The sequence below is a fragment of the Gadus chalcogrammus genome, chromosome 14 (assembly GCF_026213295.1).
Source record: "Gadus chalcogrammus isolate NIFS_2021 chromosome 14, NIFS_Gcha_1.0, whole genome shotgun sequence".
In the NCBI taxonomy this organism is placed as follows: domain Eukaryota; kingdom Metazoa; phylum Chordata; class Actinopteri; order Gadiformes; family Gadidae; genus Gadus; species Gadus chalcogrammus.
Window position 1 is genome coordinate 6,018,410 of NC_079425.1, and position 72,089 is coordinate 6,090,498.

General features: G+C 45.2%; 4 protein-coding genes across 6 annotated transcripts in view; 3 read left to right on the top strand and 1 right to left on the bottom strand.

Moving 5' to 3' along the window:
- The first annotated feature begins 13,351 nt into the window (after positions 1-13,351).
- hdgfl3 (HDGF like 3) lies at positions 13,352-21,365 on the top strand. Its single transcript, XM_056607925.1, has 6 exons — positions 13,352-13,608; positions 14,213-14,289; positions 15,295-15,433; positions 17,018-17,179; positions 18,563-18,697; positions 19,115-21,365. The coding sequence occupies exons 1-6, from the start codon at positions 13,525-13,527 to the stop codon at positions 19,139-19,141; spliced, it is 624 nt and encodes a 207-aa protein (XP_056463900.1). The 5' UTR covers positions 13,352-13,524; the 3' UTR covers positions 19,142-21,365.
- A 487-nt stretch (positions 21,366-21,852) lies between these two features.
- LOC130403224 (histone-binding protein RBBP7) lies at positions 21,853-27,804 on the top strand. 2 transcript variants are annotated; one of them, XM_056607473.1, is made up of 12 exons: positions 21,853-22,049; positions 22,220-22,367; positions 22,724-22,869; positions 23,606-23,782; positions 23,976-24,091; positions 24,433-24,593; positions 24,958-25,084; positions 25,419-25,496; positions 25,661-25,737; positions 26,106-26,163; positions 26,703-26,813; positions 27,168-27,804. In XM_056607473.1, exons 1-12 carry the CDS (start codon positions 22,034-22,036, stop codon positions 27,234-27,236), a joined length of 1,284 nt encoding a protein of 427 aa, XP_056463448.1. In that variant the 5' UTR covers positions 21,853-22,033; the 3' UTR covers positions 27,237-27,804. The 2 variants fall into 2 exon arrangements, with proteins under 2 accessions (XP_056463448.1, XP_056463449.1); XM_056607474.1 differs by having other exon boundaries at positions 23,609-23,782.
- A 32-nt stretch (positions 27,805-27,836) lies between these two features.
- On the bottom strand, positions 27,837-40,547 carry txlng (taxilin gamma). Its single transcript, XM_056607472.1, has 11 exons — positions 40,408-40,547; positions 39,128-39,241; positions 38,413-38,560; positions 38,132-38,223; positions 35,653-35,823; positions 34,816-35,010; positions 34,253-34,372; positions 33,803-33,877; positions 33,388-33,480; positions 33,104-33,199; positions 27,837-31,533 (listed from the first exon to the last, which is right to left on the bottom strand). Exons 1-11 carry the CDS (start codon positions 40,513-40,515, stop codon positions 31,039-31,041), a joined length of 1,707 nt encoding a protein of 568 aa, XP_056463447.1. The 5' UTR covers positions 40,516-40,547; the 3' UTR covers positions 27,837-31,038.
- Positions 40,548-60,753: 20,206 nt separating this feature from the next.
- ccdc102a (coiled-coil domain containing 102A) overlaps positions 60,754-72,089 on the top strand; it is a 25,745-nt gene continuing 14,409 nt past the window's right edge. For both annotated transcript variants that reach the window (XM_056608034.1, XM_056608033.1), the window contains exons 1-5: positions 60,754-61,119; positions 61,858-62,292; positions 66,395-66,627; positions 67,024-67,132; positions 71,915-72,031. In XM_056608034.1, the coding sequence (XP_056464009.1) occupies positions 60,754-61,119; positions 61,858-62,292; positions 66,395-66,627; positions 67,024-67,132; positions 71,915-72,031 (1,260 nt within the window). The remainder of the gene's footprint in view (positions 61,120-61,857; positions 62,293-66,394; positions 66,628-67,023; positions 67,133-71,914; positions 72,032-72,089) is intronic.

The window sequence follows — 72,089 nt, forward strand, 5'->3', positions numbered from 1 at the left end:
TATAAAAAAATAAATGCACTGACAAAAAGGACAGATAGTTTACATGTAGTATATAAATGAATACACTTTACTATGAATTCACCATCATTCATCAAACTGGAACAAAGAAACTGCTTTTCTGGTCTTATTTCTAGGATGGACCACCTCCATCTATTCATCCCATGATGGCCTGTTGTGAAGACTGGCATCCCATAATGTCTGGTATGACTCACCATGCCATTAGTGCCACTCAGAGGCTTATGTCAACAGGAAATGACAAACCGGTCCGATTCCACTTCCACTTCAATGGCTCCTAATCAAATGAATGCGATTGTTATCTTATCTATATATCCTCTGGAGATTGATGCATAGTAAGCAAGTAAGCAATTTCAAAATTTGTCGTAGATGTATTCAAATGATTGCCCTTTTTAAATCATAGCAATGAAAGTTTGACTTGTAAGATGTTTGGAAGGGTATTTACAGTACTCGCTATACTAATTAGGTAGGAGTATAGTATGACTCAATATTATACAGATTTATAATCTGTTGTCTAATGTCATTAAGTTAAACCAATTGTAAAGAAAAGAAAGGAACTTGGTTATCAAAAAATGATTACCAAGTAATCTCGCTTGCATCAACCCTGTTGAAGGGCTCGATCCAACAGCAGATTTGAAATCTGACCTTGTACCAATGACTGGTATTCTGATATCTCCAACTACTGTAGATAAAAGCATGCTTTTTGTGGAATCGCGTTACCTTTATACACATCCAGTCCATACATCTATCTAAAGGCAGGAGTAGGCCTACGTTGTATACATGCAGACCTTCGCTCCCAGAAGCTTTAGCCGTGGTAAACCTCGGCTTAGAGTTCACTTCGGCATTTCAAGGTCCCGCGTCAGCTGACTGACAGCGCTTGCTCTGGAGGGCTCAAGTGGCTCGGGCGCTTCGGAGTGTAAAACCGTGAAGGCTACACCGGCATTAGCCCGGCTGGTTTCAGATGTCATGAAGAGAGTTGGCCACGCAGAAAAGCCACCCACAGATGCAGTCTGACGGCCTCACAACCGCCCCCAAGCAAAACACGCACACGGGAATGCCTGCTCGCGCAACCGGAAGAGGTGACAAAACACATCAGGTAACGGCTTACCCTTTTTACTGCCGCGCCGATACCCGAGCACTCGTGTCACAGATGCGCGATGCGTTTGCATCATGTATAATTGGTCATCGGAGGTGACGGGCATCTGCTTGTTTTCCTGTAGGCGGGAAAGCGGAGCGGGTGAGAACGTGTGAAACGAGAGGGAGGTGGCGCTCGCTGGTCTTTTAGAGAGCGTGACAGATGCCCGAGCCGCCAGCACAACGGAGACGGACCTGTGAGAGGAAACCGAGCTGTAAATATTGGCCTTTCCGAACAGGATGTCGCCCCTCATTCTCGGTGGCCATTAAAACAATTAGGTGTTCATGCGGATGATTGACAGATGTTGATGAGGAAACACGAGTGGTGTAAATATTTTGATGAACTCATTTGTGGTTTGTTGTCCGGTATATTTTAATCATGGCAGAAAAAAGTCGGAAAACGTTAAAAGATAGCATTGAGGTAATTAACTCAATCAAACCGGTACTCAACCAAAACAGTTGCCAAAAAAACAGCCGCCGGTTTAGTGACATGATTAAAAAAGCTTTTGGACTGGTACAAAAAGAAAAAAGGCACTTCAAAGAACATGACGGGATTTATGCGGTTACATTTACACAAATCCTTCAAACGCTGACAAGAATATTGAACCAACTGTCACCTGGATTCAAATGCACCCGAGCAGCATTGATCAACTGAAGAGGGATAAAGAGCGAAAGAGAGAAAGAGGCGTAAAGGTATTATAATCAGCTACAGTTTTGTTCTCTAGGCACACGTCCTTGAGATTTCTAATGGGGAGGGATATTCGGGGAGAGGAGAGGGAAGGGGGAAGGATACAGGGACAGCACACAGTCATTAAATCTGCAGGCCGATCGAAACCTCACATCACAGCCAGGGTCACGGCCGTCGCCGAACTCCCTTTTGCTTTCGCAATCGGTGACATTACGCTGAAATATTAAACACTCGTACGCAACCGCCTCTCTTTTTTTTTTTTTTTTTCCTTTCCTCTCTTTTTTTCTCCCCACGTTTTCAACGTAGTGCTCGGGAATATTAAAGCATGATTTATATTTCAGGAGCTTGACACCTTGACATTTTTGGCACCCTTGTTTTGAATTTCAGCATGCGGTTTGACATGTTTGTATTAATAACATTGTGATCTCGGAGGGCCATGCCCGGGGGCTACTTGAACAAGACTGCTAAAGAAGGGGGGATTTCAAAAGGAATTCTAGAGCAGCCCAGGGACTTGTCAAAATCAGCCCTGATACTATCGCCCCTGATCCATTCCATTACGCCTCAACGTGAGGGGGTGGGGGCGATGGGGGGGGGGGGGGGGGGGGGGGTTGTGCCGGGCGGGTGTTGGGGCCGATGGGTGTGGAGCTGGGGGGACAGCGGCTGCTGTGCGCCTGCGTGCTAGTCCTGTGTGTGCGTTCGCTGGAGGATCAGGTGTGTTGTTTGTTGGGGAATATATCTGCCGTAGCGGGGGGGGGGGGAAGGAGCTGCGCTTATGGTGACCGTGGAGGATGGTCCGGTACAGGCCGCTGGCTCTAGATCCATCCGGAACATGATGAACAAAATCAGACCCTGCAAGCCCCCACCCCCCCCCCACCCCCACCCCCCAAAACAGGGTAAGGCCTCTCGCCGCTCTCCCAAGGCACCACTACGGTGGAGTATCATCTGACAGCCACAAAGGCAGAATCTCTGTTTATCCCCTTTTGCAAACGGCTGAAGGCACATCTTTTGCCACGGTTACACCATCCCAGACGCGAGCTGGGCATTGAGCGAGCTCTGCCTTGTAGTCGCCTTCAACCCTCGCTATACCCCTTGCAAAGAGTTTTTCTTAGCCAGCTTAGCAGCTGAACTAGATAAAGTACTGTTTAGTAAAATGGGTTTGAACAAGGACAAATGGCCTTTGAGACACTTTGGAAACAAATGTAAAAACCACCCTAAAGGTCTCCCTTTTTATGGCCAACTTATTTTGTAATCAACTCAAATGAATACTCCCACTAAATCAATCCTGCTTCACGGGGCCAGTTCTGTCCACTCATTAGTGGAAACTTTTGTGTACTCACTGCCAAATCCATGCGGTTTACCCCCAAATCCCGGGACGGACTTTTACCCTCTGAACCTGGAACGCCCATCTCTGCCACATGCTATCAACATCATCTCTGCATCACATTTGCTACATCCCCCCGTTGAGCATCCTGACAGGCAGTAATGCCCAACACGTTATCTCCTGGTTATCCATTTACCGGCACGAGTGCTAGGTGGCACGGGGCAAAATGCAATCATTTAATCTAAAGGGATGAAATACGAGTGTTGATGCGCTATTAGTATTACACGGACTGGCAAGGAACAAAGCACAGGGTTGAGTGCCAATCAAACACTATTGGGTTATGGAGACTGGACCCACTCTGCGGCTCAGTCTACTGTTACTCTTGCCTATTTCCTTGAGGCAGACATTTTACAGCATCCTGTGTCCCTGCTTTGTGTTTTGTGTTTCAGAGTCTTCTGCGCAGCGGTGTAAATCTGGTTCGGTATGTCATGAAGCCATGGCCAATTTAGACATTTGTAGAATGAAAAGAGGGAAGAAATAAGAAAATTCCGGCTTTTCTTTCCATATGAAGCTACACATGCACTCTGAACCTCTGGCAGGAGGAAGATGTAGATTCCCATTGTGAAACAGTCTCTTATTGGTTACCGACCTTCACATATCTTCGTTGTCTCCTTCCTCCTCTCCACGACCCTCTACATCTTAAAGGACAAGGCAAGCGTGGATTTGTCTCATGTCATGCCAAAAAAAATAATATTTTGTTTTCTGGAATTGTATGAAATATTTAAAGGACGAAGCCAAGCTACAGGACAGCCATGATTGTTAAGTATTAATGGAGAACAATGGAGTTAGATAGATAGATGGATAGATGGATAGATGGATAGATGGATAGATGGATAGTCAGATAGATAGATAGATAGATAGATAGATAGATAGATAGATAGATAGATAGATAGATAGATAGATAGATAGATAGATAGATAGATAGATAGATAGATAGATAGATAGATAGATCTTTACATATTTATATTTACATATATAATCTACTAATAAATGAGGATTGTGGATGCGCGGATGCGTTTACATCTCATCCACCCATCATCAAGCCGCATCCACAATCCTCATTTATTTCTATCCTCTATAGACTGGCGCGACACCACATATGACGTTTTGCCAGAGACAGGCCAACCCCACACACTCTCCACATCCACCGCGCGAGCGAGAGCTTTTTTCTGCGTTTTACATAGATTGGTTGAATTGAATTTCCAAGAGTCCTCCAGTGGGAGTCACCAGAGGAGAGATAATTCTCTTATCCACATCAATGCAGGGCCCACTGCTGGGCTCAGTGAACAGGGCCGTGGACCTGCTGTTCCCTGGCAGGATCCGCCACAATCAATTACACAAGCCTTGTTAAATACCCCCGTCAGTCTCCGGATCCACCCGCTCCACGCTCACACAGAAACAAAGTTTACACAGAAAAAAAAAAGAGATCCAATAAAAGAGAGAAGCGACGCTGAACGTCGGCTGAAGAGGAACCGAAACCTCTGTGGGATTCTGTTGTTCAGGTTTGCACGGTGTGAAAAAAACGGGACAGGCTTCTAATAAGGTGGGTGTATTGCGGTGTGGTGCCGCGAGCCATCGGTGGCTTGGTGAGCAGTTAACCAGGCGGTGGGAAGGTGGTAATGATGGGGCGTGCGTTGGACGGTTGAGCGATCGCCTGAGCTCCCCTCCGCAGCGGGAACCACATAGCTGTGCTGCTCCCTTTCATCCTGACCGTTCAGCCGGCATCCCGGCCCCCCGATACACGCGCACACACACGCACGCACGCAGGCAGGCAGGCAGGCAGGCAGGCAGGCACGCACGCACGCACGCACGCACGCACGCACGCACGCACGCACGCACGCACGCACGCACGCACGCACGCACGCACGCACGCACGCACGCACGCACGCACGCACGCACGCACGCACGCACGCACGCACGCACGCACGCACGCACACACACACACACACACACACCACACACACACACACACACACACACCACACACGCGCACACACACGCACGCACGCACACACACACACACACACACACACACACACAGACAGATAAACCTAGGCTTTGTGTGTTCGCCTGGTCTCACACACACATGCGCGCACGCACACACACACACTCATACATACATACATGCACATACACACACACACACAAGTACACACACACACACAGACGCACACACAAACACATGCACGACACACAGGCTCTTAACCACATGCATGTACTCATGTACACATGCACTCACGTGTATGCAAGTACTTGCAACATGCACATAAACACACTCAGAATCAGAAATACACTATTGATCCCCGGGGACCTTTGGGAAAGATGCACAACCGAGTGCAAACACATACGTGCAGTATCATACACACAAACACCCACTACCTGGATCTACATTCAACAGACATGCATATATGAATGCATGTACACGCATACAGATGAATGTAATTAATATGCATTTGCATTTTCTGCTGTATACTATGTTCACCGCAGAAAAGGTTTTTGCTAATGCTTGATAATAGTTATTGGGTGATACTTTACAATAATAAACCATTATTTGCGATAACTAATGGAGTAACAGCGTTAGTTGGTTTCCTTAACATGACCATGAGCTAACATAAACACCATTAGTGAATGATATCTAGACCATAAGTTAACTGTTCATTAACTCTTAGTTATTGCTTATCTTTGAAATTACTGACGTCATTAATATTCAATTGATATACCCGTAAAGATTCGACCACTAACATTTATTGTCATAAAGCATTTGTTTAGATAGCCAAATTATATGTTTAGCTTACCTTAAAGCTAAACATAAAAAGTTCAGTTTTGATAAATATATATTCACAACGAAACATGTTGTTTATGAACTGCCAGTCCTATTTTATCTTATAATACAAATGTAATGGAAGGAGCTTTTAAAGAAAACTATCTGGTGCCAAACAGGCAGCTAGTGATGAAATTCTTTCAAAAAGCTTTGAGTCTTATAAGTGCAATTTCGTTTGGACTCCACTTTGGACGGGCTGCTGCATTGTGGGTACTTCACTCTGTGTCACCGTGCTTTCTTGCGGGGGTGAAAATGAACTTTTGTGCAGCAGCAGTACCTGGGAGATGAAGAGATGCCTTGTCTTTCACTATGTTCTGTAAAGCCGTCCACAGACACGGCTCTTTGGGTTTTGTACGTAGCGGAGATGGTTGTTTTTCTTTTTTTCTGTGTTGTGGACAGCGGCGTTGAGACTGGTTTAAGTGGCTGAGTGGAACTCCCTATTCATGGCCATGCTCAACACTCCCCCAGCCTCCCCCCCCCTCCCATCCCCATACTCCCCCCACCCCACCTCCCCATGGCCTCTGCTCAATCTCGGGCTCCCGGTGCAAAAGAAACAAAAAAGGGAAGAAACAAAAAAAGAAAAACGTTGTCGTGGTGACCCCTGACCCGCGCCCGCTCCGCATCCACTCTGCGCCGGGCCAGCCAAGCACATGCCTGAACAATTAACTCCTGCACCGCCATCAATCCAGACCCCCGAAGCGAAGAAAAGATGAAGTCACCCAGGTTCAAGCGAAAGAGACGTGTAAAAACATAAGGAGAAAAGGTTTTCTGAAGAAAGAGGGAGAGAAATGCTGTGGGTGGGTGGGTAGGGGGGGGGGGGGTTGGTTTTCCGTCACTCCAGAGTAACTGTCGCTGGCGTGACAGGACGCGCTATTGAGAAGCCTTCATTCATCGGCGGGTCGGAGAGTGGGAGCGCGGCGGCGGAGACAATGGCCGGGAGTCACTGGGGTTATGTTTATCCTCAGACCGGAGCGCCCGGGGAGATTTATTTAGAAGTAGAAAAAGCCACGGTGGATTTAAGACGCGGCAAGTACATCTGCTTCACAACCCCGCCGCAGAGCAGGGGAGCAAGAGTCTCGGTATTGATTACTGTCATGCGGTATACGGCGCTGGATGGTTAGCGAGGGGGGGGGGGAAGAAGGACCCGGGCTTTTGTCTGGCGCTCACTTCTCCGAACCAAAGAGTGGCTGAGATTTTCTCTGGTCCCTAATGGTGCCTGAAAGTTTCCCTTCAAAAAAACACACTTCTTTAACTTCTTTAAGTAACTGTGAGGCGAGATCGACGGAGGAGAATGACAGCAGCACCGAAAAGCGTACACAGAGGGGAAAGATGGAGAAAGTTAAGATAGAAAATGGATTGTCTTATTGCCCTTTTCTGTGCGAGCATGCTGGCAGGGAGTCTTCAAGGTCGCTGCTACTTGGTTTGAAACCGTGTCTACAGAAGGCTTTTCCGTCCAAACAACACCGCCCATTCAGCCTTTCTAGACAGGCGCAGTTTTAGCCTTTCTATCTTTTTCACACATATTCATTCATTCATCCAACCAACTCTCCATCTATCCTTGTTGTTATCCAACCGTTCCTCCATCCATCCATCCATCCTTTTTTAACCGTCCATCCTCTTGCAGTCCATCAATCCATCTATCCATCCATCCATGCTTTCACAAGTCAGTTGTGTGCGTGTGTGTGTGTGTGTGGGGGGGGGGGGGGGGAAGGGTTCGGGGGGGTGAGTTGGGACAAGGGGATAGTGGTTGGTGTGTGTGTGTGTATGCATGTGTGTGTGTGTGTGTGGAGAGGGCGAGGCGAGGGTGTTAGCTGCCAATTAATGCCAATCAGGCCAGCGGTGAGCTGATGTGGCGGCAGCGATGCGGAAGGGTGTGGGAGCCAGGGACCACCTGGCTGGGGCCTCACAGCGGGCCCCTACTGCTGTACCTGTCAGTGCTGCCTCCCACCACCTCATGTTCTCCACACCGAGGAGCTCGCCCAACTATACTGCCAGGCCCTGTGTCCTCTATGGTTTATTAATGCAAGGGCGGCCCGTGTGTGTGTGTGTGTGTGTGTGTGTCAAAAAGAAAGACGAAGGTAGGAGAAAAAGTAAGCGCGCACGATGCTGTCACAGCACCCCCCCCCCCCTCCCCCCGCCCCGAACGTTCACCCTGGAGTCTGCGCTGGAACCGCCGTTCGCAAGAGCTCAAGATCTTGCCAGAAATTGCGCCTGATCTCCGGGCTAAATAATGCAACGGCTTGGCTTTTTCTTTTTTTTTTTTTCTTCTTCTTCTTCTTCTTCTTATGTGAAAAAAAGTTGCCTCTTAGTGCTGCCGCCGCTGCTGCCACTGGTTGGTATCGGGACAATAATGCCACCTGACAATCACTCCCTGCAGGCCCGCCTGTGGCCCCGGCAGAAAGAAAGAGCGGCGCGCTGCGAGTGATTGACAAGGACAAAAAAAAAGAAAGAGACGGAGCGCTCCTGTTTCCGTTTTTTTTTTTTTTTGTCAACCGCCGTCGTGGGATTTGAGAGCCAAGGATGAAACCGTGACTTTGACTACAAGAGAGCAGAGGACTTAAAGCATGACAAGTGTGATTACAATATCCGGGGAAGTCGTTTAAATGGGAGTGCAAAGGTAAGCGCGCACGCGAGTCTCAACAGGACATTCAATTATTTATCACGGCAGGGTGAGAGAGAGAGAGAGAGAGAGAGAGAGAGAGAGAGAGAGAGAGAGAGAGACAGAGAGAGAAGAGAGAGAGAGAGAGAGAGAGAGAGAGAGAGAGAGAGAGAGAGAGAGAGAGAGAGAGAGGAGAGAGAGAGAGAGAGAGAGAGGAGAGAGAGGAGAGAGAGAGAGAGGAGAGAAGAGAGAGAGAAGAGAGAGAGAGAGAGAGAGAGAGAGAGAGAGAGAGAGAGAGAGAGAGAGGGAGAGAGAGAGAGAGTGTGTGCGGGGCCGGCTCATCTCAAGGCCAAACTGCTGCATGTCTTCAAGGGTGGTTGGATGGTGAGTGGGGGGACAGGGGGGGACGGCGAGGGGGGGTTGCACACAGACCCTCCGAGCGACGTGCCGACATCCCTGTTTAAGCACAAACACATCGCTTCTGAAAGGCAAGAGTGACAAGCCACTCGGCTGCTGGATCCACTTAAGCCACATCCTCAACTTATGACACTTTGCCTAGTGCGAGGTTTCCCCCCCACAAACGTCTCAAAGTTACTCTGTCTCTCTCTCTGCCGTGTTAGAAACAGGCAATCACAAGCCAAGTAAGCTGTGATTAATGCCACTCTTATGCATATCAATGCATACTGTGTGTCCATCGGGACGTCATGTGTGTGTGTCTAGCTGTGAGTGGGTGAGCAAGTCATGTGTTGGTATATGTGCGGGTATATAAGTGTGGGTGTGTGTGCGTGTGCAATTTTGTGTGTCGCGCTCCCATGAGTTCCTTGATTGTTATGCCTAAGTTGATTATTCAAATAGACTGTCATGTGTTCTCTGGGCGGAATATGATCTAGGTGCAAATGAAGAATTACAGATGTATCCATCAAGAGAGATAGATATCTGGTGTGTGCAGCCACCTGCGCTAAAAGCATTCTTATGCACACGTTGTCACATTGCATCCTTTAACTCTTAATATATTTTTCTTCACTGTGGCCATTTGTCTTCTTTCTTAATTTACAATGAATCCAGGGAAGAATAATTGTACGCACTTCTATACACTAATGAGTTCTTGAGAGGGATGATGCTTGCAGAAAACTTAGTTTGAGGCTCTCAATGAGAACATATTTTGACATCCCTTCTTTTGCTAGATCGTAACAATGTTCATAGTTTAAAAAAGGCCCAAAACAAAACCAGGGATATGTTGGGTCCTCCAAATTATGTCTTCGGTCATGAAATTAAAATCTAACGGACCCGGCCTGTGATGCCAGCATACCTGTATGCATATCATTCCCTGGATGCACACAGAACCACCAAAACCCACGTGCCCACATGTGCACAGCCAATGTACCAGATGTGTCGGACGGCCAAGCTCAGTGGGCCGTGGGTACCAAGGGAGTTGGAGTATCACTGGGGTATCGTTGCACACACACACACACACACACACACACATGAACAAACACACACACACGGTGGCGAGCGGACACACACTCACACCAGATGCCGCACGCATGTGTGTGTGTGTGTGCGTGTGTGTGTGTGTGTGTGTGCACCCACGTGCGCTCTCAGGCGTCTCTACCAGGGGTGGGTGGGGGGATGGGGTGAGGTTGGGTGGAGTGGAGGGGTAGTGCTGCGGGGAAATAAGCACCTGTCATGTGCCAAGTGAAGTGTTAAGTGCACAAATTGTGGAGGCGAGGGTGATGTTTCCGGGAGGGTGACAGCTCTGGGTCCGGGGTGCCATGTCAGGCCCTGGCATATCATGGCAAGCCTAACCCCCCCCCACCACCACCACTAGCACTACCACCGCACACACACACACACACACACACACACACACACACACACACACACACACACACACACACACACACACACACACACACACACACACACACAAACACACATACACTTATACACACACACACACACACACACACACACACACACACACACACACACACACACACACACACACACACACACTTATATACACACACACACACACACACACACACACACACACACACACACACACACACACACACACACACACACACACACACACACACACACACACACACACACACACACACACACACACACACACCCCAACCCCTGCTGCCGCTGCTGCTGTGGGGCACAATGGCAACTATTATTTGCTGGCTGTCTGCCTCATTTCCCCACATATACCCTGGCTGGGACATCATACAGGACATGAGAGAGGGAGAGAGAGAGAGAGAGAGAGAGAGCTGGTGGGCCCATAGCGCTGTAAGCCAGTGTCATCGCTGAGGGGGTGGGGGGGCAGCAGTGGCAAAAACAATCTCATCCGAAGCGTTTACATCGTTTATTCAGTGTCAGCCGCAAACCAAATCCGCTGGTGTTTCACCGCTAACCCGACCCCCCTCAGGTGGGGTGGGGGGGGGGGCGCGCGAGTGAGGGCGCCGTGGGAAGGTGCAATGCACCAAGGGGGTGTCAAAGGGTGTCACCTCCCGGACTAACGCTAACGCCACACGAAGGCCTAACTGTGGCTCGTGTGAATCGGGGAGATGTATGATAAATTGCTCCGGCCGTAGGGGGGACGGGGGGTGTGAGGGATGGGGTCGGGGGGGGCTGTGTGACTGGTCGCGCGGGCATTTTTATGACCCCGCCACCCTGAAGGATCATGGGAGCTGACAGTCCACCGCTAGCAGCCGCGCAACTCAAATGTATGTCTGCATTTTTTTGCATCGGTGAACATTAGTCACAAGGCAATCAGAGAACACAACAAACTGAATTTGACAAATAATTTTCACTTTTCAAATGTGACAAACATTTCAAGGACATTCGGGGAATAAAAAATGCCAAAACTAACAATGGTTCGGGGTCTCAGGCAAAATGCACTGCAGACATGAATAAAAAAGGAAGCACGAGGAATTTGTAACGCTTCCAAACCTTCCACATGCTTGTCACTCGGTCCACCGCCAAATTTGTTGGAATTATTTTTCACGGCACACAAGGCCAAGACAAGGGAAAGCCATACTTAGACAACCGAACAGATCAGCAAACATCTGTTTTCCGGATCCCAACGTTACGTCTCTCCCTCTCCAATCCAAAACACATGTGGCTTCAAAACATACGCAGGTGTGCATGTGTTTTGAATAGGGTCAAAGTAGTTCTCTTTCTGTGACAAGCGGCGATGCTTTGCAGTGGGGATTCTATAGGTGCTCTTACAGGAAATACTTCTAGGCCACTGCTCCTGAGAAATATAACAAAGTCCGAGAGCTTTTCAATAGTGGCCTGACCTGCTGTGATCAAGGTGTAATAGCCTACATCGAAAAGTCTGTAAGCAGCATCCACCTTGGTTCAAACAAACAGACCCACAGATAGAATGAGAGTAATGTCTGTATTCATGTTTTTATTTTCCTCATTCTGGAAGGCTGAAGGGCTCAATGTGACAGGCATCCGCATTGTAAGCAGCGGAGAAGAAACATCTGTCCGGGAGAGATGAGAATCACATGTGCTGGTGACAGAAAGACATTTCCTTCAGTTTAACCAAAGCTTTTGCTGCCACCTACAGCACGGGACTATATAGTAAATCTGCTTACATTGTAAAGGGTCTTAAAAGGCTGTTCAGAAAATTTCATTTTTTACTGACATCTGCGGGTAGACAGTATGAAATAAAACATCGATTTTAAGCACGGCTAAGAAATAGTAGGTCGTGTGCTGCCATCTGTTGGTGCACCATTTAAGATACAAGGTGTTATTGTCTTAACAATTATTGCATATAGAAAATGGACTTCATAAGTAAGAGAATAAAATATAGAGCCCTGAAAGGAAATTCAGAATTAAAAAAAACATATTACCAAGTCAACAAAAGCAAGTCCCCACTTTGCAATGATTTAATTGATAGAATGTTAACACAGGGCTCTTCCTAAGACAAACACTATTTATGGGTCAGCTATTTTATGTAGTAGACTTAACTAGTGAATTTAACACTCATTGGCCATTGCTGGTGCTTTGACACACACATCAATTTCAAACCTTTAGACCTATCCAATGTTCATTTTTCGGCTATAGCTACCTGTTTGTGCACTGCTATGACACCTCGATGAAAATGGTCAAGGTGAGTTGACCAGACATTTGCGAGGTCCCAGAGGAAAGGCTGGTGGGCTGATGTCATTCAGTGTCAAAGCCTGGGTCTGTGAAAAATTATCAAGCATTCATTGCTAAATCCATTGATAGGCTTTAGAGATGAACTGGTGAGAGAAAGACGTATGTCAGGCAGGGGCTGAGTGTGCTCGATGAAAACATACAGAGCTAATATAATAATTGTACTTTTTTTATAATTTTTTTATTTACATGATTACTTCTCAAATGTATGATAGTCATAATGATCTCAATAATAAAATAATCAGATCATTACAATTATCCTTATCATTCATCCTCATTATCAAAGTTATGTATTTACTCATCTGAAGTTATTATCTAAAATAGCGCATCTGGCCTATTTTTTTTAACAAACCTAATCATTCTGGCCAGAACATTCTGGCCAGTAGTCGTCTAGGAGTAACATTTATCGTATATTTATAATTTCTGAGAGACCTGCCAAGGCTTCGGGTTTCACAGCCCTGATGATAGATGTAGCAGGCTACGGCCATTCAAGGACACGTTTACGCACGTTTCTGTGCGCAGGATGATCGCCTTTTTTCCCAGGCCCTTTCCGCGTCTTTTTTTATTATTTATTTCCGTGTAAACTGCAGCCTTGATATAAAAACATTGATGGTCGATAATTTACTCCGGTTTTGAGGGCCAAGGACAAGTGCGAGAATCTTTCAAATACAACCCCTGAAACCCTTGGACCACTAACCGACTACATGGCTCGACCACGGCCGCGGGAATACAAGGCAGGAGATTTGGTTTTTGCCAAAATGAAAGGATACCCACACTGGCCGGCGAGGGTGAGTATGCACCGCAGCCTGGCCGAGGGGAAGGGAGGCGGGGTTGCCTGAGACAGTCTCATCGCCGATGATGCTGTGTGAATACATGGATGCTACTGGATTTGGCTGCTAGCGTTGTTTTACGACCCATTTCGAAGTAATATATCGTTGATGCAGACACACCACTTAATGCCTTTTTTATGGACCTTGTGTTTATGGGGAAGGGCTAGAATGACAACAGTTGAGGCAGCATCGTTCGACACTGTGCAACACAACATTCCGTATTCAATCTTTCTCTATTAAGTATCCATGGTCAAGATTTTTTTTTATTCTGCCATTTTATATATGTGGACCTAGAATATGCATGCACATTTTTAATGCATTGAAATTTCCTCAAGTAACCCCTGCCGTTAACATGTGCAACATTGTGTGACAAAATATAATTTTATTCTGCTACTTCTCAACCATGAATAATCCTGTCGACATAATAATGTCAGTTTTTCACAATGCATTTTGAACCATTGCACACAGCAGGATCCTCTCCTCCCTTGCTTCCACTTAAGCACCATGGTCCCCCTCTTTCTCCCCCATTTTCATGTATCCCCCACCCCCTTCTGCCTGTCAGATTGATGAGCTTCCAGAAGGGGCTGTCAAACCACCTGCCAACAAGTATCCCATTTTCTTCTTCGGCACGCATGAAACGTAAGTTCTAAAAACTGCATCTAAGCAGGTGTAAATGAATGTGAAGATGTATGTAACAGCAAGCTACCAATGTGTATATATGGAACGATTTTAAGACGCTGTTTGGTACAAAAGCATGCTATTACCTTTTGAGACCCTGAGCTTTTCTCCAACTTACAGTGATTTAACCAGGATATTGTTGAGCAGGTTGCTTGAGGATGCCTACAAAATGTGGACACTGAAATGTGGACCCTTTTTTCAGCTCCATTAACCTAAACACTAGGCTATCCTGCTTGGTGCTACTGCTTCCAATATCATTCATTAATGCTACGATTCACCATTACACCATAACCATAACAAAGCGACGATTACTGCACATTCTAGGTTCCGCTTGAATTTAGCCCAGTTTAAACAACACTGTGTAATTTAGGCTAGTACCGGTATATACTCAATAACATTGTGTCATTAGCCCAGTACATACTCAAACACATTGTGTATTTAGCCTAGTATATGCTGAACAACATTCTATATTTAGCTCAGTACATATTCAACAACGCTTTGTCATTTAGCCCAGTACATACTCAACCACATTGTGTATTTAGCCTAGTATATGCTCAACAACATTGTGTATTTTGCCCAGTACATACTCAACAACATTGTGTAATTAACCAAGTAGATACTCAACAACACTGTGTCATTAGCCCAGTATATACTCAACAACACTGTTTCATTAGCCCAGTATATACTCAACAACACTGTGTCATTAGCCCTGTAGATACTCAACAACACTGTGTCATTAGCCCAGTAGATACTCAACAACATTGTGTCATTAGCCCAGTACTCAACAACATTGTGTCATTAGCCCAGTAGATACTCAACAACACTGTGTCATTTAGCCCAGTGCATACTCAACAACACTGTGTCATTAGCCCAGTAGATACATAGTAGATAAACAACATTGGGTCAGACTACTAGAGTAACGCACAGATTTAACACAACTATTCTTATTTTACCCTCTCATCCCAGTGCGTTCCTAGGCCCAAAGGACCTGCTGCCCTACAAGGAGTACAAAGACAAGTTTGGCAAGTCCAACAAGAGGAAGGGTTTCAACGAGGGCCTATGGGAGATTGAGAACAACCCCGGAGTCAAGTTCACCGGCTACCAGGTCTGGCGGGGGCCCGCTATGTCTCTGATTTAGAGAGCAAAGACATGGGGGAGTTAGGCCCAATCCTATTTCTACCCCTTACCCCTTCCCCCTCCCCCTTGTTTTGAAGAGGTAAGGGGAAGGGGTAGAAATGGGATTGGGCCTTAGAGACAAAGAACGAGAGCTAGTGCCAGAAGGGGAGAGAGAGACCGACCACTGGGAGGAGAGACGCTAGCTGAACTGTTGACTACAGCCAGAAGTTTATTTTCATTCACAAATGGGTCCCTGTATAGCAGTGATTGTGTTTATGAGATTATCAGGAATTCGATTTAACTCTCTTCTTTGCCTTGAGTTTTAAATGCCAGATTTTTCCATTGGTTGGAAGGTAACGAAGACGACTTAAAGCTAAATATGCATCATTCCCTAGCTAGGGAAATCGTTTGTCTATTTTTTATCCCTGACCCTAAACTTTATTTTATTCCTGCTATATGTCAATGTTTGGCTACTTCCACATACTTAACTACATTGCTTTCCGTTGCATTCATTTGGCGGCAGGAAGATCTTTTTTGTTTAATTTAGTGGTCACTCTCTTCAAAAGAAAAGACTAGGTGTTCGATCAGGTTATTTCAGTTTAGGTTAATAGTTGGACGTCGTTAGGTTTGCGTTTAAATAACGGCAATCGCGTAACTCTAGTGTTGCATCTACGATGTACGATGTTGGTTTGTGCTTACTGTGCTGCTGCCAGATCCTCTTCTAGCACAAGGTCGATGGAGGTTGGATTGTAATCTAGTTATGTACTCATATGAACTCGGTCAATATAGATAGTGGCTGTGTCCCAAACAGAAGTCAGCTGCATGCAGCCTTGCTGTCTAATGAGTCGGTGTCCTATGGAGGTAGTGTTTTTGTGTGAAGTAACCTGTAAGCGGGGTTCAGGATTGAGACAGACTTTCAAGGCAGCAATGCATCAGAATGTTATGACGTTGCCAAAATACCATCAGTTACAACGGCTATACTACCACCTGCTTGTCATTTGGACAAAGTGCTTATTTCTTTACTGAGATTATTCCATTTTATTAGAGTAGCATTATTAATTGTTGAAGCATTAGTCTAAAAGTCAATATAACTTTCATTTGTACACAAGCTCGAGGCTATTGCTGGTTTTTGTTGTTTCCTTTTTGTCTGAGCAGTGGAGCGGGTGCAGGGGATTGTGGGATATCGTGACCAACAAAGGATACTACGCTGCCTTCAAAACATGCCTAGTCAGAGGCCCCGCGAAAGGCTTACTTTTTTGTTAATATTCGATATGATGACATGACTTGATGCTTCCTTGACTCCGAATGCTACCAGAATAAGCAGCATCTGGTTCACAGCATATATGTGCATTTCAACCAGCGTACACATGCAACCAATCATGTAGGGGGATGAGACAGACCAACACATGCGTGTGCTCATTCTTGTTCCCCAGTCACCTCCTGAACCGATCTTTGACGCGTCTACGAAACTGTCCACAAACGTAAGATCTCAGCTGTTGGGTTGTGTGTCTGCTTGTCTGTCCGCGTTATAAACTAAAGACATGCACACACGTGCACACTCTCACACACACAGGCCATGCAGCAGAACTCGTCCGAGACGGAAGAAGGGGTGAACGCGGTGGACGGCAGCAGTGAGGGAGAGGAGGGGGATTCTGTGGAGGAGGAAGACAACAAGGAGAAGCTCAAGGGAACAGACAAGGCCGCGTCCAAACGGAAAAAGACCGCCGGATCAAAGGTACACACAGCTCCGCCGCCCTCCCCACCTCCAAGCCATGTGACCCACAATGCACCAGGAGGGGCTCAGATGGAATCAGCTGGTCCTAGGCCGGAGGGCTGGTGGATACAGCTTCTACATTATTTTCGTGTTTTGTCAATGTTTGTTATGCTGTTAATAAATGTTATCGTAGCTTTTATCCTACAAGCTAAATGACAAAGGTAGAAGAAGGCTGATAGAAAAAAGGCTTCCTCAAAGACGTTATTAAGGACAAATCCAGACCAACCCTAGTGTCATGTCCCATTGATAACAATACATCTCCTACAGAGGCATCTCAGCATGTGGGATCCAAAAGTTGAAGGCACGATTAGTCTACCTCCAGTTTAACCAAAGCTTGATAGACACAGAGTGGCTTTCAAGCTTGCTGTGGCTCAACAGGAAGGTGGTGGATTTTCATTTAGTTTCAATCCACTTCCTCACCAGGTTCCCGGCTTATCGATTGTGGTCCTGTAGCCTGCCTGTGCTTCACCTTGACAACACTAGAAGCCCCTTTAGATTAAGAAGGGAACGGGGGGCTTGCAGTGCCATAGTTGGTGGCTGCCAGCGTCAAAGACGGTGCCACGGCCGACCGCTGTAACCGGGAGCCGGCTGGAGGACTCACCCACATCACATTCTGCTCTCTGCTTAGCAACCACTGTTGCTTAGCAACTGGGTCCCATCAGGCACAGTACATGTGGCGCATATGAAGGAATGGGGCTTTTCTCGTATTTGTGTGTGTCTGTGTGTATGTGTGTGTGTGTGTGTGTGTGTGTGTGTGTGGGGGGGGGGGGGGTTACTGTAGAATTCTACAGATTTCTACATATTTTCAAACGTCATAACTGGCTGATTCGCCTAAAGAGGTGTGTGTGTGTGTGTGTGTGTGTGTGTGTGTGTGTGTGTGTGTGTGTGTGTGTGTGTGTGTGTGTGTGGGGGGTGGGGGTTCATGTAGTACAATACTAGGGTACATATTGCTCATCACATAAGTAGCTTTCCCTTCTCTCCATTCTGGGTGTGTCTATGCATAGCCTACTCTGTAGCACACGCCCCTTTTTGTGGTTGTATGCCACCGATGAATTCCATTGAATTAGGTTAGATAGAAGAAACCCCTTCACACCAGCACGATGTTCTCCTTCCTAGAAGGCGGAAGCAACGTTTTGACCTGCGGTCATCTGGGGTCAACCTCAGGCATGGAGAACCCCGGAAGGACCCATGTTCCAAACAAAGCCCTGTTCCATGTGTGAACACGGCCTCCGCTTCCCCCAGTAACCCCGCGGAGAAAATAACACTATACTACGAACACACTGACCAAGTGCATGCTTCGACTTCACTTCCTGTGGTAATGGCCTACGCTCCTCTCTGTGGCAGAAGTCCTCCAAGCTGTCGCGCGTGTCGTCCGGCGAGGACGACCTGGAGAAGGACGGGAAGGAGGGCGACAAGAAGAGCAACTCTGTGGGCGGGGAAACGGACGGGGGCCTCATCCAGAACGCCACTGACAATAAGGTGGGCTGCCAGGTCATAGGTATTTACTAATAGGTCTCAGGTCATAGGTGTCTCCTCAAAGGACCGGAACCCTGGTTTGGTGGGTATGCACTACTTACTTCATTTAGAAATAGTTAATTCACTATGTTTCCAGAATGACAATATAAGTTATGTGTATGTAACTCAATAACTCATCAGTCATAGCACACTCTTGATTGTATGTTATTTGTATTCATCTATTAGTTAGTATGCATCCTGCTATTTTGCATAATTGGGAGTAATTACCTGTTATTGAATCATGTTTCAGATATTTGTATCTAATACTTGTATATAATTAACAATGGAAAGAATATGATCTGGTTGTGATTCATGATGATTGGCAAAAATTGTCACTGTAATTTTTTATTAATTCATGTCTATCTTCTGTGCATTTCACAGAACCAGTTGCTTAGAGAAGAACATTAAACACTCAGAGGACAACACCTATGAGAATTCATTCTTTGTGCAAGTAGTATTGGAATGGGATGATATACACACTGTTTGTTCCATCAGCACCATCTACTGGCCGTTGACACTAACACATGCGCGTTGGACTTCGAAAAAACAAAACAGAAAGATGGGGTCAAGGCCAGGATAAACAAATATATAATTTGTCATCAAAGACCAAACTGTTAGACGTCAATTTATATTAAGTTAATCAAGTGGCCACTAGCAACGCAAAATCCACTGTTACTGTACTAGGTAATTGGTAATCATTTGATGTAGGATTGTTGTTTGCTGGCTGCAAATCGTAACTTGTAAGTCTATTAAACCAAATGAAAGAATGTGGCTCCAGGGTATTAGCACAAATAACTTCTCCTGTCATCTCTGAGGTTTCTGTTTTTGTGTCAGCCTCCAGATACCAAGACTTAAGGAGCCAACTGTTTCAAAAGAGTGCTGACACACTGGGGCAATTTAGTATGTTTACTGTCATTCAAACATTTAAAACCCTACTATTTTGCAATATTGACATTGATACCCTTATAGGATATTATTATACCATATATGAACAATTGAATGCTTTTACTTTATGAAAAAAACACTATGAACAGACTGACCAGTTGCATGCTACAACATCACTTCCTGTCCTGGAATCTATAATTCCATGACTGATTGTCCACCTAGACTGCGAAAATGTTTTCTCGCCATGACACTCAGTCATTGGGAGCTCTTCATGTGAAAACGATGTGTCTCACAACTTTATCTTCAATCTGCTCCATGTCCGCTCCAAATAAACGGAACAGAAAAACTGCATTCCAGACAGAAAGATCTGCTTTCAATCAAAGGCAGCAAACTCACAAATGAATTCTAGTGTGTCGTAACTCTTGACTTATTTAACCACATTTGTAATATAAACTCAATTCAGCCTTCATGCCGGCCCCATCACGCATCTCCATTCACCCATCACACCCTCACTGTGTGCAAACATGTTTCAAATGTCCTCCGGTATGAATATATACAATATTATAGACAATATCACAGTTATACACGTTGGTTTTCGCAGTGTACTGACACTCTAGTTGTAGCTTGGAGTTCCTTTTTTTTTCTCCACATGATTAAAAATGTAAGGGTCTTTCTTCTACTATTACTGTCATATCATTACAGTGTCCATCCCACATTACTATATTTCATGTAACCAGAAAAAAACGAATGGAGAAGTACATAGATTAATGTATTATGAAGTGTTGTGCACAACTGGGTTACACATTGTAACTCAAAGAAATTTAAATATACCGGTATATTTTACCTTTGTTGTAGAATAGAGGACTTCTATTTTACTCGGACTGCTCTAGGCATCATCTCATCTTTTTAACAAATGTTATATATATAAATATTATATCTGTTCTTCTGTGTAGCTGTGGAATATGTCACTGTATATTGATGATTATAATGATTTTTATAGTGGCATGCTGAAAAAGGGGGTTCATTTTTGATGGTGGCTGTTGACATTGTCCTAAATCAGGCGTTACGGTTTTGTAAGAATTAGAAAACGTGTATTACATTTTCTTTCTCATCACCAAAATCCCAAATCAGACGACCAACATATTGTGGTTTTAGTTGCTCACAAGTTTCGTCAACACAGATATATCCATGGCTGGATCTAGAAGCCACAGGGCCCAAGGGGGGCATAGGCTAGGGCATCCCCACTGGGGTTAATGTAAATCGACACATTCATGGAAGCCTCTGGCACTCAGTACAAAACAAGTGTGTATCCATCTAAGAGCTGTAATAATGTATGCACTAGGAAATCCAGGCAGACTGACCCATCAAATGGAAAAAAATTGGACACCTCTAGGTGATGCACAATGCACTATATAATAGTGAGTTACGACATCTGCGCTATTGCAAAATGTTGTTTATTTTGTCTTTTTATTGCAAGCATTGATTTAAAGATAATTTGTTTAAGATGATGCTGATGCTCCATCTTTAACAAAAGCCAGCTGCCTTTATTTGCCTCCATTGCTTTTCCAAAGGGAAACTGCTCTTTTTCATTGATTTATTTATCTATGTTTTATGATAGTTAAAACATTGTGTGGTTGTACCATACATTTTCAGTTCATTATTTGTTATGCTGTATTTGAAACATGATTTACATTTCAAAAGTTTGTAGTTGACTGTTTTTGCTGTTTATGGACAAGATTTTTACAGAATAAACTCATTGGAATGCGTCATGGTTATGATTTTTTGGTATTGTAACATTTTTTAGTTTATTGATATTAGGAATCCACTATATCACTACTTCAGAAGAGATTACAGAAATGTTTATATATATATATATATATATATATATATATATATATATATATATATATATATATAAACAAACTATTATGTACTTGAAAAAGGTTTAATTAAAGAGAAAGAGGGTATAGTCAATAAAGGAGGTCTTCCTATAGAGAGCTGTGTACACAGTATATATAAACAAATATGGCAACAATTCCAATAAAATACATAAATTCCAACTTCATTGATTTTTTTGTATTTAATTATTATATTTTATCTTCAAAAATGTAAATTACTTAAAATAATCATAAAATCATGATGTTTCGCACCAAATTGGTTTTAAGGGCTCAAAACAGTTCAGGGATTTCTGCGTTCAGTCTGCGCAAGAAGTACGCAGTTCTGAGCCTTGCTGGGTTCCATACACACGCATGCGCAGTCATCTAGTCCAAATACGCGCTGAAAAGGAAAGGCGAGTTTTTACTACGAAACCATCGAAGGATAACTGGATAATTACGTTTTTAGCCCTTTTATCTGGTTGTTACTTTGCTTTCGGGCATCGTAAAGCACTCCCCAAACAGACGCTGAGCGAGGAACATGGCGGATAAAGAAGGTGCGTTTGGCGAGAGCTTCATGGCCCATGTCTCCATGCGTGCCGCTTTGTGCACCACAATGGTGTGTGATGTGATGTTGTTAGCGTCGCATGCTAACTGGCGTTTCAGAAGGCTGCTCCCGCATACTGTACATAAAACTACAACACCTTGTTCTACCTTCGTTCCACAGCAGTGTACGATGATGCGGTGGAGGAGAGGGTCATCAACGAAGAGTACAAGATATGGAAGAAAAACACACCGTTCCTCTACGACCTGGTCATGACGCATGCGCTGGAGTGGCCCAGCCTCACCGTCCAATGGCTGCCTGACGTCAACAGGTATGAGTACTGTACCTGTGGTCATCTGAAGCCCTCACCTGTCGTCACTAGACAAGGTCGGATGTGTAATGCTGGCTATACTGACGCACCAATGAATAATGGAGTCTGTACCCCCTCCAAAAAAGACAAACAACAACAACAACATAGTCCCATTCATCGAGGCCAAGACGACTTGACCCTGTCTATCTATAATCGATCTTTTATTAATAAGTAGGCCTAAAGGTTTCTCTTTCATCTTAACCATAACATGTTCTATATACTGCAGCCTGTCAGTGGGGTTCAAGCAGAACGGTTGACACACACACACGCACACACACACACACACACCAGTCTGAGTTGTGTTGGTACCTCTGCAGGCCGGAGGGGAAGGACTACGCAGTCCACAGGCTGGTTCTGGGGACCCACACATCGGACGAGCAGAACCACCTGGTGATCGCCAGCGTTCAGGTCCCCAACGACGACGCCCAGTTTGACGCGTCGCACTATGACAGCGAGAAAGGAGGTGACTATTGCACAACATCATCGCATAGTAGGAATAACTGAACTTAGGAATTTACTTAACATGGGTTTAATTAGCATGCGATTATAATAGGCTGAGCTGGTTAGCTATTTATTTCCCAGAATTATTATATGTTTGTTTAGAGAAGGTTAAGTCCATCACAATCGACTACCAGTGAGTTGTATAAACTTGTCTTTGAGGTTAGTTAATAAGTAAACACGGAGTAACAGTTGGTTATGGAGTGCTGTTGTTAAAGTGTTTTTCGTCTTCTGTTTCTCAGCAGGTAAGTTCTCCTACCATTTCACACGGGTTGCTGATGGCTGCACTGAAGTTCCCATGATGACGTTGGTGATGGTGCCTAGAGGAGCCATTTGTTTAGATGGGCTTTGGAATACAACTAAATGAAAGGCAAAAATAAACCCAGGTTGAGGTTCAAAAGGTGGAGAAAGGTTTTTCTAATTTACCTTGTGATTAGATGACACCATCTTTTCTAGTCACACAATGCTCTCTATGGGGTTTTATATTTCCGTTCGACAATTTTGTTGGATGAATAAACGTTGGTGCCTCTTCAAAACCAACTACACATCATTTTAGGAACATTACTTATGAACTATTTACTATTTAAATTAATTAATATAACTGATGACTGAATACTAACAGTTAAATTACTGGAGTCGTTTTCACCATGACCAATAGACTGGAAGGGGCTTATTGTTCCTCCTCCTCTGCCCTTCTTCCCCAGAATTCGGTGGCTTTGGCTCGGTCAGCGGGAAGATTGAGATCGAGATCAAGATCAACCATGAGGGCGAGGTGAACCGCGCCCGCTATATGCCCCAGAACCCCTGCATCATCGCCACCAAGACCCCCACCTCAGACGTGCTGGTCTTCGACTACACCAAGCACCCGTCCAAACCAGGTCAGCGCACGCACTCGCTCGCACGCACGCACGCGGTAGGGTGCAAACCTGCTGTTCCTGATCAGCCCTATAAACTGGTACCAAGGGACGTCCCTTGCCATAGGACAGCCAGCCAAAGGAAACGTTTTTGGGCAGTGCAGACATCTTCATGTTTCTGAGGAGCGTGCATGCCATAACGTCTAACTTCTTCCAGATCCCAGTGGGGAGTGCAGCCCGGACCTCAGGCTCCGGGGCCATCAGAAGGAGGGCTATGGTCTGTCCTGGAACCCCAACCTCAGCGGGAATCTGCTGAGTGCCTCTGACGACCATGTGAGTCAATACCCCCCCCACCAGCAGTAGGACACGGATAAAGTACCAAATTGTGTTTGAAAGATACTGTGATAGTTAACGCAATATAATTTATTGTGGCTAAAAATGTGTGTAAAATACATTGTTATAAACAGATCCTTTGGGGCTACAGATCTTTTAGGCAAACTCACGCATAATTGTACGCTCAATTCCTGTCTGGGACTTATAGTGTACATCTTATAACATGAGGATGGATAGGTCAGGTCAGGGATCAGTCAGAAAGGTCACAATCTCAAATGAGCTTTCCTTGCTCCCAGACCTGTGTTGTGGGCTAAAGGAATAACCCCGCCTTGTCTCGTCAGACCATCTGCCTGTGGGACATCGGCGCCGGGCCCAAGGAGGGCAAGATCGTGGACGCCAAGACCATCTTCACGGGCCACACGGCGGTAGTGGAGGACGTCTCCTGGCACCTGCTGCACGAGTCGCTGTTCGGCTCGGTGGCTGACGACCAGAAGCTCATGATGTAAGTGGAGTCTAGAGGGAGTAAACAAGCCCTCCTGACTGACATCAAGAGGGGTGGGAAACATATCGACAGGTTCAAAGATACATTTTGCATCATGCACAAGGATCTCAAACACATTGATGTACAATAATGAGAGGTGGGGCTTGATATAGGGCGGCTTGCTCTCAAAGGCGCCGGTACATGTTTAAATCTCCAATGTCAATTCTACCTGTCGGCATCCCCGGGCAAGATGTATAATCCCTTCCCGCTTCTTCACGACGTGTGTCTGAATTCACTATCACTTGAGCGCCTGATAAATCAAAGAATAGTAAATAGTCAGTGTTCATGATGTGTTTAATATGCTAAAGCCTGTTCTTGTGTACAGCTGGGACACGCGCTCAAACAACACCTCCAAGCCCAGCCACTCTGTGGACGCCCACACGGCGGAGGTCAACTGCCTGAGCTTCAACCCCTACAGCGAGTTCATCCTCGCCACCGGATCTGCCGACAAGGTAGGCTCACAATGCTTGAGGACGGCGGCAACCCTCGGGTCTGATCAGATGAGCAGGGTGGTAGCGAGCAAAGTGTTTATATATCTGCAACATTTAATATAATTTGACTAAAGTTAGTGACGGTAGACATTTTGTTAAGTTCATCAGTATTATGCAGAACGCTTAATCATTTGAAGGTTATGTGATCAAAGCCGTCTCGCCGCCTTACTCAGAATAATAGTCGGTTCAAGCATTCATATTGTAAACTAATAAATAATGCACGGTGGTATTTTGTGCATGGGTGAGCGATTGATGGTGCATATGACACTGATTTGAATCGTGTTTCTCCCCTCAGACTGTGGCCCTGTGGGATCTGAGGAACCTCAAGCTGAAGCTCCACTCCTTCGAGTCGCACAAAGACGAGATCTTCCAGGTAATGCAAACAAGCCCCCAGCAGGACCCACTGCAAGCGGCCCGATCTTAGGGGGTTGTACCCTGGCTTCGGGATCTCTCTAGCCTTGTGGTCGGCAACACCAGTCCTCTGGGCTCCGGACAGGTGAAATGACGCGTCTTCTCCTGCTGTGGTTTGTAAATCAGGTCCAGTGGTCCCCCCATAACGAGACCATCCTGGCGTCCAGTGGCACCGACAGGCGCCTCAACGTCTGGGACCTCAGGTAGGAACGACCTGACGGCCAGAGACTGCTCAGAGATTCAAGTGGTTGCCTAATCAAAGATCAGGATTACATAAAGATCTGTTAAGGCTTCAGTTAATATAGTCAATTAATCAACCTAGTACTTTTATAACTTTAAAAAATACAGTATATGAATAATTGGGATGCTAGCATTAGCTTGCCTTCTCGCCATTAAAGCTATCAAAATGTAGTGTTTATTTCAACATTTCTCTACTAACTGTACAATGGGGGTTGTAATAAAACTGATTTCCCCCCCCCACCTTGAAGAGGCTAACGAAGTTACCCCTTTGGGATGGGTCTGAGCACAGAGAGCCTAGTACTGACGCTGGGTATTTGCATTGCTTCCCCAGTAAAATTGGAGAGGAGCAGTCTGCCGATGATGCAGAGGATGGACCTCCTGAGCTGCTGGTATGTCCCGCGGGCCAACACGCCACAAAAACAGATGGTTTAAGAAGAGCTCCACTCCTTATGAAAGCCACACCGGTGTTGGCTCGACTAATGACCGTTTGGGAGAGCAACAGAATATCGACGAACCAATCGACCTGAAGGTGTCAGCCCTGATGCACACCAGAAGCTCAGAATAAACTACTCCACCTTTAATCCCGTCGTGAAGGGCCAAGGCTGCCAATCTCCATTGATGGAATCAATGGAGATTGATGGACATTAATAGTTTTCCCCCTCATTGATTTAGATCGTAAAATACAGTGTGTTAACATTATCTCCCCATCCATCAAAACCTAAGTAAATATTCACGTTTCTATCTCAAATGTGTTTTCCACACATTTGAACAGTAATGCCAGTGGGCAATGCTTACATTTCTTATCCTGGGTGCGGTCCCATTTTCACGAGTAAACGGTAATATCGAGCCATTCCTCTGCTGCAGTCAGGGCCTACAGTGGTGTCGCTTTTTTTCATGAATCCTAAGAGCACTTCTGTCTGTCCTGCAGTTCATCCACGGAGGTCACACGGCCAAGATCTCCGACTTCTCCTGGAACCCCAACGAGCCCTGGGTGATCTGCTCTGTGTCGGAGGACAACATCATGCAGGTTTGGCAGATGGTAAGGACGCTCGTTTCTTAACACGCATTCACGCACGCACAAGGCCTTCCGATCCAAGCAATTTAGGAAGACCAGTCCTGCTCAAATCTGAAAAAAGGGAAAGCCCTGTATGTTGGATTTGATTGCCAGACATTTGGGAGGGTAAGACACTGTTGTCGTATCATGTTGTCTTAGTTCACCGCAGAAAGGCCAACTGGCTGTAATTACACTGGATTCGATATTGTGGAACTTGCTTTGTTGAGTGCTGATAGTAACTGGTCACTCGTCATTTGGAACGATCCTGAAGATGATTGTTGTTCGACTGTGGTTGGGCCATTATCCCTGAACCTTCATGTGATGGCCTCCTCTCCGCAGGCGGAGAACATCTACAACGATGAGGAGCCGGACACCCCGGTGTCGGAGCTGGAGGGACAGGGGTCCTAACCCCGTCCCGGGGTCGGGAGCTTCCAGTCCAGACGCAAATCACCCCTGCTTCTAGAAGGATGTGTGAATCGTAATGAATCTAGGGCACATTTGGAAGATGCCATACCTTTCCCTTTTTTTTGTTGTTGCTTATGTACATACTGAGGGCGGCTTCCTCAAAAGCGCCTTGGAACGTTAAGTCATCTACGTTGCCAGGGTGACCGGAGCACTAAAAAAAATGCTTTTTTTGAAAACCAGACTGATGAGCTTAACTTCCTTTTTATACTCCCTTCATAATATTCACCTTTCTTTTTTTTTTTTCCTTATTTCCTTCCCTTTGGTGGGTGCAGCCACACGACGACCAGTTTCTCTTAACACCATTTGTTGATCCGTTGAATGGTTAGCATTTCATACTAATTTAATGCCCCTGAGGTAGATGCATGTTTTGTAAAGGTTTCCATTTACAGTGGTCGTGGCACATTTTCCCCTGCAGCATCTTTATCAGTATGGATGCATCGCAATAAGAAACTAACTTTTATTGTGATTTATAAAAGCTATGTTTTTGTTGGACTAAACACTTGCTTTCTTATCTGGACATCTAAGCATTGGCAATCAATTTGTTCATAGAGAAATTTAAGGGATGCCGATGCATAAATGCAGCACTTGTCTGTTTCTACAAAGCCCCTTAAATGTTACAAGATGAAAATAAATCCACGATTGCAAATTCTACAAAATGTTTATTGAAAAGCAAGACAAGACTATAAGAACATTGTACAATCTCCATGTGAGTAGTGAAAGTGGGGTGGGAGGGGTTTGACAATTTTCCGTTTTCTTTTTTTTAATTAAATAAAATAAAGCTTTCTGAAGCCATGGTGAGTTGAGCCTCCTTGTTCACAGTTGCATCTCGCCTGCAGAGGTAGATTCCGACTTTACCTGAGAGTCAATCTGGGACAAAGGAAGATGGATGCCAAAATAAACCCCTTTTTCAAAAAGACAATCCCCATTTTTTTGTACCAGGATACATTTAACGTTCAAACGTCTTATCCTACTTCCAAAATAAAAGAATGGCCCTCCTAGGTAAATGCCAAAAGAAAAACTTGCCCATCAACTCAATTTCTTAACCAACAGAAGAGGTGGAACTAATTAACTTTGCAGGGAATGTTTTTAAAGACCAGAGGTCAAACGAAGACAACATTTTTCATGATTGCACGTTGGGAGTTACGACATCCAATCCTTTAAGTCTGATCGTTACCAATTCAGACATCAGACCTGTTGAACGTGTTCATTTAAATAACCAACGATGAACGACTACACTTCCAAATCAAAAAGTATCTCCAGAGATGAGTTGGTTCAAACAACTAACCAGGTATGTAGCTTACATCCTACAGGGATAAACTGCTGCAGTTTGAGAAGTAATGAAGCAAATGAGCTGGGGGACGCACTGCAATACAAAAACGGTAGTAGCCATTCCTATTTCACAGGTAGTACAAACAGGTTGATTTTAGAAGGAAGGTAACTACCGGTGATAAATCAATTCAAATAAAACAAGTGAACTAGTGGTTGGGGAAACTGCAACAATCTTAACCCGTTTAATCAGCGTCACCTCCTATATTCCTGAAGTGTATAAGCACACTCAACATGTAGCCCTGGGAGCATTCATCTGCAGACATGATACATGAAAAGTCCTAATGGGTGATCACTCAGGATCATGAACATGATAAAAATACTGTGCTTGAATAAAACTTTAATCAAACATTGTGGGTTGGTCTTACTAAGTGCAAACTGGGGAGCCGTTTTGGAATGTCTGAAACAGTAATTGGATGTAGGCATTCTGGCTAACAGTTGAGCTATGTTGAGTGTTTGGGAGACTGGCTCTTCTCAGGTGCATAGCTTTATGTTGCAGAAGCATTGATTGGATTGAAACCTCATGAAAGGGGTTGCGTTCTTCGGGGAATGCATGCTCTACCAGAGGAGAGGCCAGTAAAATATGTGGTGGGCCCATTATGTTTAAAACTAGGCATCTCAATCTTTAGCATCCAGACTTCCATACAGGACCGGTTATTTGGAAACTGGTGATGTCCCTTTATAACTGACCAGTGTCTCGGACATAACCAGACATTCACTGAAATCGAACCCTGATTCGAACTGCATGGTCTTACATTCACCAAATATCTGTCAAAAAGGTTCCCCATAATAATAGTTTCTCTACGAAAAACAATCAACCACTCCGGCCTATAATAAATCCTATAAAAACTTTGATTTTGATACTAATTTGAAGTAAAGAAAGATCCACACTCTGCTTTCCCTCAGTATAAATATCAATGGTGACAAAGCTGCCTCGTCAGATATAAAATATGTTTTGAACCAGATTATATTTATTCTAATACTTTCCGTAGATGTCCGACATACATTCTTTTCCTTCTCCCTTTGCCCAGTACCTACATATACTGTTCAGTCCGGCAGGAATGAACAAATGACGCAGTTGAGCATGAGAGAAAGGTTAACACAACAGGTTTACAATAACTGGCAGAAAGGCACAGACGGTTAATCTCTCACTCTGGGGCGGGGAATGGGGCTTGAAAAATGACTCCCAAACAAGAGGACAACACATGGCGCTTCAGCGACCGAGCAAACAATAGAAGGAGAACCGAAAGCCCGCCATCAGCTTTCAGAACGAGGCCGCCATGTCATTGGGGGTTCGGCCTTCCGTTAACAATCCCGACCGACGTTGGAGCTGCATGAGGCCTGACGGGGACTAAAGACGAGACGCCCAAGGACCCAGCCTCACATGAGATACACCATGTCCTCCACTGGAGTTAGCTTGCGATATTGCCTTAAAACTCTTTTTTTTTTCTTAATTTTTTTTTTAAGATGCTAACTCTGCATCGAGTTCGAGGGATTCACACGTTGGGAGCCATCCTGAACAGACAACACTAAAAACGGGTTCAGAACCACAAGCAGCACCCAGGTCCAGAAAGCCTAGATCAAGTGTCTGCAGTGGGGGACACCATGGGGAATGTTAAACTTTAGCCCTTGACATTTTATATTACCGTGTTTTACCAAGGCTGATTGGAATTGCATTCACACAATGATGGAAACTCAGAGTGTAATTTGCCCTGATGGCAGACACACAAACATACACACACACAAAGACTGAAGTATTGGAAAAATAGTCTGAGTGGTGGGGGGGAAGCGGTAGCCTGTGGTGATTTTTGATGAAAATAAACCCGGCTCTACCATGAACCAGGGGGAAATTCTGTAAATGCTACATGGCGCAATTTCCCTCAGGATTATACATATTAGAAAAAGACTGGCTACACTTGTAATGGAAATCCCCCTCAAACAAAACAACCAAATTATAATCATGACTATAGTTGTCCAAAAGACCCTAAGAAAATATGAAAAAAATACAATGCTGATTAGCGTAAGAATCTAAGTGCAGCTTCCCTCCGGCTGCCACAGAGTCCTAGGAAAATACGGTAGAGTGAAAAAATAATAGAAATCAGGAGGTACCAAGTGCTTGCTACAAAGCTAATTATCTTAAACCAACGGAAAGCCGGGGGACAAAGAAATGGAAAAGAATAACTGATGCAATTGCTTTACTCTTAAAATGCTACAAAAAAAAAAAAAATCTGAAAAAAAAACCAAAGGTTCCCTCCGAGGGAACATGGAGAATGCAAGTTCTAGGGACAAACCTAACCAAACGAGTGAATAACTCAACTGAAGATCTGGTGTTTAACCAGCTAGGTAGCAGATTTGAAAGGGACCCATGGTATTACACTGCTCCCCCCGCCCCCCCCTCCTTCACACACAGACCAGCCCCTCAGTCCTGTGCTTGCTGTGTTGCCGCAGTGTGGACGCCCGCGGCAGTAGTATCCGTTCCATCCGCTGTGGCCGATCCATCCGCTGGGGGTCCCTGCTGCTGTTCCTCCAGTCCAAGAGGCCCGGACGTTGGGCAGGGAGCTTCCTCCTCCCCTTCCCCTTCCCCGAGGCCAGGTGCCCGGCTCTCCAGCGTGTCCTCGGCCGCAGCGTCCTCGTCCCCCCCGGCAGAGGGCTCGGTGGGGCTGGCCTCCACGGGGATTGCTTCCACGGGGATTGCCTCCACGGGGATTGCCTCAACGGGGGTGGCCTCCACGGGGATGACCTCCACGGGGATGGGCTCGGGCAGCGTGGAGACGTCCTCGCCGCCCTGCTCCTCCTGCAGGACGCCGATGCGGGTGTTGAGGTCGTTCCTCTCCTTCTGCAGCGCGCGGCACAGCCTCTCCAGGAGCTCCAGCTTCCCCTGCAGGGCCTTGAAGTGGCCGTCACGCAGGGTTTTCTATCGGAGAGGACCGGGAGAACAAAGACGCTGAGGTTTGACATTGTGGGCTCGAGTTCCACTGAGGCCGGAGCTGCGTAGCACCTTAGCCTGGCTATCTTGTTGCGTACGGGGAATGTGTTAACCAAGCAACTGTAAACGCTTAGCCCTTGCTTCTAGGAATATCTTTACTGTACCACCAGCGATACATTGTTCCTCTTTTTTCAGTCAAATGTTCTTATTGTAAGTCGCATCGGATAAAAGTGTCTGCTGAATGCCCTAAATGTGAAATGTGTTAAAACTAGAGATGGGAGGCCATAGCTTTCAGCGCTAATTAGCGCTAGAAAAGGAGGCCCTCCACAGAGTGGTCAAGGCTGCGGGGAGGATCATTGGGATGAGCCTCCCAGAGATCTCCACAGTCTTCACCTCCCGCTGCCTACGCCGGGTGAACAACATCCTACAGGACCAGTTCCACCCAGCGCACACTCTTCCAGCAACTGCCCTCTGGACGAAGATACCGTTCCATCCGCTCCAGGACCAACAGACTGACCAATAGACTCCAACAACAGGCTGTCAGACTGCTGAACGAACAACCTGCCCCCCGCACCCCGCACCCGACCCCTCGGTCACATAACTCCCACTATAACTCCCACTCAATAACTGTGAACTGGACTGCATTGCTGCACTGTACACTATTTTCCATCTATTATAGGACTGCAGCCCCCCCCCCCCCCCTCCCCCATCCTTACCACTCATCCGATACACTCACACATCACAATAACTATGGACTGGACTTGCATTGCTGCATTCTCATTCCTCTCACACATTGTAGCTATAACTGGACTGTTGACATTTCAACTGCACTAGCCCTATTGCATTGTTGGGTTATTGTTATTATTATTTAATATTAATATATTTATACATCATAGCATATGGGAGATCTATATTTATAGTGCATGCCAGTGGTGGTGGTGATGCTCTAAACATAGTTTTCTTGTTAACTCTGTTAGAAATAAATCTAATCTAATGTACAGGCATCTCAAGTAACCGATGCTATTTGTACAGATGTTATATATACACGTCGCCAACTCGCAGCATACACCATAAGGCTGCTTGCTGCGGACGACGACGCATCTAGAAGCCAAACAAACCTTAAGGGCTGGTTACCCTACAGTTTAGGCTCAAGGCGTGTTACTCTACAGCAGGGGTGCCCAACCTTTTTTGACCCAAGATCTACTTTTCAAGTAGCCAACCTCCCGAGATCTACCAGCAAACCTACCTTCAAGCGGGGGGGGGGGGGGGGTAGAAAACAATTGTTGACGGATTTGTTAACAGCACATGAATTGAATTGTTAACAGCATATGCGCTACCGCGCGTATATGTCCCGCGCAAATTTAATTTTATTAAAAAAAAAAAAAAAACTTTTTTTTTTTTTTTTCTTCACCCCTCGCGATCGACTTGGGATCTGTCGGCGATCTACTGGTAGACCGCGATCGACTGGTTGGGCACCCCTGCTCTACAGTATAACTTTAGTTGTTAGCCTACAGTTAATGCTTGTTACCCTGCCTACACCTTTAGGCTTCGCGCTCACCTCCTCGGCCATGTGCAGCAGGGCGTGGTTGTTGCTCTCCCATTTGTTCCTCCATTGGGTGGTCTCCTTTTCCAGTTTCTTGATCTTCTTGGTCATCTGAGGAGGAACAGAACAGCATAACATTGATGTGAAATCAAATTTGAGTTTTTCTATGGTGAGCCTAATAAATTAGGCAATCCAAAGCATTTGTATTTTTGGCCGCGAGTCAATTCAGACAAAGCACTGGTTGATGATCCAATTTGAGCATGTTGCCAACACAAATACAGGGGTGACTCGTCTCTTACCTTCTCCATCTCTTGTCTGAACGTTGTGAACACCTCATTGCTTTTGGCCAGCGTGCTCTGGAACTCTTCAAACTTGTCCATGTACAAAGAAAGCTGGGAATCATTCACGCAGAGGTCATTAACAAATACCAGAGAGACTTTATGAGCAATGACCAAGATGAATATCCTTTCATACTGAACTAGGGCTGTGTGATTAGGCCCACAATTTTTATCAAGATTATATTTAATTAATAGATTTAAACCGATTGGACCACCGTTTGCAGCATCTAAATAAATGTTTCTACTGTACAAACAGGGCCCATATCTTTTTGCCATGTAATACGTCACCGCATCTGTGATCGCCTATGAAAAATGCATTACTTTTGAACTGTTTATCTTTGCCCAGTCTGGTCAGTGGTTGGGTGTGGCAGCTTACCTGCTGCTTGAGCTGGGTCTCCTGCTCCCTCATCAGCTCACACTTGTGTCTGGATTCGGTGGCATCCTTCAGCAGCTGGTGGCATAACAGGATGCTCAGTTACATACATGTTGACAGAACTTAGCTAGGCTAACTAGAACTGTATAATGTAAAATGTATTTTTACCTACATAGTTGAAACATACGTTGCCGTTTTCAGCAATACATCGTTAGACAAATTGCTGCACGACAATTTTATAGATTATAAAAAACATAAAATACCTTGAGTATATCGACTCATTCTGTATTAAAAACATCTGTAACATATAAGCAATCACTAGCATACATGTCAAATTATATACAATTACAAATATATTCAGTAAATCCATAACCTCAGTTGTAATCTCCATGACAGCGACATGGAAATATCACAGACACAGAAAAAGACACACATTTACAGCTTTGGACTTACAAAGTCTCTCTCCCTCTGCTGTTTCTCCTCCACTTCCCTCATCATCTCTGTGATTCTCTGCAGCTTGGCGTCCATCAGCTGCTGCTGGACCTCCTTGTGCTTGAACACTTTATCAATGTGCTGCGAGGGGGACATGAGCAACATGAGTACAGCCGACACAGATCGAGTACAAACAGTGTTTAGGGGGATTTGGGCTTTGCGACCTCGTTACCTTTTCAAAAGATGTGGAATAATATCTAAGATAGAGATTTTTTTCTACACAGGAAAAAAACGATGACATCAATGACATCCTATGACATCCATCTGCAGTTCTTTGTGAGACAATACAACACACTATCGTTTTTTTTTTTTTGTTCCCTGCTTAAATATCCTCCCACTTCCAAATCACACCAGCCAACCCCGGTATCCACAATTTAAAAGGTCAACAAGGCATAGCTTGAAGTTAAAGAGTACTCAAACCGTTTGGACCAATGAATGAAATCTGCCCAGACGTTTCGTCTTCTTAGAAATCCCGCTAGAACCCAGCCCCGGCGGTCCGACCCATAGCAGACCGAGAGACACACCTCCTCGCGGAGCTCGTACTGCTCGATGAGCTTCTTCAGCTTGTCGGCCAGCTCCATGTTCTCCTGCCGCAGCTTGCCGTTGTGGGAGCTGTGCTGCTCCATCTGCATCTCGATGTCGTTCAGGGTCAGCTGGAAGTGCTGCATGGCCTCCTTGCGCTGCTCGTCGTACTCCCGGGAGCGCTGGCCGTTCTCCTCCTGCGGGGGGAGGTCGTGGGGGTTAATTAACTCACCGAGATGGGTGGGCTTTCCCTGCCAGCCGTGAATGGCTGGCGGTTTCCGTTTCATTTACAAAATGCAGATTTACAAAATGCCAAATAAAACACGACAGAAACTGTATTCTGTAAACGAACGTTTAGGGGTGTTTTAAGGACAAGTTCATGAATGCCCATAGCCAGCCATTGTGAAGCAGGCAGGGGCGATTTGAAATACTCAAACCAGGACCAATTGGATGGATTGTCCTTTAAGTGTTTCATATTAAGGAAATCCAGGTCAACATACTATATAGGCTGGGAAATTATTTTATTTCTAGTTTAAATAATGGAGCTCAGTATCTGTATTCACAAAATGACACCCCCTAACTGTGTGTTCGGGGGTGTTTTCTGTTTGCAGCATCTAATTGCAACATCATCTGCAACATCATGACTCACTAAATGTAGTGAGATCAGGAAACCTATGGAAAATGCCCCATCTCCACTGTAGCTCCAATATTTATGCTCTGTCTCGCACAAGGCCCTGCGGATAAAGGTGCGTGTAGTCTTAATGTGTGTAGTGTAATATTTTGTAAATATATCAAGCGGAGCAGGAGGCAGTGTCTGGGCAGGGCGGCCAGAAGCATACCTTCAGTGTCTTGTTGTGCCTCTGCAGCTCCCGACACAGGCTCTCCAGCTTGCTGCGCGCCAGGATGGCCTTGCTGTGTTCGCCCTGCAGGTGCAGCTTCTCCTTCACTATCTGGGACTGCTTCTTCTGCAGCACCTTCACCTGCTTCTGGATGCAGCGGCTCTCCTCCAGCTGGAGAGGGGCAGAGGAAGCATGTCACAACGCACGCGCAAGATACCAATAATATACCACTCTTACCACTAGTCTGACAAATATGGAGGAAAATGTAGAGCTTTTTGCCAAACCGGGCTGGTTCTGAACAGCGGTCAAATGCTACATGTCAAATAGATCTAACATAACAATCCAGTCAGAATACACATCTCAATTAGGTGTTATTTGTTGCAATTATTATTTTATTTTTTTAAAGAGCAGCATATTCTCTCAGACAGTGATGGAAAATGTCAGGTCAAGGGTCCGGCACCATTTTGACTCAATATAAGTAGTGTGAATTAGGGCTGGACCCGACTTCTCAAGTCAAAACTCATTTGCCCTAGCAACCGATTATTCAAACGATTCGTGGCAAACAAAACACTGATCTGTTTTCCAGTTTTGCATGTTTAGTGGTAACCAGATTATAGAAGAAAGTAACAGGTGTGATAAATCCAAAGGCTAAATCAGGCACTATATCAGGTGAGGACCGATCGGGATACGATGGAGCCAGCGTGGATGTTAAACCAATATTCATGTAATAAATCCAAAGCTGGAGGCAAAAGGCTATCTCCCTCTGGGTCTAGCATGTTGAATGCTGAAACCGGGCCGGGCTCACCTCTCTTTTTACCCTGTTTCAACGCCATTGCTTCAACCTTTAAGATTTAACATCGCTAGACCCACCGCATACATTCCCATATTGTTCCCTTCTTAAACAGGTAGTGAAATTGTGTATATATATTTAAGCAATAGATCACGCCAGGCTGTGGTATGTGCTCATTATACCACTGTTAAGGGGCGTTGTCCGGCCCCGACGCGCAGCGGAGGGCCGGCGACCCCCTTCACAGTGGTATAATGAGCACATGCCACTGACTGAAGTGATCTATTGCTTTTATACAACGGTTACTGTTATGGCGAAACGAAAGTCAAAGACACACTACATTTAAAAAGAAACCAAGAAAGTCAAAATAGCCGTTTTTATTAAAGACTACCAAAAAGTAGTCCCTACTGGCTGCCGCTATGCATCGACGGTCGCTATGCAACACACTTTAGCGTCCCTCCGAGAGAAGGCTCCGATAGAGCGGTTCGCCGGCAATTTATCCTATGGAGCAGTTCATTCGCCGTGTGCCTAAGCTTTCGTTAGTCTCTCCATCGCCTTGCTCACTCCCGGAGTAACAACATGTACACCCTCTCTCCATCATCCAACATATGTTTTACTTTGTAACTGTTTCTACTTCCAGGCGCGGAGTGAGATGCAAACTTTCACAAAATGATCGGGCGTCATAGCAGTTATTTATACGCTCATTATACAACAGTTGGGAACCAATCAGATCGCTGGATTTAGGTCCCCCGTTGTATAAATTATATATATATATATATATATATATATATATATATATATTTGTGTATGGTAATGTCGTATATGATATTAAACATTGTAATCGATGCGATTTTATCACTGTTAGTGAAATAACATGTTCATTAGAGTCATCTCAAGAAAAGTCTCTTTTTGTCAGTCTCCGCTGACCAGTTTGTGATCATTCCACTCTGCCAGAACAACGGGACACAAATGGCGAGTTTAATGGGTTAATTTTAACTGACTCTTATCGTATTACGCCAGGGTGTGGCGCATTTCATGAACAACCTCCCTCATTATAACCCTCCTACGCAACAACGGTACAAAAAATGTTCACCAAATTCCTTCTGGGACTCCCAAAAAAAAAAAAAGACTTTCTTTCAATTATCAGTGAATGAAAACCGTAAATAGATGCATTGTGTTCTACTTATGCAATATTTTGTTCCTAGAATGCCAATGGAAATTATATACAAAGCTTGAAATATTATTAAATGAACTTGATTAACTTGCATAATATTGTCCTAGGTTGTATATAATGCCTGTGTGGCAGCCCTGGTTTTATGAACCTGGCTGCCCCAGTTTTAAAGGAAAGCTGGACAATTCTGGCCTACATATTGACCTCAAAAGATGTTAGAAAAAATCTGTGGTTGCTATGGGCCTAAAAATATCTGATTGATGCATCCCTACTAGTAATAATTATTTTCTCTTACGCTGGATTAATATGGAATGAAATGGTTTCTTACTGCACTGTAATAAATTATATATATTTTTGCGGTTCTTATAATGCACGTAAAATAAAATAAAAAACCTGGATTACCCGGGGCTCTCTAGGAGGATTCAACTAGTCCACTTAAAGGGTACAGCCCTAGTATCATTGAAAGATTCCAGATGGTTCATTAACTACCTGGTGGTTCGAGCCCTCATCCCAGATCTTACCAGGTCAGCGTACTTCTTGCATAAGGCGGCTAGTTTCTCCTCTGGCGTGGCCAGTGAGTTCAGGGCCTGCATCAGCAGGATGGCTTCTTTACCTGGGGAAAAATATGTAGAAAACAACTATGTCAGTACCACTAAGAATGACAACATTTAAAAAAAAAAAGTGAATAACAGCTAGTTGACTGGAATTTTGACCAAAGTACACATTAACCCATCTCCAGACAAAAGAATAAGTTGAATGTTGACTTGCATCACAACAACTGATAACAGTCCAGCCAGCCTACCAAAGCCCTTCTCGTCCCTGGTCTTGGCATCTCCTCCTGGGTCCAGCTCGGGCTCCCCCAGGTCGCTCGGACTGTCCTCTCTTCCCGGGGTCTCCCCCCTCAGCTCCTTGGAGCAGCAGACCCCCAGGCTGAACTCACCAGCATCCTCCTGAAACACACACACACGCACAAACACACACACACACACACACAGTATGAAATACCCCAGGTCACGTCAAGTGGGAAACAGGAATGGACCTGCTTGTTTCAAACTTGTGTGTCTGTTCATTAAAGTGCTGTGTTAGTATTAAAATGCTTGTTGTTTCATTGTACCACATTCTTAGTGAATACCATTTCATATCTATGGCAGAGTGTTACAAACATTCACAGTTTGTACTTCCTTCTTCAGCAGCAGAGAGGCAGGGCTTCTCTGATCGGCATGGCAAGACACATTAGAACAGTGCTGTGTAATCCCTTCCTCCACTGTAGGCGTAGTAGCGGAAGCTATTCAAATTTAGTTTACTCAATTTCCACGACCGCAGAGTTTACACAACTGAGAATTCACAATTGCTAGTAGCCGCCGCATCAAATTCAAGGGGATTATTGAAATTGGCAATCTGTAATTGAGCATTGCAGTTACCACCATCTGTTGTTATCACGTACAGTAACCGCTACCTTAAAATCGTACAATGTTGTACACAGTAATTCTAGCCAAGCTAACGAGACTGAAGCTTACCTGGCAGGGGCTGTCCAGCTCAGGCGGTGAATCATTGCCTCCGACTATTCTTCTGGACGCCACATCAAGTTCACACACACCAGCCGCCTCCATTAGTAATCCAATGTTAATACGCTAGAGTTCAAAATAGACACAAAGAAATACATACAGGACACCGTGTTATGGTGTGCTGGGAAAACAAGTACCAAAAGCAGTACAATAGCATTCAAATTACACAGCAGTATTACATATACAGTCTTACACAGCGACATTTATTTGGTCTTCAGTGCTTTGACACACAGTCAAATACTTTTTTTTAATTGAGTTGGGTTATTAGAATTGTTCTCATAGTCAAAAATATACAAACATAAAAATGACACCAACGTGTCCATGCAACAAGTAAAGAATGTACGACACATGGGACTCGTGTTTAGCGATCACGTTACAAACCTGTCCTGCGCCTTCATTGTACACAAAACCCTAACACTTTATTTTCTTTTAAAGCAAATGATGTGCTGCTCTTTCTGTCTGAGGCCTGCAGGATAACACCAATATCACTAGATACGAGTATCACACATTGAACGTCAGTTTCCTGCGCATGACAACACAACGGACGCTTAACGCCTCGGAAGATGACCACAGACTGTGAACAAGTTTCCCAAAACCGAAACTAGTCAAGTGAATCCACCAACACTGACAAACTCCCTGCACGGTGCGGAAGTTGAGGACGAGTTAACCTTGGCAGAGTTCAGGATGATGACCAATGTTCAGGGAAGTTTGAACATCAGCCAACACAACCATCCCGAGTGGGATCACGTCCACTGTGCGCATCCTTGGGGATCCACTGTGACGATAACAGGAACTTTGTAATGTATATTGTGTCTCTACTCTCATGTGTTGAGTTGTGCCCACAGCTAACAGCTAACAGCACATCATCTGTTGATGGGGAGGATGTCATGGCTCACTCCATGCTTCATTCTCGCATACGACTAACACTGGTATTGGCCCAGATGTCACAATGAAAAGTTCCTCTCTTAACGTGTGTTATTATAAAAGAGCAAAGCTTTCCCACAAGAGCTAGACCTGGCAGCGTGTTGAAGCTGACAGTGCTAACCCCCTAGCCGCTAGGTGGTGGCTAACAGAGCAGGGCTACACACTCACTATTCACTATCACTTTCGTAACATTTACGTCGCTGACGACACAGCGAGTTGAAGCTCGGTGGGATTTATGCACCAGGGCAACATGGTTGTTTTGTATATACGACGGAAATCAAGTGAATAATGCCGGAATGAAGCTTTACCTGCGTATTGATCTGCCTGGGATCAGAGTCGCTTTTACACTGTGGAGCGAAAACACTTAGGCTCCTCCTCTTCCGGCTGACGTCACAAGTCGAGACCACAGGTGCCATCGTAGAAAAAGTTCCCCCACGCGCGCACACACACACACACACACACACACACACACACACACACACACACACACACACACACACACACACACACACACACACACACACACACACACACACAATATATATATATATTTTATATGTGTGTATAGATACGTACATAATACATAAATCGTACAAAATGTAAAAGTGCAAACCTAACCTATACCGGCATCGGTATTATAGGAATATTACACAGAGTTAAACAATCTACAAAGTACAATCGGCTATAAATCATCATTAAACAGAATTTATAATATAATATAATATATATCATAATATAGCCTAATATGATATTGCCGTTTGCATGCATATGAGAAAATGTATATTTAAACAACACAAGTTTTTCGAATGTAGGCTATTACAAACGGAAAGCCCCCTCGTTACTGCCTAATTTCCTTGATTCCTGTTCAGAAATATGGGGGTGAACAAGATGGATAGTTTTTCCCGTTTTGAGTTTGAATTGTGTGCTTTTTGTCAACAGCTGCTGTACTGCACAAACATTGTGATTTCAAATTATCACCAATAGGAGACAGCAATGTCAATGGAAAGCGATGGAAACGCCAACTCTGCATCCCCGTTTTTGCACAAACATGCAGGTGTGAGAAACAGTGTGTCCGCCATGAGAAGGCGTAGGAGGTCGGTTGGCACCCATGCTTTTTTAGATCACCCTAAAAAGATCATGCATATTCCCCCTAAGGGATTTTTTTTAAAGAAAATTGTCCGTGCATTATCCAAGATAATTCAACACCAAAGCATCGTTATCTTCGTTTGGGTACGTTCGACTGACATTTGAAATGAAAATCCCTACAGAGAAAGTCTCTGTAAGTTGCTGGAAATTGTAGAGGCATTGATTCATTAATCATCGATCTCCTATAAGTGTGATCTTCTTATCGTTGGAACCCGCGAATTGAATTAAATACTAAGTCTACAGACACATGGGCAGATCAAACACACACACGCACGTGTACACACACACACACACGCACGCACGCACGCACGCGCGCGCACGCACACACACACACACACACACACACACACACACACACACACACACACACACACACACACACACACACACAAGCATTCTTCGTTTTTGGTATCTTTATTATTTTTTGGAATTCCCCATTTTAATTAAATCAAACGTCGCTGAAAGCAATCTTGTACGGTGAGAGACCTGTCACTCTACAGCCACCGAGATCGAACAAAGGCTTGGGGTTCCCTTTTTCACCAATGGGCACAACTCATCTGCGAGGTGAAGTGAAGCCACCTCCACTTTTACAGTAGTATTTTACACGGGGAGAATCCATGGTTGCTTAGCAAATCAATGAACACCCATTGGCCTTTCCAGCCACTTGTTCCAGCGCTGACAGCTGATTGGAAGGGCTGCCTTGAGAGACCCGCCCATTTTCGCTCTTCTCGGTGAAGCTTCGACTTCTACCCTGAAAAGAAAAAAATCATTCGAGAAGGAGAGCAAACGCCGGGCGACACTAAGAAAAAAACCTTTTCCTATTTCAGCAAGATTCAAGGATTGAAACATCAAGGAAATAAGCGACGAGTTTCAGTCAGGATTCTGGTAAGGTACGTCTTCGTTGTTGTATTCTGTAGCCCCATCTCGGCGAAGTGTGTCGGTACAAAGACACTGCTTGAAACCCTGGTGTCAAATAGCAACACAGCAGAATTTAGGGGACCGTGGTGTCTCTCTTCTCTACGTCCTTGTGTGTGAGCCTCAAACAAGCCTTGTGTACAAAACGACAGACCTGTGTTTGTACTGCAAAACTGGACCGAGAAACGGGGATTATAACGGGATGGGAAAACCATCACTTTCTGAATGCAGCCACACATTTCTTGACCTGAAGTTCTATATTGGACTCTGTTCACTGACTCTGTACCAAGTGTATTTACCGTTGAATGGCAAACCAGGACTTAAAATGTATACTTGCGTGTGCGGGCCTATGCTGCAAAGTTATTATCCTCCCTGGAATGTCCAAGTAGACAACTACAGACCAACTAATTACCATGATAAGGATTTTTAGATGGTTGTGTGTGTGTGTGTGTGTGTGTGTGTGTGTGTGTGTGTGTGTGTGTGTGTGTGTGTGTGTGTGTGTGTGTGTGTGTGTGTGTGTGTGTGTGTGTGTGTGTGTGTGTGTGTGCGTGTGTATATGTGTGTGTGACATATGCTCTCATTGTAAGGTCAACATGCTGGAGATCCCATTGTGTTTATTATTCACATTTTCTTAGTCAATCTCATCAATCTCTCCGGTGTCTGCACATCACCGATGCAAGTGCACCTTATCCAGAGGGTGTCGTCTGTGTGTGGTGTTGTCATGGAAACAAATAGTTTTTTGAAGAGGAAAAACATCTGCCAAGGAGCTACATTACTTGAAGTGCAGACACTGTGCCTTTCCTGTGTGTGTGTGTGTGTGTGTGTGTGTGTGTGTGTGTGTGTGTGTGTGTGTGTGTGTGTGTGTGTGTGTGTGTGTGTGTGTGTGTGTGTGTGTGTGTGTTTACTTTTGGATGTACCCTTATGCTTTTGTTTTAAACCATTCATTTTCACATACCTGTGTGTGGCAGTAATGCCTTCTGTTGACTCAAATTCCCACAGCACTAAAAGCCGCTACCAAATTGTTCTTTGTTTCCCATCCTGTGGGGAATATCAACTTCCTGCTTATTCTCAGCAATTCAATTCAGGCCACATCTCTCCGAATTGACTTTGTTAGGACCCAACCCCCCTCATCGCACTCTTTTTCCCTTCGTCAACACGTCTCTCTCATTCCCTTCTATTTCTATACTGGCTCGTGTCACTCACTCCCTTGGGCATATTAACACTTAATAAACATGTTCATTTTTAAACCAGAGTGACTGGTGCAAGTACAGCAGCATAAATACTCAAACTATTTCCCCCCTAACAAACCTTGCTGTCTCTTTGTTTTCATCCCCATTTGTTTGATGGAAGGGGGAGAGGGGGGGGGGGGGGGTAAACTGTCCAACTGACAGTGTACCTCCAAACTATATGGGGCTCAGTGAATTCCATTAACTACAACCGCTTCACACCTACTCTATTCTTTCCAACATCCGATCTGCAAGCTTCTTGCAGCCATGATGCATTTCTTAGCACTCTTTACCTTTCTCAGTATCCCTCTCTCCCTCTCTTCCCGTTTTACACTCCTGACATGTATCCCTTCAGCGTCTTAACCTGCAGCCTCCCGAGAGTCCCGTAAGTCAAGTGGCTGTCGGTGGCCACAGGGCTTTGCCTGATTTAAATGTGTCTTGATGGCGGCGTGCGACTTTGTTCTGTGTGTGTGTGTGCGTGTGTGCGTTTGTGTGTGACTGAGAAGACCGTGTAACAGTGCACTCTCTCACCTCACATAGTGTCCTCCATTTAACATTGCCAGAAGCAACCTCCTGTGTCTGTGATGGAGACTCTTTAAAACGAGGCTGAACGTGATGCACTGTGAGTCCTGTTTAATGCTCTCCTTCAACAGAGTTAAAATCTAGCTTTCATATCCAGGCTTGTTTGTCAGAGGTATTGATTTTTTTCTGTGTTTGTCTCAGTAGCTTAATTATATGACTCTTGTGATTCGGAGCGGAGGCCAGACAATTTCATGGAAAGTGGCGCACCATCGATTAAGGGAAAGGCCAGCAAAGGGTGAACTGTGCGGGTGTCTTCTGTATTGTATACTTGGTTGGAGTGGACGTTGGTCATAGTTAAATTTAGCTTGAGTTTATATGGGACTCCATAATTATGGCCAGCAGCAGTTTGCTTCTGAGCCGGCAGAGGAATGCTTTTGGTCTAGGGCTCTTGTAATTGGGCCTGCACTATCAGGATTTCCCAATGGCTGTTCTACATTACTCTCTTACTCTTTAACTTGTGCTTTTCTTGAAAAGCTGTACTTTTGTGTGTGTGTGTGTGTGTGTGTGTGTGTGTGTGTGTGTGTGTGTGTGTGTGTGTGTGTGTGTGTGTGTGTGTGTGTGTGTGTGTGTGTGTGTGTGTGTGTGTGTGTGTGTGTGTGTGTGTGCATACTGGGATATTTGTTTTGTTTTGCCTTCTACTTGAGTTGGCAGATCTCACACATTGTAATTGTTGACTTTTGAATCCTCTCACAGACTTCCTCATTCCAAGCTAGGAGGTTCTCCGTCTAGATGTGTATAGGTACTGGTCCACACACACACACACACACACACACACACACACACACACACACACACACACACACACACACACACACACACACACACACACACACACACACACACACACACACACAGTCACAGTCCCACACTCACACACCCTTCCTGTCCCGTTGGAGCAGCTGTGCTACGTCATTGACCTGTTCTGGTGACCTCTTGTTGAGCGATCCTCCAGATGTGGCCAATGGGAGCAGGCACAGATGCCTGTGGTGGGTGGAGCCAATTGGCTTCTGGTTAGAAGTCAAAGTCCTTCCTGAAGTACTTCTCTCTCTGTCTTTAACCTCTCTGTCGTTAATGCACTCTCCCAACGGTTTCCTCTATAGTATTTTCCAGGAGATGGATGGAACTAACATCCATAACCTGACATCCATCTTCTTTCCACTAGCATTGGCTTTGGAGTTTAGCTCTTTGCTTATTGCTCATGGCATGATGACATATCTTGGATGGATGTTCTTGTAAACCATATTCCATTATCCCAGAGTGTATGTTATAAGAGTTATAAATGGCCACATTATAAAGAAAAGTAGATCCTGCTTCCCTCAGCAGAACTTTAAGATTGACCAGTATGGGAGGAACAGATTTAGGTTTCCAAAATATATTCTGGTCTTTATGAGAGCTTTATGAAAATGCCTTTTTAATAATTTTGTTAATTGTAAAACCAATTGGTTGGAATAATATTGATGCCATAAAGGTAACTTCCAACACCAATAACTATGCATATGGGGTTTCAGCAGACCCTTCTCCATTCTTAGAGTGTACGTGCGTATTGGGAGGAGTAAGGGAACAGTAGATTTAATCAGGCGTCAGCAGGCCTCAGTTATGGCTGATTTACGACTGATATGTTCTCAGGCCATGTTTCAGCCAGCTGCCTACCATGTCTCTTCTGTGGAACTGTGCGGTAACCTTAGGCTAGCATCAATGCTGTTCCCAGTAGCACTCTTGAAAGAAAGGCAGCATTTCCATAAATGCTGAGACTTCACATTGTCATATTGTCATATTGTGTCAATTAAATATTTGAGCGACCATGCTGAATCTAGATGATTTGCTGCCAACTTGTTTCACACCTTGCATTTTGTTTCTCTGCTGGGCCATCTGGAGCTCAAGTTTTACCTACCCAGTGGAAATCAGAAATCGGTCACAGACCCAAAGGCAGCCACTTTGTCGGCAGACCAGCGACAGCCAGGGTTATTGACTGCTCTTGTGTTAAGCCTGGCCCTTTTCTCGTTAGGGTTAACCAGAAAGTGTCAGGGCACTGCAAGAGTCGGTGAAGCAACGCCAATGAAAGATTCTTATAGTATCTCTAAGTAAGAACAGTAGAAAAAGAGTAGCACTTATTCCTCTGACCTTCTTGGTCTGGACTTCTTTTGTGGGAAGAAGCAACACAAAACTGAGGAGCATAATCAGGGCAAGGACATTGATTTTTTTAGGCCTTCTTTTCAGAGGCATCAGAGCGAACTGTCGTGTACCGTCTGCTTTCACTAGACATATTGACAAAAGCTTTGTCAATATGCCACCAGTTGAATATTTTTGGAGTGTCATTTGAAATAGAGTGTGCTTTTTGCTGCATCAAAGCACTGTGCCTGCCACCGGATGATTGGAAGAAATACCTTACTTTTCAATAAAGTGGAGACTAGAAAGATGGCGGAATTGGGCTTGTCTGAGAGCATAAGACATTTATCTGGATGGATCTTTCCGTGTGAAGTTGGGTGCTATTACTTTTTTGGCACTTTCTTCCAACCAGTCCAGGGCCATAGACCATCTAATGTCCAGTTGTCTATTGGTGTGTACGAATGGTGCCTATTTGTACCCCCTACGGTGTGCTAGCAGACAGATTTACTTGGCTTTAACGCTCAATTGCCTCTTGTGTTGAACCGACAACACAAGATCCAAGGACCCTCGTGTGGATGCACTTTATATGCCTGAAATATCACACAAACGGCCCGTTATACCATTTTTCAGTCACTGCTTATGAAAGGATTTAAAGTCTGCGGAGGAGGAGAAGATGAGGAGGAAGGTTTACCAGGTATTTCTTCCTCTATATCCAGGTCGGCCGTGTTTTATTCTGGACAGGCTGCTTCATTGTCTCTCTATCCCCTCATTGCCTGCCTGCCGCCGTAACAATGAACTGACCCACTTGGCTGCATGTGAATAATTTGTACTAATATGTTGCTTATGTGCAACAAAGATTCAGCATAATCATACATGCTAAGATGAGCATACGATTCAAACTTTGTCACCATTAAGCTGCCACTTTTAGGGAAATCAGAGACATGTCATGAATGAGCATCATAAATAAATCATAAAAGAAACGATCATCATAAAACTAGTCAGCTTACCCAAGGATGCCTAGAGGTAGCCTGTGGGGTATCTCACCCCAGAACCTTTCGGCTGAGGAGTCATGCGCCCTAACCAGGAAACCAGTATACCACCCTCCTGTCCTTTGTTTCCAAACACTCTTCTTGCACTCTAAATCTTCTTTTCAGTGGTTTGGTCTCATCAGGAGTATTCTCCATCAAGCATTGGCTTACATCTTTCGCCTAAAGCCCCTTTAAACAAGTCAGAGCTGTGCTGTTTTCTCTGATCTGCAGAATTACACCTCACAACAAATTCAGGCATCAAACATCTGCTCTAGGCAATAAAAGAGGAGGAGGAAATAAACAAAGAACTGCATTGCGCAGTATGACCGTTTCATGCAAAGCGGCCTCACTGTTCATTTGAATGTTGTTACATTAGCCGATTACTCTGTAGTTAAAATCTATTGTGCTTTCCATTAGGGCTTACTCCCCCCTTCCACTAAATCACCATTTCCTTCTTAGCCTGTCAAACACAGACAGAGTGGGCTTCGAACTGAGATTCCTTGTGGGAATAGATTAGGGTTGTAGAGAACAATGTTCACCCTTCAAACGTTGGCATGTTTCTTTCAAACCATCCTGTCAAACACAGCCTGTGGTCACTCAAGCGAGATACACCATGGTTGACCGACAGGAAGTTTTGTGGCAATGGACAAAAAAATGTAATAATCGTGACTCCGGATTCCGGAAGTAATGGTGGTAATCCTTGTATCGTATCGTTTTTCATCCCCGTGGTGGTCTTGATGCGTTTTCTTTCTGTACAAGAGGAAGAAGAGAAACCCTCAACTTCTTGTGTCATCCCTACAGGCAGGCCGTGGGCTAACCACGACAGCATCCGCCTGCTGCTTTGAAGCTGACGTCTGGCCTGTGGAGCTCTTCCATATTTAGCTCTCCTGTGTCAACAGCTGAGCCTTGCCTAGCATGGCACATCACCTGCACGTGCAAATAAAGCACAGGGGGTGGATCTCAGTGCTACTGGCTGCGATTTATTTTAAAGATGTATGAACATGGCAAGGCCAGGGTCAACTGTTTTACCTGTGTGACTCAAAGGAGGCAGAGCAAACAGACAATGTGTAGAGAGTTTATGGATCCATATCCTACCCTGACAATAAAGATGCACTAGGGACGACAGCATGGACAAAATCGAAAGATATCTTTGGGACCTGACTTCATTCAGAGAAAAGGGATTATTTATTGAGACCTCGGATTAGTATTTACAAATTAGTCTCAGACCCTTTAATCCAAAGCGATTTAGTGAATTACCTTGAGATTCATACTATATCATGAGCCCAGAACAGATGGGGGTCAAACAGTATTACCAATTGCCTTTCATACCGCCTTCCTCTGAAAGTGTAGTCACACTAGAAGTACCCTCTAGTGTGACTAACCTATCCTGTGATTCCTTTCTAACCAATCAGTTTGTTTTCTTGGGCCGGCCAGCACTTTATCATCAGTGACACACTAATTATCTCTTCCCCCATCCCCTCCCTTCTCCTTTTCTCTTTCGCTTTCCATCTATCTCTTTCATTCACTCTCTCCCTCTTTTGAATAAATGATGGCTACTTGATACGCCATATTTATTGCCGCGCTGGGCAACAGGGCACAGCCGAAAAACTTGACACCAGTGCGACAAAGAACTGTGCATGAACATTCACATGCAAAGGCAGCTAGACGCACCCCTCTGCACATCGTCTCATGCACTTTCCTCCTTCTCTCTTCCCAGAAAATGCTTCATTCTCACCTCTTAAAAATGCATGATAAAATCATTATTCCAAACTTTGTGGCTCTGCAGGGCTATTCTTAGATGTTAACTGTGTAGAGTCAGGGAAGTAGAAGAGAGGAATAGACGGTAGATTAGGAGGGGAAATGCTCTCTGGGCGGTCTGTTGCATAACATCTGGACACGAGAAAACAAAACGTAGGTTGGGTGAAAATAGCTACGGTGTGTGTGGCCTGTGTACTGTGTCTATTGTCTGTGTTTGACTTGGGTTTACGTACAGGCATGCAGGGTGTATGTTTTCCTTGTCTGTTTGTGTGAGTGAGCGCGCCTATTCGGTGAGTGAGTCATGACACAGGAATGTACTGTATAATGTTCTTCTGCACAACCTTTTTCTGCATTACTCCACACCTGGGGGGCCCATGGGAGATGGAGTTCTTTTATTGTCAAAGAGTCTACAGACAGACAAACATGGTAACAATCAAGTCAGATATAAAGCAAAAAGAAGATATTTCATTGCATTGTCGTTGGGACAGCCATGGTAAATATATAGGGTTGGCCAATGATTGACATGGCCAATATCAGTCCTGAATGGCGCCGAATTTACAAGCCGATGCTCTGTGTGTTTGACTTCAAACATTGGCATGCCAGCCAACTTCTCCATGGTAACCATACACGCTGGTATGCACAGCGCTGCAGTAGACATGGGCCACGGTCTCTCAGGCCGATGCCTGATTGTTAAAGAAAAGTAACAATGATGGGACATTTTATAGGTTTTACAAGCAGGTTTAATTTGTGAGTCACATAATGTAACAGAGCAGCAAGTGTAGCAAAATAAGCTTTGGAGGGAGTGATGGATTGCTGTCTGTGAGAGGTCTGTTGATCTGTGTCTTTGTCCACCAATACTTACTTTCCCACGAGTCTCACCAAGAGAATAGCAGAAACGAATACCGTAGTCTCTGTACGATTATTTCATTCTGAGTCTCTGCTTAATTTTAAATAGTTTTATATAAATAGCAATATTCATGGAGGGGATACAACATATGTTTTAGCAGTTGGCCAGTAAATGAAATGGATTGCAATAGTGTCTGTGTGAATCCTGTATTCAGTAGTCTAATTCGTTTTTTCCCAGAGCTAGACATTCTCGATGATGGCGGTGTGCACTTGTGTGGGAAATGTGTAGAACAAAGTAGTTGTGAAGGGAACCACCTTTTTTCTTTCATCAGAGATTAAATTGGGTCAGTCTAATTTTAGGAATTCTAATCTTCTCCTTCTTTTCCGTTTTTTAAATCGACTAATCTAATGAATTGGATTTTTTCTTTTGGATTTCTTTTGATGTCTGAGAAATCTTCCCTGTGATTCTGTCTCGGAGAACTCTTCACCCTGAAGATGATGTCTTTTATTTATAGATTATTTGTTTAACGGGAAAGTTGGAGCATGAGCTAAAGTGATGAAGTCTGTTTTTTCAAAGTGAAACATCAGCATTTTTCTCCATATCCAACCTCTATAGTCACAATTGAACACAAGAAGTTACAGCTTGCTAGAAACACAAATGCCAGGAAGATAACAGTGTAAACAGGGGAAATAATTTCTCATTGCTCAGAGCAAGGTAACCGTTGGGACAAGTCCACAACATTCCAACAGAAATCAGTTGACTTGCAGTGCTTTGACTTTATTTTAATGCAATCAATTGAGGGAACTCAACCCTTTATGAGCAGCTACTGAAGGTGAAAAAGATCTTAGTTCTTGTGACTGATTAGTTACAGTGCTTGCCCATTGATTGTCCCTATAGCTCAAGGTGACTATATTAATTATGGAGGAATAGACCATGACACAAAAAACAGAGGCTACCTAGCATGATTTCCCAAAGTACAGCAACATAAAATGCAATCATTTATTGAAAACAAATAATCATTTTTCAGCCAATAAATATAATTGCTCAAGACAGCAAAATTGTTGCCGAGCAACACAGGCTAGCAAACTTGGCGATTTGCAGCACATTCATTCAACCTAAAAATGAATTGTTATGTGGTCACAGCAGGTATGTTTATAGAGTATGGCTTCGAACCAATCAGAATCAAGGATCGGAACTATACGTTTTAATACGTTGAATAGAAGTTTAACTAAAAAGTAGTATGACTGCAAGGGTAGGCTGTGGTGTGTGAGTGTGCCTGTGTTGGGTGTGGTTGGGGGGATTTATGTTCAGCCAACATCAATTCGATTTCAGCCAACATCACATCGACTACAGACCAAAACAAAATGGCTACCATGTCTGTGTAAGATTGTAAACAGATGATTTGTTACGTTCTTCACAGCGGAAAGGATTAGGTTGTTTAACATCAGTTGACCAAGTTATGTTTGAACTGCAAGAGTAGAAGCAGAGATGCATTCTGTAAAGCCTGCCCCTCACCACGCAGGGAGATGGCATCATGGCAAGAAAGATGTATTCCCACTACTGAGGTCTACAGTGTTTGAATTATGTGTAAGTGAAACCTCTGAGAGGACACACACACACACACACACACACACACACACACACACACACACACACACACACACACACACACACACACACACACACACACACACACACACACACACACACACACACACACACACACACACACACACACAGAGCAGTATAATTGCCTTATTTTTTACTGTGTGGTTGAACCTCTTTAAGCCTCAGCCAGCCCCATAGCGTTGGAGAGTTCCATGGACCTGGTTCTCATTTAGACAGTGGATCACACACACACACACACACACACACACACACACACACACACACACACACACACACACACACACACACACACACACACACACACACACACACACACACACACACACACACACACACATGATTCCTACTCTGGCAGTTGTTGGGGGAAATCCTTGGAGCAGCTCGTCAGTCCCGTCTCCTCCCCATGTTCGCATCCCCATAAATCTACGCCGCAAACAAAACATTCTGTCGCCTTTTCAGACTTCATATAAGGCGGGCGGGCGCATCTGCCGGCTTTCACTCGCAGACTGTGTGCATGTGTGTGTGGTTGTGTATATTTGAGTGTACAAGCGCCAATTATTGACCCCTTGAATCCTCCCTTTTCTCGCTCCTTCACATTGGGTCATGAGTCAGACGAGCAGACCGTTGCAACAACAAGCAAAAGGAAAAACATGTGTGTGTGTGTGTGTTGGTTGCTACACTTATGAGGTCCAACCCCTGACTTGTGCGTAGACCAGGGTGCCAAGCGCAGCTATCGGACGGTCGGCGTACGTCGTTGGGTCTGTGCTAATGGGTTTGTGGTGGTGTATAAACGGGAGTTTCGAAGTGTAACACAAGTCATGAGGGTGACCTACATACTAGTGGGTCGGCGGGGACAGATGTTCTGTTTTAAGGGGTTTATTGCCCCGTGGGCCTGCACGACTGTGGTGGGGCCTGCTGCTCTTTATTGCGTCCTCTGATGACACAAGGATGGAGAATGGGTTGCGAGGATGAATGGGAGAGACCGAGACGCGTGAAATCAACAGAAGGGTGGGCTTCAAAATGAAAACAAACAAAAGCTGGAAGACATAAGCACCAGCCCGACTTCGAGACAAAGTGTCACGTGTCGCTATAGGGAGAGGGTTTGCCAGACAGTCCTTCCAACCTGCAGCGCTCATAGTAAACCCCCCCCCAAACACCCCCCACACCCAATACGTGTGATACATGGTGTGAATCGGATTGGGTTTTCAAGCTGTGCTAAGAAATGCGAAATAACACCATTTGTAATCTCCCAAAACCATCAACAGCAAGCAGTAACTTGCTGTTGATGGTTAAAATAAACAAGACCATGGATGGTGGTATTCTGGACACGTAAACTATGCACTGTTGCTTCACCCTAAAGTAAACCTTGGGAACTGGAGCTCAAATATAGTTGCAAACTTCTCTCTTTCAAGCTGAAACACAATCAGATAACCATGTCGACTCTGCAGTGGCATGTTCCTTTCGTAGGTGTGTTAGTACAGTGAAGTGTCTTCATGTGATGTATAGCATTCCTAATGCCTTGGATTGACTGGGTGTGTGTGTATATAGGCCTGTGGGCTATTCCGCCCCCAGGCTGCTGTCAGCTCTATGTCGACATGCTATTTAGAGCATGTGACGCTCTGGGGGAATTGGTGAAGGCCAATGTCCATCAAAAATACCTTCATTCTTACAGTGGACAAGTCATTGCATGCTGGAGTGTGAACAAATACTGCATGGCAAATATTGGGGCTGTGGATGCCCATAAGCTGTCCGTAAACACATGGCTTCCTTCCTCCGAAAGCTTGAATGCACTTCAGCTCTTCCCAGCTCTGCCCTCTTTCTCTGAGTAGCTTTCACGTTGCACCAGGGACTCTTGCTCTAACAGTCATGACAATATCGTAATCCACATCAAAGTCATGTGGCTCCAAATTGAACTCTGCAAGTCCTACTTATTCAAGACCCTCAGGAACTTATTTTATTCTTTTGTTTCTATTTTGGTTCTCCTCCCAAAGGTGATAGGAGAACCACAGTGTCTACGGAAGCACATAAAGCTGCTTCTTTCACTCCTTTCCCGACTCGCGCCATGCACGCTCCCCGACCTTGCTCGGCCAGTAGGGAATGCCATCCATCAGCCAGGAGATCAGCCAATCGATGGACCATCGGTGTCTTCATTACCCACCCGGAGGCATCTTTAACTAGGCTGGTTGAGGGGAAGGAAGACTGCAGCGAGACAGGAAAATAGTTGTTTGTGGTGGGATTTGCCCTCACAAACAATTTGTTCAAAACTTTTGGGACAAAATCATGAGAATAAATTTGTGATTAATGTCTTCACACAAGTTTGGTTTGGTTTGTGTGTGTCCAAACGTTTTGACATGGATCTGCATTTGGAACTGGCTTATTGAACAGACCCAGTGATTTGAGATAAAACAGCTGTAATCCGTTGAGAAGGCTTCGTCATCACGAGATCTCACAAATGCTAAATAATTTGGTAGTACAGAGTAGACCCAGACATCGTCTATCACAGGCTGAACATCGAAACGGATACACAACATTGCGCTTGAAGTGCTGTTTAGCTTTTCACCGTTTCACAAAAAAAATAATGTGTTTTTCCCAACAAATGCAACGTTAATAATGTTAAAAACAGCATTTCACATTTCAGATCACACACACACACACACGCACGCACGCATGCACTCACGCACACACACACGTGCACACGCGCATAATACATATCAAATCATCCAATTACATGACTCATAATTAATAGGCTAAAGATCTATTTTCTTATCTGCAGAGCAAGCGTTGGAAAATTGTTCGGGGAAGAAGGAGCAATCCATTACACCCCTGCATAAGCTAAATGGACAGATCCGATGGGCTCAAATCTCCAGGCCCCAACCCCATGTACACAGGCTCTCCATCCCATGACTCTGTCTCTTTCTCTCGCTCTCGCTCTCGCTCTCTCTGTCGGTTTTTGTAACTGTTGGTCACTATCATGCTCTTTCTCTCTCATCATAAGAGAGTTCGGAGTCTATGTTCATCAAAGTTCTCTCTCTCTCTCTCTCTCTTCTTTCATACATGGGGTGCTCGCTGGCTGAGAAGTTCAGTGTGTGATTGTTGTGGTTGGCATGGGGCAGGTGGTCTCTTGGCTGTAAATCATATGTGTCTTATGTCTGCATGAGTTTACAACCAGTGGGGCAGAAGCTGTCATTGGAACCTCTCCCCCTTTACCATCTGCTACACACACAAATGTCATTCAGGAGTCAACCATCAGCCAAGTACAGCCAGGTATCCTTATTGGTGTCTCTCAGAACTGAATCAGTTTACTGCTGAGACCAATTCTGAGCTGATACCAAGTTGATGAAATCAGACTTTGATCTTGGTTCATAGATGTGAATCTAGCAAGATGAAGGTTGATCTGAAAAAATTGAAAAATGATGAGGATGTGATCAAAGTAAGGGAATCCTAAAGGCACATTTTGAGAAAATAACACAGACTGCTGGTGATTGTTTAGCTGGGATTAACAATGCAAATGACATTGTAATATCATCAAATTCTTTCAATTTTTCTTTATATTTGTGTCACACCCTCTCCCTCTCCCTCTCCCTCCCTCTCGCTCTGTCAGCAGCGCGCCCTAATAAGCTATTTCTTTGTGATTGTGCCAGATGGGCTGGAGGAGCTACAAAGTGTGTGACACGTGTACGTGTGTGTGTAACACACACCCTCTCACGTCTGGCAGGATCAGCAAACATTTGCGGTCTGTGTGAAAATAACTGGCGCTTCAGGCCATCTCTCAAGTCCTCCACGTTCAAGGCCTCGGTGTCCCGTGTTTCTGATCAATATTGCAGTTCTACCTAGTAAGGACATTTTTACATGCGTTCGAACATGCGTGCACACACTTGTGTATGATCTCTGCAGTTTGAAGTGGCTTGACCCTAAGGTTTGATAGGGGACCTAACAAGCATAGCAACATGATGCCCTCAGACCATGTTTCTGATCTTGAAGGACGTCTTTGGGCGTCGCAGCGTCCCTGATGACCAGTGCTATGCATCACTACGTGGTTATGGATCGCTGCTGCTCTTCATTATCGCCGCTGAATAGGCGCTCTTCAAACATTCATGAAGTCACGTCTTGGCCTTGGTATTTCCTCCCAGGCCTGTCTGAGCGGCGGGTTCTGGTTTGATCAGTTGTGATTCATTCAGGTCTGCATGTTATGCGTTAAGTCATTTGTCTTTCGGTCTGCCGGCCCGTCCTGTTCGCTCAGCGTTCCTGTCTGGGACTTTCTGTGTGGTTTCCCCTGTGAGCCCACATGTTTCTGTGCACTTGCCTGTTTGTTTTTTGGTCCGTTGCATGCTGTGCTTCATTTATTTGTGCATGTGTGTGCTTAGTGTGACTGAATACTCATTCTCAACAACTTTCTGCCCTAGGGCGAACTCTCAAAAATGTGAAAAGGCAGATGCCAGAAAGACTTTTTATGCATTAAAACTTTACACTCTTTAGTGTTGGAACAATAATCCCATGCAACACTGGGAGTAAACACATCTTTGCACAGCTGTACATTTTAGCTTTAACTTATGTTTCCTTAAAGCCCTGTAGGACCTGTACATCGTGACACCTCTCCGCAACTACCACCGCCATTTTGGAAGCATAGGAGCATGGCGATTTTAGTTATCATGATAATATTAATGTTTTTCTGCTTGTTGTTTTGTATTTAATTGTGAATTTATTTTCCATAATGGGGAGATATCGCTATGTTTGAAACTGACTCGTTTGAGTGTTTCTTATGCGAGATTTGGCAAAGTAAAGTTTTCACGTTGACTTTTAAAGCACCACAACTCTAGTCTGAAAATGGTAGAGCATAGCCAACAAAAACTTGGATTATTTTGTTGGCTATAAAAATGCTATTATATGTGGCAGATAGTTAACACATTCTACAGTCCATGCCATTGCCTGTTAATTCAAGAATAAACAGTGGTTTTATGTAGAAGCTTACATTTTCCAACTTCGCTCCCTAAGTTTGCAGTTATTGCAACCAAGTCCTCCAGATTTCATATTGGCTTTTATTCAACACTCATTTAAATGCCATGTCTTTGATTAGCCAACTGCCTGATACATTAAGACATCAGCTGCCTATTACATTACATCACTGGCTGGCTGCATCCATCCCTCCACCACCCAGTGCTGTTGTACAAATTGTCCTCTAGATTGATGTTTAATCTCTAACTCTGGGAAGAAGCGTGCAAATGATGAATTGGCTGAATGGTTCCAACCGCAGGAGATTAATTCTTGGCATGTTACTTTTTCAATCTCCTCAAAGTCAACAAAGGCTGTAACAATCATTTTAGTGACCATACTTAGAATATGTTTGGTCTATTGGGATTTGTTTTGAGTCTCAAGCCATGGATTGCCGATCTTTTTTGTGTGCCGAAAGCAAAGTCTGTGAGTAAATGGCATCATTGATTGGTTGATATTTATTCCTTTAGATTTTTCCAACACACGGGCCAACATGCAAGCCAGGTATTTGTTGCGTTGTATCTGCCGTATTGTACATATTTCAAATGTAAAACATGTTTGTAACAACTTAGTATGTAATGCATGTCTTCCATTTCTTACACCATAATCGTTGTATGCAATTCCTGGTTCTCTTTTGACATTTAATGACCCTTAATTAGAATTCTCATTTATTCTCTCTTAAGTTGGATCATTTAGGGTGTATAAACTTCAATAGGAACAAAGTGACAAAGTCTTACCAAATTGACAAGGAGAGAACGCAGATAACTCTCTGCGTTCAGTTAACTCTCAAGGCTAGGATCGAGCTAAACTGTTCACTCTACAGTTGGACCACACACACCCTTCTGTTTCTCTTAAACTTCATGTGCTCTGTAAAGCAGTTGACATAAAGGCTATCTGGGCATGCACATGGGAATAACACAGCAAGACAACGTCAGAGCCTGTTTCCAAGGATCAAACAGTTATTTTCTAGTGCTAGATGTTAATCTCACAGTTCTAGTCAAATATGTTAACTTGCCAGTTTCCATAGAGACTGAAGATGAAACTGAAGAAAGTTGTCCTGATTTGAAGAATCTTGAATTGAAGCACAATCCTGTTAGAGGTGGTGTGTTGTTGACAGGACGTGTATGTGTTGGTGTGTGACTCTTTCCTCACCACACACACACACACACACACACACACACACACACACACACACACACACACACACACACACACACACACACACACACACACACACACACACACACACACAGAAGCATACTTACAGATGGAACTCGTTTGAGAAGGAGATTGATCAAAATGTAACAATATCCTGTTTTTCCCCTTTCATTTCCAGAATTATTTTTGGGCTCGGCCATTCATGACTCCGTCATCTTCGCTGTAATTGTGTTCCGCGCGGTGATTGATCTTATTTTCCTTTCTGCCGTCCCACCCGCTCACTCGGCCAACAGACAACAACATATTTCTCGGAGTGTCACAGATTCCCCGAGTCCCCATCGTTTCCCCATACCCACCGCCAGTCGTAAAGAGCTATAATCATGGTCTGTTCTCTCTTTAGTCCAGGTTTCTTTCCTCTATGACCCACCATGATTGTTGTGTGTGTCTGCATGTGCATGAGTGTGTCATGAGCTACAAGTCAGGCATCAGACCCGTGACAGATCCATTTGGAATAGTCCACACCATCACAGGTTTTGGGACTTTCCATTTTAAGTTTGGATATTCAATTTTCTGTGTACCGTGTAAATGTAAATGCATTTGGCTGGATATGGGATGAACCCAGACTCTTTTTGTAGTCCGTTTGTGACTCATTTTATGCTCTTGGATCACAGCAAACTGAACAAAAAGAGGTTTGTTGGGATGAAGCCAGCCATACATAAACCACCACCTACCCATGTCGACTTACCCCACCTCAAAGCTCCATTTCACCCCAACCTTTGGGTCTGAGTCCGGTAAAGGCTCCAGTTATGCTGCTAAGTGGAACCATAGCAAGCCCTGCTTCTGTTTCTCTTCACAGCACCCTCCCCACTTTCTTTTCCCTTTTTTGCTCTTTATTTCAATATGTGCCTCCTCTTATATTTCCTCCATCTCCCTTTCACCCCATATTCACCCCATCTCCATATTTATGTTGCTTATCGGTGACTAAAATATGGTAGCACAGCACTATGAAATAACGACCCCCCAAGGATACTGCAGGGCTGTATATCACATGTGCTTTGAACCGAAGACACAGATGACTTGTTCCCACCAAATCGCTACGGTTTTGTTGAAATCTATGCAATATTCAAATATTCCTTAGTAGTTACCTCAAGTTTATTTTTTTTGTATTAGTATCCACTTCAGATCTTAAGTGAATACAGGATTCTTTGTTGTCTTTAACCTTACTTTCCACGTCTGTGCCGTGACATATGAGAACTAAGCCTACAGCATATTAAAGCTGGATTTCTGGACGATTTTATAGGGTATTTCAAGGTTTAGCCTCGTAGCCGGGGCCTTAAATAACGACCAAAGTCAAGAGACTCAGACAGGGCGGGGTGAACCGGCATACCTTGTGTTGTATTAGGAGGAATTGATACAATGATTAACACGGGTTACCGAAGTTTTGCATTTTAGAGTGTAGTTCTAGGCTGGCGTCCATGCAGTTGAACTGCGACCTGAATTTGTGTTCCTTCGCTCCGTCTCAACACTCAACCTCTTTGTGAGCTTTTCCCTTCCTCACGGTACAGTTCTGCTCACCGTTTTTCTTCCTAAATGGGAGGATGGAGTTACATTCCTGAACTTCCTCTACATCCTTTGCATGGCTCGAGAGGAAGGAGAAGCTGGGGACAGAATGGGGGACTACTAAGGGAGGTGAAAATGAAACGATTTGAATTAAACCGACAAAATAAATCAACATATTCCCCCCCAAAAATGTATTTGGGAGGTGCATATTTTGCGGGAAAATTGTTGATTTAAATTGCACATATTCACAGTCTTTTAGACCGAATGTTACAGAACCAGAGTCATTCAAGTGCTGTTTAGGTTACTGGGCATCAGATGAGGTCTGACAGGAGAAAGAGGAGGAGAGAGAGACACATGTTATAGCCCAGAATTTAAATTTAACTTAATTAACCTGTTAAGCTAGTTCATTTAAGTTAAGTTAACTTGTAATTTAATTGTTTGATAGATGGATACTTTATTAATCCCCCGTAGGATATTATTTGTTGTGTAGGGGTTACACCAACAGTGCAACTCTTACAGGACGAGAGAAAATTTTTAATATGCGAGAGAGTCGGGATATCATGAGGAATACCAGATGGGGAGAATGGGAGAGAATGGCTAGAGAGAAGAAGGCGCGTGTTGAGAGGGACAGGGGAGGAAACGGGGCTCGTGACTAATGAGATAACAGGAAGACGGTCCAGAAGATCTAGGCCACGTTGAAAAAAAGACTATCAGGAGAACACAGGAAAGGAGACACGTTTCCTTACCCGGAGGACATCTCTCCGATTCAGGGAACACAGGGGTGGTAATCGCATTTCCCCATCTGCAGTCCCGCCCGCCAGAGCTGTCTGTCTGCTGCAAACCCACTGTCTGCAGTCTGACATTGTTCTGGGAAGTTTGGCTTACATGTGTTTTGTCTGTTTATTTATGGGGCCCTACCGAACAGAGAGCTTTGGCTTTTTGGGGGTAAGCAGATCGCCCTGAGGCTTAATGATTTGCTTTTATTGCGGTCGGAAACACTGATTGGTCGACAAATGAAGCCGTTTCTAGTTTAACTTGGAATTAAAAAAAGAGAACCCTGCCAATGAAAGCGAACAATCAGGGGAACTGAGGAGAATAAATATCGATTTGGACGGTGTTTTTAGTACGGACTTGTCTGAACAATGCTTCAGGCTTCCCACAATCCTGTACCACATTCTAGCTGCTGCTCCAGGCTCCCGCCAATACTGCTGCTGTTGCTATCCGTTGTTGAGCTCAACTAGGGAACATGCTATCTGGTACTGACCTTCCTGGTCTATCACTGCTCCTAGATGTTGCATGTCTTAGAGAGATAGAGACCCAGTTTGCATTGTGTGAGCAGCTTGAACTGAAATTCCTCAAATGTCTGGGCCCAGTTACCTGTTTGTGTGTTGTAATGTATTCTGGTGGCTACATTTCTCTGTGTTCTATTGAATTTCCTCCACTTAACCAAGAGCAGACAACGCAGCCTTTCATGCGTTATGTCATGTCTACCCTCGGAGATCACTCGCCACGCTCTCACTCGGATGACTTGAGTTAACTCACATGTTCTGTTTTTCTTCAGGTGTTTGTGAGCAAGACTGAAGATGCTCCCCTGAATTAAGGACAGCCCCCTCTCCTCCCCTCCACCTCCCCCCTCCTTCCTGCTGAACGCCGCCCCTCACCCCCCACCCCCACCCCCCCCCCCTGGTCAGTGTGCCCTTCCCCCCCATCATGAACCACACGCCCAGCCCCCACCACCTGTCAGAGAGCGGTAAGTCGGTCAGCGCAGGGCTCCTGTGCGGCCTGGGCCTGGGGCCCGACCGAGGGGTCCGCTCGCCCGACAGCCTGGCGCACACCCCCAGCCCCAACGGGGGCACGCCGAGCTCCAGCCCGCCGCTGCTGCTGTCCCCGGGCTTCGGGGGCCTCAGCCTGGGCTCCCTGGGGCCCATGGGGGACCTGGCGGGGGCCGACTGGGAGAGCCGCGAGGAGCTGAGGCTGCGGGAGCTGGAGGAGGCGCGCGCCCGCGCCGCCCAGATGGAGAAGACCATGCGCTGGTGGTCGGACTGCACGGCCAACTGGAGGGAGAAGTGGAGCAAGGTGGGGTGTGGATGGAGCATAGCATGTGGCGTTCTGGTGGATGCAGCGGGGCACTGACAGAGCTCGAGTGAATAGAGAGCTGGACCAGTCCGCACACAGGGGGATTTCTTGGCAGTCGTTAAGGGATGGGGCGGCCGAACCGTAATGACTTAAACTAACACACTCCCAGGCACATACACCCAAATCTACATTTTTCCAACCAAGGCTTCAATTGCGGCGCTCGCCATTACCTTAGAAACACTCTGTAGCCTGATCCTGTGTTTGGGTTTAAATGGTTGCCAGTTCAGCCCTGTGGTTGTAAGTGTACTTTTCGGTGATGCGTACCTTTTGCACTTTCGGGTGTGTATCGAAATGACTCGTAAGCAGTTTTTCTCGCATTTTTATAGCCTTCTATTAAATTATCTCTTTTTACAGTTTTGAACACTGAGGTACATTTTAGTTGAAGTGGTAGTTCAGTTTATTTTATTACACACATGGTAGTGATACACAAAACTGGTGTAGATTCAGACCTTTCATAGTATCCTGACCTTGTATAAAAAATAACCACCACCTCAAACATATTGCTTTTATAAATCACCTACATTCCATCCCAGAGGGCCAAAATCTGGATTGGTGAGCAACTGGGTTGCAGATTTCCAGCTCTCTGGGATGGAATGCAAGTGATTTATCAACAGGGTTGCTTACCAATCAATGTTAGCTTAGCAATAGCTAACCCCCAGCATGCTGTGTTGTGGTCAGGTGCGAGCCGAGCGCAACCGGGCACGTGACGAGGTGCGGCAGCTGCGCCAGCGGCTGGACGCCCTGACCAAGGAGCTGAGCAGCGCGCGGCGCGAGCGCCAGGAGCTGGCCGCCGACAACGAGGTCCTGCGCCAAGAGGCCCTCCGCCTGCGCGAAGACCCCGTCTCCTCCTCCTCCCCTCTCCCGACTCCTCCTTCTCCTTCGCAAGCGCCCGCCGCCTCCTCCTCCTCCTCGCCCGCCGCCTCCTCCTCCTCCTCGCCGTCCCGCGCCCCGGCCCACGCCGCCTCGTCGTCGCAGCCCTCCTCCCCGGCCGCCCGCTCCTGCTCCTCGTCCGTCTCCGCCCAGAGCCTCGCCGACGGGAAGGAGGGCCCGCCGAGGTCCCCGGAGCCGGAGCCCGTGAGGGACGTGGACGCGGAGAACCTGTGCACGGCCAAGGTGGGTCCCGCGGTGAGGAGCGCCGCGGGGCGGGGTCTGGGATCCCGGAGCCAGCGGGACGCTGCAGCCTCTGTAGCTCAAGGGAAGGGCTTCTTGTTAAGTAGCTTCCGGGCTAAAGTGTTTGGTTAATGGGGGTTAGCGGTCCACAACGAGGCGGGAGAATGTTCCGAAGCACTGATTGGCTGACGAGCGGAGGCGTATCTTGTTATAAAGAAATAATTAGTTTTGGTATTTTAAAAGAGCTCTCTTCGCAGGAACCTGGCTAAAAATATATAGATAAATGGAATAAATGTATAGTATAGTAAATGTCAAAGTATATAAACATGTACCATTATCCACACAGAACCCATTTTTCTGAAAGAATAAAACATATGTTCACTGTGATTATGAAGTAACACTAGGCCTGCAGCGGATTCGAATTGTATCCGAATCCGTTCGGTTCGTTTACCACAGTTCGGAGCATTCTGGAGATCCGAGGATTTCGGTTTAATGAAGGCATTGCCTTATGTAGCGTATTTTGCCTACTGTAGCCTACGTCCGATACAAAAGGGTGTTTAGGACCCAGCGGAATGCATTCTCTCCAGTGCTGCCCGAGCCAATGAGGTAGCTGTAATAGGTTGTTTTCTGAAGTTCAAGCGCACGATTCCTATATATAATTGATACAATTATATTCTAAATATACGGGAGATAAATACAAACGGGTGATAAGCGGGATAACGGCCTTCGAGGTCGACCGGTTCGATGGAAATAATGGACAGGTAGAGGCAACTCTGGCTTCATGCTGCGCTCGTCGCCAGAGTTCTAAACCTCGTCGGCCGTTATCCCTTACATGTTACACTCAGTGCACCATGTTTTCAAATGCATTTAGGGGAACATTTATTGCACAAACAAGCCTTGCAAGTTATCTGATTGCAGTCAATTAACACATTGCAAATAGCCTGTGGGTCTCATTCATTTTTGTGTTTCTCCCCCAAACCCTCCGTCAAAAAAAAGTCCGCCTTTTTACTACCACGGACATGATCCTAATCCGAACCGTATCCGAAACCGAGGCCCAAAACGGTTATCTGAACCGAACCGTGGACACACTGATCCGTTTCACCCCTAAGTAACACGCAATGTTAGTTCATATTCACTGTGAACTTAAGATACTACATGCACGCATGCATTTTGGATGGTATCTCGGCACTGTTGAAAGCAGGCCAAGGGACAACCCATAGGACTGAATTCATTGTGTGTGTGTGTTTGTGTAGTGAGGGGCAATGCATGCTTTGTGTATTTTCACACCTTTCTATCTAACTACACACTCACATAGCCTCTGGTTCAGTTGGCACCTGGCAAGTGCCAAAAATAGAATTCCCCATGTCCCCCTCTCACACACACACACACACACACACACACACACACACACACACACACACACACACACACACACACACACACACTGTACCCCTAGGGGAGCTGAGATGCAGTGGTACTTAGTCTCTATCAAGCTGTTTTTGCCAGACCTACTAACAGAGATACAGGGATACTACACCCCTGTTCTCCAGCAGTCGGAAAAACTACCGTTTGTGCTTCGGTGGCTTTCCCCCATGTGCAGTTTGGGGAGGACGGATTCATTAGGTGAAGAATGTATAGAAGACCGGGTAGTCGAGTCGAGTCGTTATCCAAAACTAATGTTCTGGGTTCGATCCCCAAAAGTCTGAAATCTACCTCTAGGGCACCCCTACCTGCTTGTTAATGGCATGAATGTCACGTTTTAAAACGGAGTGGCTTCATTGTAAGTCGGACCACAGCCTCTGCTAAACTAATAGTAAATCGATGGCCAACTGCCAGTGTCTGTTTCATGAACCCAGTTCTCCGACGGCAGATGAAGCCTTCCTCAGGACTGTGGGAGAAGAATTATTGCACGCAGAACTAATACACAGATTGTTTAATAAATTGCGGATCTCGTCTCTTCTCGTAAAACATCCCCCATTTGCGGTTCATCATGGTGACTGTCTGGCAGCACCTTAACCAATAGGATTAAAGTTCGGTCAAACTGGCATAAATCTTGTTGAAATCCAATTTTTTGGTCGAAATAGGATTCATAACTGGGCCTAACACGGTGCCGTAGTCGTAAATCTGTCGACTGAACGCCCCGAACACTAGCTCAGGAGAATATGTCTGAGATGTGTTTGTTAGCATGCAACGTTTTCGGAGGAAAGACATGGCTAAGACACCGATCTGCATGCCCACTCTATTTCTATTGCATCCCGTCGTCCTGTTGGCGCAGCAACAACAGCAATGCTATACGTTGTTCTGGATATAATAAGCTCCTAGACATACAGACAAGTAGACATGCACCATGGTGAATAGGATTCGATACACTTCATTAAACCCTTGAAGGGGGATTGAGACCACAAGCTTGAGACAGTAGGGAGGGAGGACAGAAACACGTGTCTGAGAGCTGGTGTACTGCTGGACTTTTGGGATACGGGATGGTGTGTGTTCTGCCACGCCTAGCTGGTGCTCGGAGAGGTTCACTTCCTGGCCAACACACGTGACGCAACACACACATGAACAAAGCTTTGAGAAAAGCGTCTGAATACACAGGCATTACCATGTAGCAGACCACAACAGTCAACCAGGGCCGTGCAAGCGGGCCAGAACACCGTTTGCTTTTGTTTGGGGTGTATATATCGCGGTAATGCCCAACATCTGCTCCATCAGCCTTTCCTATTGTCCCTGGAACGGTACAAAAAAAAGATGCATATCGTATTTGCTTCTAACTGAGCCCAGATTTTCATTGGGCTGGGCAAACATTTGCTATTGATTTTGGGAATAAAGCCACTTACTTCCTTAAGACAAAAGACAGACAACCCAGCCAGACTGTTCTCTCAACCCTTTGAGTGTGAGCTACGATAAGGCTAGTCGGATGTAGTCTGTAGTGTGTGCTTTAAAACCCGAGCACAATAACCCAAGCAGCTCTCGTAAACACACAAAGCAGGCACATGAATGCAAGAGTGTGCAAAGTGGATGCTCACACACAAACACACAAATAAACAGTCCTTAAAATAATATGTTCACCTCATAATGAGTATGTTGCTGCAAAATGCCTTGAAATACAGAGCAGCCTCACTGCCCATCACTCTTGACCTTCATGCAGCCCCGGCCTGGTTTCCTTGGTAACGCACCCGCAAGCACACACACACACAGACACACACACACACGCGCGCGCACACACACACACACACACACACACACACACACACACACACACACACACACACACACACACACACACACACACACACACACACACACACACACACACTTGCGTACACACACACACACACACACACACTCACATACTCACTCACATACTCACACACACACACACACACACTCACACACACACACACACACACACACACACACACACACACACACACACACACACACACACACACACACACACACACACACACACACACACACACACACACACACACACACACAATCACCCAGACAGAATGGACTGTTTGAAGTTCCCCCTGATTTTTCCTTTGTAATAGCCGGGGAGGTCTCTGAAGGAATGCCAAACTACGGCCGTTTCCTGTCTCCCTCCATTTTTCTGTCATGCTCACACAAGTAGAGACACATGTGGCCAGCTGAGCCATGCGTTGGACACACACTCCCTCTGCTGGCCGTTAGTGGTGACTGCTAAATATTGTACAGGGCTTATTTTGACTGTTTTGATTGAACGTGAACTATGCCTGTTTTGATATGGTTGTCAACTATGCATATGACCTTATGGGATATCCTACACTGACCAAGAAACTATCCCATGCATGCTTGAAATGTTGCAAAATGGAGGTACCTAGTTAATGAATAGGGTCTGCCTAATGAATTAGGACTTTTGTACGCTACTGTATTAACTATATTTGACCCGGATGTAGGAAGCATGGTCGCAGTTGAGCCACAGTCATGGATTCTGCTGTTTTTGAGAGATAGAGATCATTACTTACATTGAAAATGACATTTTGGCATGAGTTTTAACATTGGATACAAAAACATAACAAACCCTCCTCTTTACTTCATACCCCTCCTCCTCCTCTTATAGGACCTTGAACTATTAGAGTCGTCGGAGTCCCGGGACCACCCTCGCTCCTCCTCCTCATCCTCCACGTCGACGCCGGTGGCGTTGGCGGCGGCGGGGGGGCCGGCGGTACGCCAGGACCGCAGCAGGCAGCAGCTGTGGGAGGAGATCTCCTGCGCCGAGGAGGACACCGGAAAGCTGACCGCCCTGCAGCTACGCCTGGACGAATCCCAGAAGGTCCTGGTGAAGGAGAGAGAGTAAGGAGACGGAGTGTCTGTGTCGGTGTGTTGTGTTGTTGTGAGGGAGACGGACGGAAAGGTTGTGATTTAAGTGGAAGGCCGGGGGAAGCAATATGATGACTGACACTTAGGTTTTTAAGGTTCACAATAAATCAATCCAAGTAGCATCTGCTCTGACACGCGTCTGACTCAATAGCGACCTCTTTGGTCACAGAATGCTACTGCAAGATGATGTGAAAGGTCATTCATATATTCCCTGTAGAAAATGCACCCTTGGCAAGCATCTGTGGACACCCACGCGGAAAACTGTCAGCATTAAATCTATTCCATCAGCGTCGTCGAGCCAAACGTTTTGAGACACCCAGAGGTTTTTAACAACGCGACCGCTAATGCTAATTCTGCCCGCTCTCCCAGGGATAAGCTGACTGTGAGTAAGAGCATCCAGCGTCTGGAGGGAGAGCTGAGCCAGTGGAAGCTGAAGTACGAGGAGCTGAACAAGAGCAAGCAGGAGGCCCAGAAACAGGTGGGACTTTTTCTCAATGGCTATTCCTGATATTACATGTCTTTTATTAATCCAAGTCAAAGTCAAAAAGTACAGGACAGCGTTATTTAACTCAAGGTGAATAAAGAGACCCATTTTATCCATATTTATCTTATTTATATATGCTTTCTTTTGTACAAAGAATATATATTAGTCAGTCATAGAAAAAATGCTCAAATAAATGTGGACGAAGTCGACACTTGAGGTAGAAATTATTGACAGCATGTGCCTCATTATGGAACCTATACTGACGATAAGTTAAATGTAGATATGATGTAGTCCACAATATTGATTTCAATGAATATGGTGCATTCTGTAGGTCAAGTAAGAAAGAAAGTTAGACTTTTTCTAGACGCTTTTTCTTTATTTTATTCATTATTTTCTGCAAGCAACAACAAACAAACACCAAAAATGCATTCAATAAATAATGTATTGGAATTTAGCAGATTCATTAGATTGGATGCGCTGCAGTTAATGCATACCAAGTGCGGCTCCTACTGTGGATGGTGTTGTGCTTGTGGGGATTCATACTTTATCACAAAACATTCATTATTAATGCCATGTATAACATTATTCATAGAAACTGTTTGTGTTATTCATGTTCCGATAATATAGAAAACCAACAACACTGCCGAATAAATTTGCCTTAACAAGCCTTCCTACATGATCATTAATTCCAATACTCTGCCGGGATTCATTTATCAAATACCCATTTGCTATTTCCAGCATTGTAATCGTTCTTGTTTGTCTGTGAGTGTTTGGACTATGACCTCAAACATAACAAACTACTCTAGGAAAGAACGTTGTTTCCAACGGTACTAGAACTGAAAATAGTGCAGTTCCTGCCACCACCTCTAGATGGGGTCATCGTTATCTTTGGAAACAAGACACAAGCCAAGAGATCATTTATAAAGGTGTGAGAGGGCCTGCTGACATTCCCCATAATTTCTTGTCTGAACATTCCCAAGGGCCTTTACCATTGGCTGTATATCATTTGCTGTGCATCAACCTGCAGTATCCGAGCAATGGCAGCCAGACACACATTTCTCCATCTGTGTCGTGCTGTTCAGAAGATTAGTTTGTGTCCAGGCAGGGCCAAGATAAACAGAGTTTAGTGTACGGCAAAGAAATCAAGATGTCATAGAAGATACATATTCATTTTCGGGCTTGGTCCGCCATTAAACTTCATGTGGAGGGTTGCCATACAAACGTCACAGGCTCAGTGGCTAAACAAGCCGCGAGGGACGGTGTGTGTGTGTGTGTGTGTGTGTGTGTGTGTGTGTGTGTGTGTGTGTGTGTGTGTGTGTGTGTGTGTGTGTGTGTGTGTGTGTGTGTGTGTGTGTGTGTGTGTGTGTGTGTGTGTGTGTGGGGGGGAGGCGGGGGGCTTGTTCGCTGTGTTTCTAGGTTGCACGCAGCGTCTGGAAAAGGGTAGAAAGGCTGAGCCGCAAAAAAAACAACCTTCTCTGATCTCTCACGCCGCAGTAGTCCTACATAGAGAAAACAGCAGCCACCATGACAAGCCTTTAAGAAGTGGCCATCTGGAGCAGATTCTCTCGTCTACGACGATCTCGAATTTGCATAACAAATCATGTCCAAATACGTTTTACAGATGTCTAAGTTCCCATTAGCAGCGCCCGCGCCCCAGTTAAAGGACCTAAATGAAGTTGTAATTGCTTGAGAAAACAGAGGCACTGAAGGAAAAACTTTGATAACGAGCTGTGTGTTTTTAGCCCGGTTGTTGTTTTTCCACCGTCCACATTTAGGGGAATTATGGTTTGCCATCAACAGATGCCTTAACAGGAGGCTCAACATTTAAAATATTACTACGGTACTTTAATTATTGGATGGATCGTGTTGTTATGGTGCGGAGCTGATGGGTTGTGCTTGACTGACACCTGTCGTACTCTGGGTGGGTGCTTTGTGTACTGGCTTTCCTTGCTTGTCTGTCGTGGATGTCCCCGCCTCCTCTCCTCTCTATCCACCTCCTACGTTTGCTCTGGCACTAGTGACAGATAATCTCATTACATCTTTCCTTGTTTTTGATTAAACCTGCCACACATGCCATTGTACGAAGAGTCAACAGACCCGATTTCTGAGATGTGTGTTGTCCTTGCCCACCCACCTGTTTGTGAAGCAGGGTTTCATCCTGGCGGTAAGCCAAGAGCATCGCTGGAAACCAATCTTGATCTCCATTGATCTGCTGCTATCCCCAAAATGTTTTCTGTATTCTTCTAAGCGATTCCCGGAATTAATCTGGGCCTTTTCCTCTTGGAAGTGTTTTGCAATGGCTGTATTTTCAGTCGAATACACCGTTGTCGGCTCCACTTCAAGCAATTAATGTAAGCCATTGTGTAAGTGTTTCTGCGGTTTACCTTTCCCACAAGGGAGTATATCTGGCCAGCCGCTCTGTCACTTACAGCCCAGCCACTTACTGTTCAGTGCCTCCAAGAGCAGCAGAGACACATCATAGCCGTGGGGCCGTAACAAGTCACAATTAATTCCGGCGCGCAAACACATTTTTCCACGTTTATTGGTGTTCTTTGCAATCAGGAATTCTTTATTGCCAAGATAAACCAGTGATTCAAGGAGAATACAACAGTAGGAAATACAAAAGTAAAGTAAAATAAAAAAAACAGGGACACTGTAAAGGCAAGTTATTCACTCGGTGGAGAGAATATGTGTGTCTAATTTGTTCTCATGTGACCTGTAGACAGTGGTTACTCGCTCACATTAATCAGCTGAACTGCCTCTGCGCGATGCCTCTATTTTAGAAATTTCTCGTTAATTACTTTTCCATCCAAAAAGTATTTCTTTGCTTTTCCTCCACGCTCGCCAACGGCTGTTTGGTTGTCTGGCAACCGTCCGGCTTTGTATAAATTAGCTTCTGCCTCACTTTGATCTCTCTCCCTGACTGCCACTTAGAATTCAATGACACCCCATTGATTAGCTAAATAAAGGCTGCCGCCCCCATGGGTCCAACATGCCGACTGCTCAGGTCTCCGGACGGACGCCTTGTCTGTAAAAGTCAGGCATCCCCTACGGGCAACAACCCCATTGTGACTGACCCATTGTTATTCTCTCTGCAAAGTGTGGGATGAGAGGAGTGGCAACAAGCATGGCCACTTCGATTGGATGCAAGCGAGTCCATGCATGCGCCTAGCCTTGTGAATCTATATTTATATTAGGGGCCCACAAAAACAGCTTTTTCCTCTTTCTTTCCTGAGAACTGTGTGTCTTTGGTACACATTGTAGAAGAACTCGCTGGGATTCAAGGTCAATGTCATTTGCGTCAGTACAGAGTGTTCCAGGGTCTGATTTCATAAAGTGAATAGTACTCAAACACAAAAAGGGTTTCAGGGAGTAGAATTTGAGATTGAGGTGTTATTAAGGCATTATGCATGGCAATAAACATAAAATTGGCCTCGTCAAATATTTTCCAGCTGACTGCATGGCTGGTTTATGAGAAAAGGGGTTTGAAAGTCATCTTTTGAAGGGATGGCGCTTCAAAAGGGAGTAGGGCTTCTGAACACCAGGTGGTTTTAAAAAAAGCTGATCAGAAATACATCACCACACTTACCTCAGATTTTGCCCTCTGCATCTTTCACACAGAACTTCACAGATTCACACACTCACACCATGAAGAGCGGAGCTATTTTCTTTTTTTTCTTTTATCCCTGGTCCTGTTGCTTGCTCATTGCTTTTGTTTTTTTCACAGATGTACCTTCAGAGATAAGAGCCAGTAATACCAAATACCCAGGACTTGAAAGCCCTGGGGTAGTAGACACACACATGCCCACACAAATACACACATGCTCCCACACCCACACACACATGTGCAAATATGCACGCGCGCACACACGCATAAATCATTGGTGGAGACAAATAACGTTTTAGTCTCTTGTAAAGATCTTGTAGGGACATGAGAACACACACACACACACACCGCAGTCATTAATGGACAAACAAGCATGTTTTAGTCATTAGTATGGATCTTGTAAATGTCGTGTTGGCATTGCTCCACCACATTGGGGCAGTGATTGGACGCAGAAAGAGAGAGTGAGAGGGAGATGGAGAGAGAGAGAGGTGGAGATGGGATCAACAGAGGGAATCTTAGAGGTCCGTGTCTTGAAGATGGAGCAGGTTTAATGAAGGTCAGCCAGAAGGGAGGAGGAGAATGGACAGAAAGAAAGAGTTGGGAGGAGAGGTAGATGGGATAGTGTGCGGTATCTTTTGATGTGAAAGGGGCCACCAAAACCGCTCCCGGTGCCATTTATATCAAGAACAAATGTATTTATAGTTCACATTAAGAAATGAGAATATAGAACTCTGGATCTTTTAAATCAAATTGTACAATGCGGCAAAATTGGATTGCTTTTCAGTCGTCCTACCCTGCGATGCAGACATACTATGCATTTATTTGAACTAAATGGATTTGGGACACACAAGCAGCACCTCCTCCATATAAGACATGATTTCTGGGTGTACTTACTGTGAGTTTTTGCCCCCTCTCCCCTTCCTCCCCTAACAACCCCACACAAACCCAACCCAACTACCACCACTACATCAAACCATCCACCGCCCCAACCACACCCAACCACCACCGCGTCTACACCCAAACCCAACCACCACCCCCACCCCACCACCATGACCACCCAAACCCCACCACCTCGACCACCCAAACCTAACCAACACCCCCAACCCCACCACCACCACCACCCAAACCCACCCACCAACCCCTGCCCCTTCCTCGGCCTCCCTCTGCAGCTGAACCTGCTGAAGGAGCTCCACCAGGACGAACTAGGCCGCATCTCAGAGGACCTGGAGGATGAGCTGGGGGCGCGCACCAGCATGGACAAGAAGCTGGCTGATCTAAGGGCTGAGGTGAGTCTCCGACAGCCCTCAGCTGATCGCTGATAGAAACTTCACTCTTAACCCGGGC

Coding starts and splice junctions, on each gene's coding strand:
- hdgfl3 (XM_056607925.1), top strand. CDS start 13,525: ATGGCTCGACCACGGCCGCGGGAATACAAGGCAGGAGATTTGGTTTTT. Junction 13,609..14,212: donor ACCCACACTGGCCGGCGAGG/GTGAGTATGCAC, acceptor TCTGCCTGTCAG/ATTGATGAGCTTCCAGAAGG. Junction 17,180..18,562: donor AAAAGACCGCCGGATCAAAG/GTACACACAGCT, acceptor TCTCTGTGGCAG/AAGTCCTCCAAGCTGTCGCG.
- LOC130403224 (XM_056607473.1), top strand. Junction 24,092..24,432: donor TGAGTGCCTCTGACGACCAT/GTGAGTCAATAC, acceptor TTGTCTCGTCAG/ACCATCTGCCTGTGGGACAT. Junction 26,814..27,167: donor TCATGCAGGTTTGGCAGATG/GTAAGGACGCTC, acceptor TCCTCTCCGCAG/GCGGAGAACATCTACAACGA.
- txlng (XM_056607472.1), bottom strand. CDS start 40,515: ATGGCACCTGTGGTCTCGACTTGTGACGTCAGCCGGAAGAGGAGGAGC. Junction 39,242..40,407: donor CCAGGCAGATCAATACGCAG/GTAAAGCTTCAT, acceptor TTTGAACTCTAG/CGTATTAACATTGGATTACT. Junction 35,011..35,652: donor GGCACAACAAGACACTGAAG/GTATGCTTCTGG, acceptor CTCCCCCCGCAG/GAGGAGAACGGCCAGCGCTC.